At 40.7% G+C, this 63657-nt stretch overlaps 2 protein-coding genes and 1 long non-coding RNA gene across 7 annotated transcripts; 2 read left to right on the top strand and 1 right to left on the bottom strand.

Moving 5' to 3' along the window:
- Positions 1-7177: 7177 nt before the first annotated feature.
- nkx2.2b (NK2 homeobox 2b) lies at positions 7178-10069 on the bottom strand. The gene is made up of 2 exons (XM_032543858.1): positions 9696-10069; positions 7178-8648 (listed from the first exon to the last, which is right to left on the bottom strand). Exons 1-2 carry the CDS (start codon positions 9940-9942, stop codon positions 8134-8136), a joined length of 762 nt encoding a protein of 253 aa, XP_032399749.1. The 5' UTR covers positions 9943-10069; the 3' UTR covers positions 7178-8133.
- A 5162-nt stretch (positions 10070-15231) lies between these two features.
- pax1b (paired box 1b) lies at positions 15232-27157 on the top strand. Of its 5 annotated transcripts, none has more exons than XM_032543834.1 (6): positions 15232-15258; positions 18004-18203; positions 20772-21332; positions 23294-23493; positions 25278-25530; positions 26890-27157. In XM_032543834.1, the coding sequence occupies exons 2-6, from the start codon at positions 18200-18202 to the stop codon at positions 26946-26948; spliced, it is 1077 nt and encodes a 358-aa protein (XP_032399725.1). In that variant the 5' UTR covers positions 15232-15258; positions 18004-18199; the 3' UTR covers positions 26949-27157. The 5 variants fall into 5 exon arrangements, with proteins under 5 accessions (XP_032399725.1, XP_032399728.1, XP_032399724.1 ...); XM_032543835.1 differs by lacking the exons at positions 15232-15258; positions 18004-18203 and adding an exon at positions 18322-18444 and having other exon boundaries at positions 23294-23333; positions 23364-23493; XM_032543836.1 differs by lacking the exons at positions 15232-15258; positions 18004-18203 and adding an exon at positions 18322-18444 and having other exon boundaries at positions 23294-23357; positions 23394-23493.
- A 2869-nt stretch (positions 27158-30026) lies between these two features.
- Positions 30027-34188, top strand: LOC116706839 (uncharacterized). Its single transcript, XR_004336325.1, has 3 exons — positions 30027-30407; positions 30581-30585; positions 34153-34188. It is a non-coding gene; the product is annotated as an uncharacterized LOC116706839 (long non-coding RNA).
- Positions 34189-63657: the final 29469 nt, after the last annotated feature.

Genomic DNA, 63657 nt, shown 5'->3' with positions numbered 1-63657 from the left:
TATATACAGCTTTCTGGACTGCATCTGGAGCTGATGTTCCAGATGTTTACTGGTCCAGCTGTCTATTACGTGTTGAAGGGGACTTAATGACAGCTGAAGGACTTTCTAGGTCTTAGATTAGGATGTGTCCCTCTGGGATTCTTTTATGCGGGGTTTCCTGAGACAGACTTGTTTGTCCCTTGGATGTGTTTTAGTCTTACTTCCTGTTGTATATTCTCTTCACTGATCTTCTCTTCTGTTGCCAGTTTTACTAGTACAAACTTTAAAGCGCTCATATTCTGCTCATTTTCAGGTTCATAATTGTATTTTGAGGTTGTACCAGAATAGGTTTCCATGGTTTCATTTTCTAAAAACACCATATTGTTGTTGTACTGCAGATTGCTGCAGATCCTGTTTTCACCCTGTGTGTTCAGGTCTCTGTTTTAGCTCCAGAGTGAGACATCTCACTTCTATCCTATCTTTGTTGGGAGCTGCACATGCTCAGTAGCTAGGTAAGATCCCATCAGCTGATAACTCTTTCTCCAGCTTTGGTCAGTCCAAGGCAGGATCAGCTGGGAGACTTCTAGACCAGGGCCACTGCAGAACAGGGACAGGAAGTAGTTCTTTTAGAGATTATGGTGAACTAGTGTGTGTTGTAGCAGTGTTTTGCCATTGAGAACGAGCTAGCATGCTACGGTTAGCCACCTTGTCTCTAGTGACGTAGAAAGCCGTGCAGATGTTGAACAGCTCACCCGGAGACTGAAGACAGAGGACATTCAGAAACTGGATCTCACTCAAAACACCATTTACTTTCAGCATATAAAGCTGAAAGTAAAGTCAACTTTCTTCTCTTACATTTAATAATTTAAAGAGAAACCCGACCCACGCTGCATCTCACCCCCCCCCCCCCCCCCCCTCTACGTTTCTGGTGCTCTTTGTCTCTGCTCAGTCTAATCCTTGGCTCGGAGCGTTTTAGGCCGTGCAGCCGGGCCCTGAACGCCTCTTGAAAAGGCAGTACAGAGAGAAGGGGGGGGGGGCGGGTCCAGACCACCAGACCACCAGACCACCTGGCTAGAAACAGAAATCCACTGACCTAAAACTCCACGGAGGGATGGAGCGATGAAGGGTGGGAGGAAAGGAGGAAGAGGGAGCGATGTAGGGAGGGACGAAGCAATGGAGGGAGGGAGGGAGGATGGAGGGAGAGAGGGGGGGGAGGAGGGAGGGAGGGAGGAGATGGAAGGAGGGAGGGGGAGAGAGGGAGGGAAGGAAGAGGGGGAAGGGAGGTAGGAAGTGAGGGAGGTGATGTGATGAACCCTCCAGCGGCCACAACTACTGAACTGTCTCAACTCTTCAGTTAATCAATCAAAAATGTGTTATACACCTACATAAAATAGAATGTGTGTGTTGTGTGTGTTTTGTGTTCTTCTCTTCTCTTTCTTCTGTCTTCTCTCTCTCTCTCTCTCTCTCTCTCTCTCTCTCCTCTCTCTCTCTCTCTCTCTCTCTCTTAGGGGTACTTTGGACTACAGCAGAGGGTACGTGAGATTTCTTTTTATTTAAAAAAGTCATGCATACTTCCCTGAAATAATAATAATACATGAATTTAGTTATGGATTCTAAACGTGTAAAGTAGCATTGAGGTGTTTCAAGGTTACTGGGTTGTAGTTTAGGAAATCAGACACTAATGTCATGAACCTCTTCATAAAGCCTGCTTTTATAAACCAGAAAGGCTCTGCGCTGGTCAGGAGGTACGTGGCTGAAACAATATTTCAAAGGGAAACATAACTGAAACTAGTTCAACGACCACTGCTCTGACCACTAACCCTTAACGCTGAACTCTAATCTAATTTTAACGCTAAAACAAGTATAATTTCATCCATTTCCCTGGTCGAAAACTCATAGACAGACAGACAAAAAGGCTGTTTTAAGTTCTGTTACATGTCAACAATTTGTTGGGGACTATTTTCATCGGCGGATTAATCCACATTTGGTGCAGTATTCTCAAACTTAAAAAAAAAATAAAGTAGCCCCATTGAAAAATGTGTTTCCATTCAAGTATACCCGGACCAGAGCAAAGCATTCTGGGTAGAAAAAACTCCCCAGCTTTACAAGGAGGAATACATTCTCGACGTACTAACTTACAATGTAATTAAAAAACACTTAAATTAATCACTAAATTAATCTAAATTGTGTAATTATTTTAGGAATTATACATACAATCATAAAATACATTTCTCCATGCAGTACTGCAAAGTGCCCTTTCAAAAGCACTGAGTAAGGGTGTGTGTGTGGTGTGTGTGTGTGTGTGTGGTGTGTGTGTGTGTGTTGTGTGTGTGTGTGTGGTGTCTGCTTGGTTTGAACAAGCTTTTGCTGCCACCTGCTGGCTGAATTTAAAATAACAAGCCTATATGTATGTTGTATATCAGTCTATACACACACACACACACACAAACACACACCACACATTTAGAATTACAATAAAGTATGAGACATAGAAAAATAACGTTTGTTAGAGACACAATTTTCTTAAGTCTTAATGAAATATCAAATTATACAACACATACATAATTTACAATGTAAAATCCTCTAAATGCTGAGGACCAGGCTCTAATTGTGCAGAAACTCTGCAGCTAGGTTACACATTTTTTCATCTTTACATTGTCTGTTGTTGTCAGTTTTATCACACAACAGGTTGTGATACACAAACACAACGTGTTAGCAGATACATTCATTTGATGGTTTGGGGGTTTTTATTTGGGATCAGGTGACGATAAGATGAATGTGTTGAGTGTTAAATGAGCTGAAATGAGAATGACAAAAACAGCAGACTCGTCCTTTAAACTTCCTCTTTTCTTCGTCCTGGGTCTTCTCTTTTAAAGCAGCAGGTGTGTCTGGCTTCGTCTTGGAAGAAGACGTCAAAACTGGACAAGGAGACAAACATACTTCTCTGGTGACGTATCTTGTTTGAGACGAGCAATGTTTTATTTTTTATTTTTTTAACTTCTTTGACAGGGACGGTGGACATTAATTAACATTGCTGTAAATGCACCAGAATTAGCCAAATGGCTATTTTTCATCCGTTGTCCCTGGACAGATCTTAAAATTGTCTCCCTAAAAAACAACAACAAGAAGATTACAGTCAACATTACAAATATAAAATGTAGTAAAACAGATAAAACTCTTCAGATCCCTAACATGTAGTTCACTAAGCGATCTCACGCGAAACAACGTCTTTTTTCTTGTCTCAGTTGTCTCTGTGAATGAAGTCATCCGCACTAAAGATGATGACAAAGGTCATTCAGTCTAAAGACAATAAACCTACCTTAAAGGGACAGTTCAACCCTCACAGAATCCTCTTGCCTGGAGTGTTATGTATCAGTCTGGATAGTTTCTGAGTGAGTTACCAGGGTTGGAGATGGCTACTCCAACGTAGTGGGACTAGTTGGGACTCGGCCAACAAGTCCTCCAATCACACGACGGTGTAGGTTCTTTATCCCTCCCCTCTAGTTCGACCCACAGTGCGTTATGTGTCCTCACATCTAAACCAGTTAACGTAACGGCCGTGGTTTCAAACATGTCGTTAGTTTGGTTATGTTTAGGCCCCAAAATTACTCAGTTAAGATGGTGTCATTACCCGATGTGAGTGGAGTTCCGATTTGAGTTGCGCATGCTCAGATTTAAACGGTTTACGGCATAACGTGTCCTACTGATATTTGTGAAATCCGTGAAATAATAAACTTTTGTCATTACAAACAACAACAGAAGATGGGAATCATTTCAGAAACGTTGCAGCTATCTATGATTGTTTGATTGCTAACGTTAGCTCAAAACACCGTTCAGCTGACAGCCTTTGTTGTGTTTGATGCTAACTTGTAGCTAAGCTAGCAGTGAACCAACTTCGTTAAGTAGGTCCATTTTTACTGTATTGACATTACACTCGACTTTGGTGGCGTAGGTTAAAATTAGACGTTACTTCACTTCCTGAAGGTTACGCACGTGCCACAGAATGCCCCCCCCCCCCGCCCCCCCCAACCTGCACCCTTACGGCGCTCTTATACTTCTTCACCTTACTTCCTGCTTTGCTTTCCTGCTTATGATTAATACGCCACTAGATGACGTTGTCACTATAAACGCAAATGTGAGTAAAAATTGCTGCTTTAACAAAACGACCTATGGGAGTTTATTTCGGGGGCGTTTCATTTCTTGGCCTGGAGCTTTCAGACTGCTTTCCACTCATTTTGAATGGGGGGGGGGGCGGGTATAGTGCATTAAGGCTATGGAGGAGGTTTACCGCAAGGGGGACACTAAAAACAACCCGCAGCGGAACTGCAGTGAAAAATATTAACCCAGACTTAACCTTTTGGAGAAACACAACCCCCAAGTCACGCTACGGTGGCCAATCATGTGAGCGGACCTCAGACCTGTCGGTGTGTTTTGAGCCATGGTTTGAGGGGGTGTGAGCAGGGGCGTAGCACAACATCCTGGGCCCTGTAGAAAGGCTTTTCTATGGACCCCACCCCGCGTCCATAGCTATTAATTCTAGCATCTATTTGGGCCTTCCCAACATGCGGGCCCTGGGTACTCAGTCTACCCCCCCTCCCCCCCCCAGTCCGACGCCCCTGGGTGTGAGAGTCCCGTACAGGTAACAGGAAACAGAACACAACACTGCCTCTATCTCTGCCACAAGAACAATTTTCAAACATTAGCTCAGAACCCCACGGGAGTTTGTGTTACAGATCAATGTTTCCTGCAACAACAAAGCACTTGCTATGTATTGCTCGTCTCCCCCATAAAACTTCAGTCTGGAAAAGAGCTGCTGAGCCCCCTTTAGACCCCCGGTCCTCCTCTTTGTTTACGCTGTGCGATAATTTGATTAAACACAAATTAATTTAGGAATATAAGCCGTCATGATGTAGCTGACTGCCTGTCTGGAGTAGATCATGGAGCAGGGCCTAAACAGGAAGTCTCTTATCTGGTAAGTGGATTTTGTGCTTCAGTGCAAATTCTCAAAATCTCAAACAAAAGTTAAAATCAATCCAAACTTGAGGCTTTTTCTTGTCCACTTTGCCCAGAAAGTGATCGAGCCTTGACTTAAAAGTTACAGGAAAACAACTCAACGTCTTCTTTATTTAAATGTTAAGTATTTTTAGAGACCCAGTAGGGTGAAAATATCAAAAATGCTACAAATGAGAGAAAAAGGTTTTCTTTAATAATCTCGTAACGCCTCAGATTGATGTTGGGACCTTTTATTGGGCCCTGATCCCCAGGTTGGGAACCATCGGCCCTAAATGCTGCAGATGATGATCCTCGGTTTGTTCGACTCAGTAGGGGAAAATAAAATCATTATTTAGTTCCTAGAAAAGTGTTTTTCTGAGGAAAACATATCCTTGTATCTAGGATACCTGTGTATATTGTTGCCTTGTACCTGTGCCTGTGTAATGACAATAAAGTTGAATCTAATCTAATCTAATATCCGCAAATGTACCAAACTCCATTAACTTATGGGATAGTTTTCAGAATAGGGTTATTATGAATTAAGCTATTATATAAAATGAATTTATTGCTAAAATATTACTTCTAAAGACTTAAGCTCTCTTCGTCAGACTGGTAAGGTTGGCCCAATCATATTTTTGTCTAATAATCATGGTTTTCGCTATTATTTAGGCATTTTTAAAAGTGTGTCCAGTTCCTCTAGCAGCAACTTGTCTTGTATCTTCAATCAGCTGTTCTTCAGCATTCTTATAATAACCCGAATAAGCCCGAGCTTCAGGCTCAGTCCTCTCAGAGGGACGATAAATGTCCTGAGCATCGTCATCTCCTCCTTCCGCCATGATTCCTACTGCGCGGCAACTTCAGGAGACTCGGATGGAGCTGGGAAGGATTAAACTTGGTTTCCACACCGTGGTAATGCACCGTGATAATCATGAGATTTTAAATGAAAACGGTAATTGTCAACATTGTTATCGTGGTTTAACCGTTACACCGGTGATCGTTGCATCCCTAGTTCTGTCACAGTAAAATATAAAAATGTGTTATTTAGCATGCCAAATATCTTAAAGAGACTTTTAGACAACAGAGACGAACCTTTTGTGCTGGAAAAATACAGAAATATAAAAGGAAAATAACATGGCATTTAAGAGCCAAACTGTCCAAAATATCAATCAATTTTATTATGAGTTTTGACCTACAGCATTGTTTAATCTAATCCAATCCTCTTTTTTATAGTTTGATTAATTTAGCATTGGTTTATATCTTGGATTATGTTATAATAAAATAAATACTGTGCATGATATGGATTTAAAAGAAACACTATCTCTGTAAAGACCTACATTAGGAATGCCCCAACCTAATCAGAATCAACTCTGGCTGAAGTCAAACCACCGCTACACCTCCAATTTTTATTCACATTCATAAATATCCAGTTTAATACAAAACAACTCACCGGTCAACATTATAAATAAAACACACAGAGACATTTTCTCGTGATGAAAGTGACACTTTTGCAGAAAAACACAACGGAAACAACAAAAACAAACTCACAAAGTCCCCCCCCTCAAAAAACGTTTGGTCTGATCTGTTTTAGGCCCAGGACCAGGACCAGTTCAGCCGGGCCATGTGGACCGGTTCCACTTATATCTTTTTTAATCCACTTTTCTTTTTTTTTCTTCTTTTTTTTTAATGAAGAAGAGGTCTAGTTTTAGACGCCTGTTATCTGTGATGAGGATAAGAATGAAAAGCACTTCAATTCTCCACTGTGTGAGGCGGACTTCTCCCTTACATGGCCCTACAAAAAGAAGAAAGAGACTGAAAACTAAATCTAAATCTTTTTTTTTTTTTTTTTTAATGCTTTAACTTTTAAAATTGAAATACCCTCATGATTTATTCTGTCTCGTTTTAAGACACTCGTCCTTTCTGGAAAACACTCAACACCAAAACACCAAACTCCATTGAAAAATTATGGAATTTTGTCACTTTTAGAAAAACGGCATTTATCATTTAAGAACTTTAAGACGGCCTTGTTTGTAGCGCCGTGCAGAAAATATCGATTTACAGTCGTATCGTGATTCCCTCTCTACAGATTCTACATCAATTCATACAATACCAAAAATCAATTCATATTTTATTTTGTTTCGTTTTGTTTTGGCGTGTATACTATCGCATGGGAAAATAACTACGTTTACTTACTGAGTTGTTTTTTTAAATTGAGAATTGTTTTTTAATCGAATCTTGAGCCTAAAAATCGATATGTAATCGAATCGAGACCTTTTCTGAATCATGCACAACATTAGAGAATTTAAGTAATTAAGGCCGAACACAAGATCCTTCATGTGGACTTCTTACTTATGTGGACTTCTTATTTATGTGGATTTCCTATTTAAGTGGACTTTTTATTTATGTGGACTTCTTATTTATGTGGACTTCTTATTTATGTGGACTTCTTATTTATGTGGATTTCATTTATGTGGACTTCTTATTTATGTGGATTTCCTATTTATCTGGACTTCATTTATGTGGATTTCTTATATATGTGGACTTCTAATTTATGTGGATTTCTTCTTATTTACGTGGATTTCTTATTTATGTGGATTTCTTATTTATGTGGACTTCTCACTTATGTGGATTTCTTATTTATCTGGACTTCATTTATGTGGATTTCTTATATATGTGGACTTCTAATTTATGTGGATTTCTTCTTATTTACGTGGACTTCTTATCTTGGTTATCTTGCAAATTTAAACAATCATTTTCAGGCCAAACCCGAGATTATAATGTGGACTTCTAAGTGTTTTTGGAAATAAGTCCCTCAGTAAACGTTTCCCCAGGTCCAGTGGTGGGCCTGCATGTGAGCCAGCTGCTGCTGCGACAGCCCGGTGTGTTTTTAAAAATACTTAAACTTAAAAATGTTCTTGTGTTTTATTCTTCCTTGTTTCAGGACAGACATCCTTTCTGGAAAAGACTATTTTCTTCCGGGAAAAGAAATCCTGACTTAAACCAAACCCCATTCAAAAAAACATCGAATTTGTCACTTTTCGAACAGTGGCTTTTATCGTTTGAGGGAGGTTATTTTGCGAATTTAAACAATTATTATCAGGCCGAAGCCGAGCTTATTTTGTAGACCTGTTAGTGTTTTAGGATCGGAGTCCCTCAGTTAAAGTCTCACCAGCTCCAGTGGTACATGTGCGCCAGCTGCTGCGGCAGCCCGGGCCTCTCCGGGCCGTATGCGGGCTGCAGCAGCGTGGAGTAGGCGCACAGAGGCAGGCCCAGGCCGGACCTAAGCGTCACCTCCAGGTCCTGCGCTGTGATTGGCTCACAGGGCTTCCCGTCGCGAACCAGGAGCGGGATGGCGAGGCGGCGAGCCGGAAGCAGCTGTTGCAGCGCCTCCAAACTGTGCTCCGCGCGCTTCAGCTTGTAGCGGTGGTTCTGGAACCAGATCTTCACCTGGTTCGGGGTGAGGCGGATCAACCTGGCCAGGTGCTCTCTCTCCGGGGCGGTCAGGTAGCGCTGCTGCCGAAAGCGGCGCTCGAGCTCGAAGGTCTGTGCCTTGGAGAAGAGCACCCTCCGCTTCCTGCCGCGGCTCTTCTGCGCCGCGCCGCCTGCCGCGTCCGGGGACTTATCCGTGGAGAGCTCGGGGGATTTAGGATCGGAACGGGACTCCATGGAAATATCGTGTACTGCATGGAGACAGCACAAGTGATCTGATTACTCTGAAACAGACTTCAACTCAGAAAAACTCCCACAACCACTCTAAACTTGTGAATCTGACATTACAATTACGCTCGTGCGTAATTAGCCAATCACCAGTCTATACTTAGCCTAATTGTTCCTTTTTAGCTGCTTTAAAATAAAGAACTGTGTACATAATAAATTAATCTTCCTTTTTACCACTAAAATAAAATGATAACAAATGACATTAGATCATCATTTATTTCCTAATGTCTGTCCAGACAGCTCCACACATGCGCGCAACTGGAGAGTCCCTTTGTCTCCTTCTTTTACATCTCCCACAGTCAGGATTTACACTATATTGTTATTTCTTTAAATCAGCAGAAAGACTGAACTTGTTCCTCTGCGTTGCATCATATGTCAAAGTTTACACGTCTGTTTGTAGGATAAATCCTTCCAGTTCAGATTTCTGTTTCCCCCCCCCCCAGAAATGCCCTGAAGCGGCTGTGGAAAACAGCACCTTCCGCGTTAAACTCCATCCACAAAAACACCTTCTATTTAAAGTTCAACATGTGTCTGATTGATTAATAAGGACAAAAAGTAAACATCAGAAACAAATCATAACTATATGGCTGAGCTTAACAGTTAACATGAATAACGAGGTAGTGATGATCTAATTAGTGATCAAATAAAAAAATATATATAATCTGATAATGAAAATGTAAAAGAGGGAGACAAAGAGATCAGTTACGCACAGATATGTGGAGCTGTCCGGATAGAAATATGGATTTAATGACAATTTCATGTAATTTTGATTATTTTAGTAGCAAATCTGACAATGGGCTTGCTAAATATTTAAAGAAGACTTGCCTATCCATTTTTAAGCAGATAAAATAAGGCTAAGTATAGGCTTTTCATTGGATAATTACGCACAAGCAAAAGAGTTCAGAGTCAGATTTAACAGCTAAGAGTCAGAAATGCGACTATAAAATATATGCATAATATGATATACATTTACTAACTTTTACATATTTATTAAAAACACGTGTTCTCACATGAGAAGTGAAGGTTACCGGATCCGCGGCTCCACCTGCCGTAGCTTCCACCGTCGCACCCGCACAATCTCCGGCCGCTAAATCCCAATTTCTGCCCGAGTTCCGAGCCTGAAACCTCCACGGAGGCCTCCTCGGGGTCGTCCTCCTCGGTCTCCTCGGTCCCGGAGCCGTATCTCCCTGTGGGGTCTGGGAGATCCAGGATGTCCCGCACGGAAAAGCCCGTTTTTGTGTTGGTGCCAAAAGACATTACGCAGTGGGGGTTGAGGATCGTGTCTCGCGATGATTCAGCCTCTGCAGCCCGTTAAAGAGGAGCAGGCATAGGGTGTAGGTCCATGAATTCCGTTAAACGGAGTTGGAGCCCGGAGCTGCACGGGCACGGCACGAGCTGATTCAACAGCATCAAAACACGCGAGGGAAGACTTTAAGAGAGTGTGTCCTCCGTCCTTTTTAACGGCGCGCGTGTCTGTGTATGTGTGTGTGTGCGTGCGTGTTTGTGTGTGTGCGTGCGTGCGTGACGGAGGCGGGTCAAGTGGTTGAGGGTGTAAATAAAACCAGCCGGGAGCAGCGGAGGAGGAGAAGGTTTAATGATGGAGGATTAGAGAGAAAGAAACAACTCATTTACATTTGCCGGAGTCCCTGATGCGCTTCCTGTTTCCATTTGGAGTCTCAGATGATCTAAAAGTCCAGAAAAAAGCTTTCAAAAACACATTTGTGCTAAAGGTACACAGTGGAATAGCCTATTAGTGTTGTTTTGTTACTATTTATGTGAGATGACACCTGTTTATACATAGCAGAAATAGCCCTTATAATGAAACTAATTTACAGGTATTTATACAATTAACACACATTTTGTAATAAAAGCAGTCAGAAAGTTGATTACACACAGAATGCAACTTTGGAAGAAATGATTTCTTTTGTGAGATAATAAAGCCTGTGTGTGTGTGTGTTGTGTGTGTGTGTGTGTGTGTGTGTGGGAGGACGTGGTGTGTGTGTGTGTGGGGTGTGTGTGTGTGGTGTGTGTGTGTGGGTGTGTGTGTGGTGGTGGGTGTGTGTGTGTATGTGTGTGTGTGTGTGTGTGTGAGAGAGTGTGAGACAGAGAGACAGTGTGCGTGTGCGTGTGCGTGTGCGTGTGCGTGTGCGTGTGCGTGTGTGTGTGTGAGAGAGAGTGAGAGTGAGAGAGAGTGTGAGAGTGTGAGACAGAGAGAGAGTGTGTGTGTGTGTGTGTGTGTGTGTGTGTGTGTCTGTGTGGTGTGTGTGTGTGTGTGTGTGTGTGTGTCATAGAGAGAGAGATAGAGAGTAATCTCTGTCTGTTGCTCGAGTTAATCCTTACAACAAATACTGAAACACTCGTATCTTACAGTTTTTTTTAATAATCACTTTGCTACTAATTTCAGAACCTTCACGTTCTTTTTCAAAACTCTAGACACAAAACTCAAAACGGTCATCACTTGACATCAAAACATTGCATTGTGTATTCATATCTTTAAAGAAACCTTGCATTTGCACAGTCATTGGTTAAAAAAAAACTAATTTATTGTGAAATACCATTGAAACGTTACTTTAGATCAGCCACACCGACGCTGCCCATAGTTTCACAAAATCATTGTTTCATGCAATCATCAATATTGTAGTAAGAAATAGGTGATGCATTAATGTACTTAGATCAAATACATCCCTGTAAGAGCACTGCAGCAGTAGAGAGAATACCACAGACACAGTGGAGTCATTGAACAAAATCTGAAATGTGTTGATGAAAAACAATACAGTACAATCCCAACGTAGGCTAATTTGAATCAAAGCTAAATAATTAGCAAAGAAATAGAAAAGAAAAGACAGTAAAACATCAAATGCCTGTTCCTCAACGTGCTTGTACTGTAAAAATCAACACAAAGAAGTGATTACTGTAAATATATATGTACATATATATATGTACATATATACTGTATGTATATATATGTACATATATTGTACATATATATACTGTATGTATATATATGTGTACATATATACACATATATGTATATATGTAAATATATGTACATATATACATACAGTATATACCGTATATGTACATATATATACATACAGTATATATGTATGAATACTGTATGTTATATATTAACATATATATGTATATATATGTACTATATACTATATATACTGTATGTATATATACATATATATGTACATATATACATATATATACTGTATGTATATATATACATATATATGTACATATATACATTATATATATATACTGTATGTATATATATACATATATATGTACATATATATACATATATACTGTATGTATATTACATATATATTGATATATGTACATATATATGTACATATATATACATATATACTGTATGTATATTATACATATATATGTACATACATGTTAATATACATACATATATATGTATATATATGTACATATATATACATATATATACTGTATGTATATATATACATTATATGTACATACATGTACATATACATATATATGTACATATATGTATATATATGTATGTATATGTATGTTTTTTTCCAACTTCTAATTTTCCCCCATTTCAGTTGTCGTTCCCAAAAGGAAAACTGTGTCGACATCTGTTTTATCTAAAAAAAGATCCATTCTCTGTTTGTTCATATCACTTCAATTTTATTGCTGCTAAATGGAACAAACTGACCAACGATACTTGGCGCCTGTGTATCGATGCAGTATTGCCACGGAAAATATACTATATGTATAATATATGCAATGCTATGCTTTATTGATTTTCCCCCCACCCCTAATGTATATATATATATATATATATATATATATATACATTAGGAGCTTGATTTTTTAAAACAAAAGTAAAGTACACACTTGCTCGAATGAATACTTAATCAATAGTGTAACAGTGGCCTTTTGAAGACATGTTACAGTAGAAAAGTAAAGTAATTAAATAAATGAATTAGCTGAATTCCATTTGGACATATTTGGAATAAAACATGAGGAGTCAATAACTGATAACGTAAACTGTAGGTGATGTTTATGAGTGTGTGTGTGTTTTGTACTCTGCTGCTAGCAAAACCAAACAAATCTTTACAAGATATGTGTTCTGTCATTGAGTCATCTTCCTAAAACACCAAAAGTCTTCCGTTTTCAGTCAGAGTCGAGTTGTGTTGAAGAGTTTCAGATTGTTTCCTGATCACACTTCTTCTTCTTCTTCTTCTTTTACCAAACTACTCAAACTGCTCCGCGAACGACAGGATTTCTTTTTTTTTAATGAACTTTAGGAAGAAAACGTTTGCACGTCAAACAATTCTTAGATGGTGGTGTGTGGTGTGTGTGTTGTGTGTGTGTGGTGTGTGTGTGTGTGTGTGTGTGTGGTGTGTGTGTGTGTGTGTGTGTGTGTGTGTGTTGTGGTGTGTGTGTGTGCTCTCTCTCTCTCTCTCTCTCTCTCTCTCCTCTCTCTTCTCTCTCTCTCTCTCTGTGTGTCTCTGTGTGTCTCTGTGTGTCTCTCTATGTGTGTGTGTGTGTGCGTGCGTGTGAGTGGATGCGAGTGCATGCGTTTGTATGTCTCTGTGTGTGTCCCTGTGTGTGTCCCTGTATGTGTCTCTGTATGTGTCTCTGTATGTGTCCCTGTGTGTGTCTTTGAACGTGTCCCTGTGTGTGTCCCTGTGTGTGTCCCTGTGTGTGTCCCTGTGTGTGTTTCTGTGTGTGTCCCTGTGTGTGTCCCTGTATGTGTCTCTGTATGTGTCTCTGTATGTGTCCCTGTGTGTGTGTCTCTGTGTGTGTCCCTGTGTGTGTCTCGGTGTGTGTCTCGGTGTGTGTCCTGTGTGTGTCCCTGTGTGTGTCTCGGTGTGTGTCCCTGTGTGTGTCCCTGTGTGTGTCCCTGTGTGTGTCTCGGTGTGTGTCCCTGTGTGTGTGTCCCTGTGTGTGTGTCTCTGTGTGTGTCTGTGTGCGTATCCAGCTGGGTGGTCGAACTCTGCAAACAAACACACAGCGAGGCGACAGCCACAAAGACCGCACAGCATTCACATTTATCCCATTTATTCCCCCTGAGCACTTTATAATGGCCTCACACACACACACACACACACACACACACACACACACACACACACACACACACACACACACACACACACACACACACACACACTTCCTGAAATACATGGGAGGCTGCTGGGAGTTGTCATGGTATTCAGACTGCTGCCTTCAATTGACTGTCTTCTCTATATTCATGACCACACACACACACACACACACACACAGTTCAATTTACAGCAATCATCAACTGCCCACAGTGGATTTATCCCCCCAAAAATGATAAAACCTTCAAAAAAATAAAAACTTTAGTAGGCCATCTATTAAGTCAAACTACGGTTGACATAAACATTTTTTTTACCCACAGTTGATTTATTCCCCCCCAAAATAATATAGCCTAATTAAACTTAAAAAAAAAAATTAAGTTGGCCTCACATAAACTGAATAATAAAAGAACAAAAACAAAAATCACAAGTGCATTTTAAATGGGAACAATTTCCTCCTCCAAAAGCATTTTAAACCCTTTAAAAATGTCCTTGCTTTTTCTCCTTTGACTTTTCAGTATGAAGAATACCATTTCCTCACAGACTGCAATGTAAAAAAGCAGCTCAGACACCAGATAAAAACAGTGGGTGGTGATTGAATCTTCTGCGCATGCTCAGTAGATTAAAACTTCAGATGGAGTTGTGGTTCTCTGTCTGTCAGGGTAACACAATCCAGTGCAAACGTCTCTGCTCCTTCTCTTCAACCCTGAGCTCAGACCGCCCCCTCCTGTCAGACTCAGGAACTGCAAGACGTTCAGCTCCATTTTCAGGGACAACATGGATCCTATAAATATCCTTTGTAACATCTTTCTGTCATCAATCATCCTGTGGAGCCATCCTGTTTCATGCATTGTTCTCTGACTGTCTCCGTCATTATGAAACCAGAACACAACAAATGTTGATGACTCATTTTTACTCCTGCAACCTCAAAAGAGGTAAACATTTGTCTGATTTGATTGTCTGGTTTCTATTTGATGATGTTCAGTATAAGTAGGAATTTCTCCCAAGTAGGCCTAGAAGTTATTTTAAAATCCTAAAAGATGGAGGGCTTCTAGGATAACATTCGGGCTGGAGCCCCAGAAACTACCCTTAATACGCCCCTTAATTTCACCGAAAATAATATCTATCCATCAATATTTTTTTTATTGGAAACTTTATTCTTCATGAATGTTTAAGTGCTTGCTGTACTGAGCAGTTCATTTGAATTAATTTACCGAAAGTGTAGCAAAGCTGCTTCTTGCATGACAACTCTCTTGGAAATGATTTGTGATTTTCAGACCTGTAAAAAACTACAAATATATTCCAATGCATTTATAAATGGTTTAAATGATAGCTGATCTTCCTCTGATCCTCTCTTCACTGACAGGGGGAAAGGTGTAATGCAGAAATGGTCCAAAAGGAGGCGCACTTGCATTAAAAATGTTTTTTTCTTACCCTGATGTCACAGTGTTCCCAGATATCAACTATCAGCAACTTGGTGAGTAGCCCACAACAATATGGTGATTGATGGAAATAGAAACATTTGAATTATACATTTAACCAGTGGTTCCCAATATTTTTTTCAGTTGTGTTTCCACATTCCTGTCAGATGAACTTGTAGGCTACGCTTTCATTAATGCTTTCATTAACACTTTCATTAACTCTTTAACACTTTAATTAACTCTTTAACACTTTCATCAACTCTTTCATTCATTGCAATTAGGCTACTTTAAAGTTTTTTACTGTTTATCCATCACTGTTTTAACTGTTTGTTACTTTAAGCTAGCTATTTCAACTGTTTATCCGTTACTTTAAGCTAACTATTTCAACTGTTTATCCGTTACTGTTTTAACTGTTTGTTACTTTAAGCTAGCTATTTCAACTGTTTATCCGTTACTTTTAGCTAGCTATTTCAACTGTTTATCCGTTACTTTTAGCTAACTATTTCAACTGTTTATCCGTTACTTTAAGCTAACTATTTCAACTGTTTATCCGTTACTTTAAGCTAATTATTTCAACTGTTTATCCGTTACTGTTTTAACTGTTTGTTACTTTAAGCTAGCTATTTCAACTGTTTATCCGTTACTTTAAGCTAACTATTTCAACTGTTTATCCGTTACTGTTTTAACTGTTTGTTACTTTAAGCTAGCTATTTCAACTGTTTATCCGTTACTTTTAGCTAGCTATTTCAACTGTTTATCCGTTACTTTTAGCTAGCTATTTCAACTGTTTATCCGTTACTTTTAGCTAACTATTTCAACTGTTTATCCGTTACTTTAAGCTAACTATTTCAACTGTTTATCCGTTACTTTAAGCTAATTATTTCAACTGTTTATCCGTTACTGTTTTAACTGTTTGTTACTTTAAGCTAGCTATTTCAACTGTTTATCCGTTACTTTAAGCTAACTATTTCAACTGTTTATACGTTACTTTAAGCTAACTATTTCAACTGTTTATCCATCACTGTTTTAACTGTTTGTTACTTTAAGCTAACTATTTCAACTGTTATCCGTTACTTTAAGCTAACTATTTCAACTGTTTATACGTTACTTTAAGCTAACTATTTCAACTGTTTATCCGTTACTTTAAGCTAATTATTTCAACTGTTTATCCGTTACTTTAAGCTAACTATTTCAAACTGTTATACGTTACTTTAAGCTAACTATTTCAACTGTTTATCCGGTACTTTAAGCTAATATTTCAACTGTTTATCCGTTACTTAAGCTAACTATTTCAACTGTTTATCCGTTACTTAAGCTAATTATTGCAACTGTTTATCCCTTACTGTTTTTAACTGTTTGTTACTTAAGCTAGCTATTTCTACTGTTTATTCCGTTACTTTAAGCTAACTATTTCAACTGTTTATACGTTACTTTAAGCTAATTATTTCAACTGTTTATCCGTTACTTTAAGCTAATTATTTCAACTGTTTATCCGTTACTTTAAGCTAACTATTTCAACTGTTTATCCGTTACTTTAAGCTAATTATTTCAACTGTTTATCCGTTACTGTTTTAGCTGTTTGTTACTTTAAGCTAGCTATTTCAACTGTTTATCCGTTACTTTAAGCTAACTATTTCAACTGTTTATACGTTACTTTAAGCTAATTATTTCAACTGTTTATCCGTTAATCTTAGCTAGCTATTTCAACTGTTTATCCGTTAATCTTAGCTTGCTATTTCAACTGTTTACCCGTTACTGTTTCAACTGTTTACCCGTCGCTTTTAGTTAAACATTTAAACAGCTTAGCCGTCACTTTAAGCTAACTCTTTTAACAGTGTATGCATGAGGCCATTTTTAGCTAACTATTTGTTAACATTCAATATTCTTAAGTGATTCTGGGGCCCCCTAGCGGTCCTTGAGGGGGTTCTAGGGGGTACCCTGTATAAAATAGATAGGGGACCCCCAAAGGGCCATCATTTATTTTCACTATGATTCTATACGTAACACAATGACAGAATGTGTGTTGTGGACATGGGTTTCATACACTTTCTGTAATAAAACGTCTAATAGGAAAAGTCTGAACCACTGCTCTGGGGTAAACCTAAAGGAAACGGGATGAAGTGCCCGCTGAAATTAAGACGAGGCAATGCAGGGCCATGTAGGCTGTTGTTTATGCCCTTTTCATTTTTTAAGCCCCCTGCCCGTCAGACAGCCTGAACCACCACTGACACATAGAGCTGTAACATCTCCACATGTTTCTGTTCAATTAATTGTCTCAGCAATAATTGCAATTAAAAATGAAATTGTCTCCCTCTGTCAAATTTTAAAAAATCTACAATTATTTTTTAAACAAATTGATCTTTTGAATGAAACCCAGGACACATCCTTTGGTTATATATCCCTGCCATGTGACCGAGATAATTTAATAACACAAATACACAGCCTATGATGCAAACTATGCCTCTTTATTATGATGAAACATCTTTTTCTAACTGTATCCCACTCATCATTTTTGTCGTTATGTGCTAATAACTAGCTTTAACTTAACAGGCCGACCAATAATCACTTACACATCCAAACAACAATGACCATCCACAGTCATGCAACTTAGGACCTTAGCTAATGTGAGCAATTAATTGCAGTTAAACAAAGAATCCGCAATTACATTAAAAAAAAAAGACAATTATGTAGCTACTAATTGTTACAAACCAACTGACAAGTACCCTTTAGCTCTGTTTGGGAATCATTGATTTGATTGGTTGTGTTCTCTAAGTCCAATGGGATAGGGTTTCTTTCCTCAGCCTGTTATGACGCGTTCAGGGTGAACATGTGAACCGAAGAGCCCTTCAGGATCCCTCGGCCCTCTGAGTGCTGACGCAAAACGATCCTCCTGCAAACAGGAAGCGATGACATGACATCAGCAGGAGCAGGAGGAGGAGGATCACTGCAGTCAGAGCGTTGGATGGTGGAGCACAGAGACGCTGTGGACGGCAGCTGATGGGTGAGGAAAAGAAAACTGAAGCTTACACAAAACACAGCGAGGGTTAATCCATGCCAGGCTAAAAAAAAAAGAAATATTTTTACTCTCCATTTCAGATGTTTTCTTAGGAAAAGTTGCATTGGTGCTTGTTTGTTCGGAAATATGTGTTTTATTGTTAGATTGGAGTTCTTTTTGACATAAGTGGCAGGAGAAAAGAAGATAATTAAATCCTACTACAACTTTTTCATGCATTCATTAATGTGTACGTATGCTTTCTGAATGTCCACTCCATGGAGAATAAGACTAAAGGATCCTTTGATTGTGAGTTTAATTCTTCTGTTACAAAGTCAGACTTGTGAAAGTGTAGCTCCTTGATCTGGGGACAGTTGTTCACTGGCATGGTTGATTGTGAATCAAGATTGTATTTAACTTTTCATAAACAGTCAAATAAATGCAGTAAAATAAGTTAGAACAAATTGAGAATTGTACATGCAGTCGCATTTGATTCGCATAATGTCATTTCCACTGAATATCCAGCGGTTAAAATTGAAGTTGAGAATATCAGAGGACTGGAAACAGAGAAAATGTCTGTAGATGTAAAAAAACAAACACAAAAAAAAAACCAGATACAATCAGCGGATTAAGAAAGATTTTAAATGAAAAAGAAGCAGACACACATGATGTGCACGCTTTAGTTTATTCAGGACCCAGGATGCAGTTTGTTGTTTGTCAAGAATTTTAAATTCATAATGAAAAAATGAATATCATCGGCTCATATTTCTTATATGCCTAAATAAAGAGAGACCAAGTTGAGTCTGGACAAGATTTCAAGATCCACATGCTGCAATTATTTTGATTGACAGGTATTTTTAAGAAGATCTGAAGCTTGATGATTGGATATATTTGATTCTTTCATGTTCTCAAGCTGTTAAATGTTAACGCTTCATGGTGTTTGGAAACACAGCAGCATGTTTTACTTATAATTAAATAATAAAAGCACAATAATGCAAATGATCTTCTATAAATCAAACCCTTCGAATGAAACTGAAATGGTAATTAGTAGCCGTGTTGCTGTAGTCACAAATCAACTTCACCCGAATCAATAAATTTAGCATGGTTATAATAATAAAAAAATTAGTTTTCCTTGAATTAATACCTTAAAACATAACCTACATGTTGTTCTCATTCTCATTCATTGTTATAGCTTTATAGCAGGGCCTCCAAATTACTGTTAATTTTTTTAAATGATTTTTAAAAAATTAAAAAGCATGAGTTAACATGAGTCCAACATATTATGAGCTAAAATAAATCCCCACTGATGATTGGCTTACTGCTCATAGGTAAGGTTGTCACTAAGGTAGCACAGATACAGTTAATCCCAAAGGATTCACTGTTCTACATCATGATTTACAAAATAATAATTTATTTAATCATGCTGACAATTATTAGGGTATTTGAGTAGCTTGAAAAGCTCAGTATTCTATGCACGAAAAAAGGTAAATATAAAAGCGTTTGGCTGCCCTAAAAGTTATTGTAGGCCCAGTTTAATATTCAACTTCATTTTATACAATATATGTAGTAGGGGGTCCCTGATCCGTCTCTGATTCAGTTCATTGAAGACCCCTGCTCTAAGGGTATAAATCTTTTTATTTTATTAAAACTATAGGCTACATTGTTTATAACTCATAACTTCTTGAATGCATATAAGAACTGCAGCTCTTTTCTTTAATGAAAATTAAACAAATTCCTTATTTGTCTCTAATCTAACAGCTAAAAGCTATTTCCTAAAAAATGGGTGTATTTATCAAACTAAAACATTTGAGAAAACCTATTTCTGAAAAGACAAACGTCAATTCCTTTTTATAAAACGCACAGTTTGGGGTTTTGCACCATTAAGGCTGAGCTATAGACCTAACTTGTATAATACTAGACATTATGTAGGCCTGCAGTCATCATCGCACTACGCTTTCCTCTCTTATCTTTATTTCTTTCTTATTTTCTTCCTCCTCTCTTCTATTCTATTCAAAATCCATTTTTCGATTCAGTTTTATTTAAAGTGTCAAATAATAACAGGCGTTATCTCAGGACACCTTTCATATAGAGTGGGTCTACGCCACTCTGCACGAGATGAGGAAAATATCTCATTGTGATTACTTTTGACTGATATTGCGATGTCGATATGATTCGCGGTGGAGGAGGGAGTGATCATTTTTGTGTCATTTTTCTCATTTTTATTGAAAAACATTCAAATTAAAATGATACAGTAGGATACAGTTAGAAAAAAGACACCAATGTTGGTAATCGCAATAATGTCTGAGACAGTTAATTGTACAGTAACATTTTGAATTGTCGCAATTCAACTTCTCTAATCCCCTCTTTCACCTCCTTTCCTCAAAGAGCAGTTAGCCTATCCTAATCTTTAAATTCATCTTTAAATTGCCGTTTATGTGGCCTGTGTGTGTGTGTGGTGTGTGTGTGTGTGTGTGTGTGTGTGTGTGTGTGTGTGTGAGTGTGTGAGTGTGTGTGTGTGTGTGTGTGTGTGTGTGTGTGTGTGTGTGTGCGTGTGCGTGCGTGCGTGCGTGCGTGCAGCGCAGAGCTACGGGGAGGTGAACCAGCTCGGAGGGATGTTCGTTAACGGCCGGCCCCTGCCGGGCCCCGTGCGGCTGCGGATCGTGGAGCTGGCGCAGCTCGGCATGCGGCCCTGCGACATCAGCCGCCAGCTGCGCGTCTCCCACGGCTGCGTGTCCAAGATCCTGGCGCGCTACAACGACACCGGCTCCATCCTGCCCGGAGCCATCGGCGGCAGCAAGCCGCGGGTCACCACCCCGGCAGTGGTCCGGAGCATCGGGGACTACAAGCAGGGCGACCCAGGCATGTTCGCCTGGGAGATCCGGGACCGGCTGCTGTCGGACGGGGTCTGCGACAAGTACAACGTGCCGTCTGTCAGCTCCATCAGCCGGATACTCAGGAATAAAACTCTGTCGCATCCGTATGAGGGCAAACCAGCACCGGATCAGCTGCAGTACGGACACGTGTACCCGGCATTCTCATACACCGGGCCCGCAGGGACCCACGCCGGGACCGGACACGTCGGCCTGCCGCGGAGCTGGCACAACATCCTGGGCATCCGAGCCTTCGTGGACCCGGCAGGTTGGTGGAGACACTTTATTTTTCTCAAGGACGTAGGTTTTGTTTCAACATCGGTGGGGGGGCGATAACGGCTGGTGTGGTCCCCCATAAAAGAAAATACAATTTGACACTTCCTTTCCTGCATTCTGGTGAATTCTATTATGCATCAATTTATGGTGTAAATCTTTATTTATGTTTAGGACAGAATCTTTCTCTTGTAATGTTCAAAACTTCAACTTCTCCCCCCCCCCCCCCCAACTCTACTCCTAGGGGCTTCCTTAAATTAAGAGTTTAAGATCAAGCTAAACTTTCCCCAAACACATTTCCTTTTTTTTTATAACTTAATATCTTTAACCTATTGATGTTCACAATGCATATAAACCCCAATTAACTTAATAGAAAATAAACAAAGACAAATCAATAACCTGCATCTTCTGACATCTTGAGGGCCCATCGCTCTAGTTGTGTTTTAAATAAAGTTTGTTACATGAATGTTTGTCTAAAAGGTAGTTATTGGAGAAAAGACATTTTGAATATTTTGAGACCTAATATTGGTGGTGACACTTTAAAAACATTTTTAAAAAGATTGATTGGTTACTTTTTAATTTGCCACACTGCTATCATGTGTGTTTCTATAACTTAGGCCTAATTATTTTATTGATGTTCACAATGAAATAGGCGGGATTCAAACGCCAGACTTTAGGGTACAGTGTACACTCTAAGACACACGTGACAAACTCAAGGCCCGTGGGCCAAATCCGGCCCCTTTTAATTTTGATCCGGCCCCTATGAACATTTAGGTTCACAATACATTTTGGCCTACCTACGTTTTGTCACTTTTCACAACATTTTTTGACGCTGGTTCCTAACGTTTTTGGCATTTTCTTCAACATTTTTGTACACCAAACTGTATTGAGACATGCAATAATACAGTCAAATATATGTAACTTTTCCCGTGGCATCAAAGCAGTAAACTCTATGTCAGGGACTTGATGTGATTCTCATTTTGTAGTGTGGCCCTTAGGGAAGTTGAGTTTGACATTTCTGTGTATTAACAGCTGTATGACTCTTCATTTTAACAGAACATGTCCATAACTTAAGCTGGGATTCACAGTTGTAGTTTAGTTTTTTTACATTTGAAACTGCATTACAATTTGTGCTCCGACAACTTTTAATTTTGCCACAGACGCTGGTTTTGGGAGTTTAAAGTCCACATTGTCACTTTTTTTCCAGACACTCGTCAATTTTCATGACATTTTTATTTAAACATTTTTGTTTCTTTTTTTCGACCTGACTCTTTTTCTGATGTTTTCTGGAGTTTGTAAAAAAAAACACCACTTGTTATGTTTTATAGCAGTTAATGTCTTTCATTCATCATTATGATAAGACATGGGGGGGGGCTGCTTTATAAATTACGCCTATGCATAATGTAATCATAATGTGACCTTTAGACCCATAGTTTTTACCGTAGTTATTTTTCCAGATTTTTTATTTTATTGTGTTTATAACATCCCATAAAACATCTTTATACAGTGGGACATGAAGTCTGACTGCAGCTGCTCGTGTTTCTGGAGATCAGATTTTTCTTCATTTAGTCTTTTGTAGTGTCTGATTCATTATGGGGCATTTTAAAGCAGCGCCATGGATGTTCAAAGGAGTCAGATCAACAAAATCTGTAAATTATAGGTTTGTTAGCCACTTGTGACTGAGTGAAAAGATTTTTTTTGACTGTGATTGAGAAGAAATGGAGAACGTTTCAATGACAGATCTGTTTTATAAATCCATCTTTGGTCTGAGCTGCAGAGAAAAGAGTCCAGTTTTAGTTTTGTTTTCCTAAACTCTAACGGGTAAAACAAATCTGGATGTGTTAATCATTTTCTATGTTTTCATCAACAATTTCTAGAGTGAAACTTCTGCAGAAATCAACCAAAAATGTTAAACTATTGGTGTTAATTCAGTGTTATCATTTCAATCTTTTCCAGCACTGTGTGGATCTGAAGGACACGCAGCCAAAATGGAGGAATGGACCAGGATGGCCAGTATGACAAGTAGTATGACCAGTAGTATGGCTAGTAATATGAGTAGTAGTATGAGCAGTATGAGCGGCAGCAGACCGTTTCCCTCTGGAATCAATGAAGTGGAGAAAACAAGCAACGAGCTGGAACTCAAATACCAACAACAGGTAAATAAAATGGACTTAACTCTCTTTTGTGTTTCCTGTTTTGGACTGACAGCAACATAAATGAATCCAGCATCAGCAAACTTAAAAAAAGGTTATTGAGGTGGGAAAATCTTACATTTGACAATAAAGGATAGAACAACAGCTGAATTCATACACGTACTTGGGGAAAAAAAGGAAAATCAAAAGTAGGATTGTTAATTTTCACTTTATTGATTCACCAGCTGTTATTTACCATCTGTTTTGATTTTGTGGTACACAAGCGGCATCCTGGCAATCGTTAATGTAACCAGAGCTCTGATTGGCTATCATCGAGGCACACTTCCTGTTTTCAAGCTGGTTTAAGAGTAAAAAACTACAGTCTGTGGATCAGTGTTACAGAGAGACAGCTGTACTGATGATACATGATAAAAACAAAAGGAAGTTTCTTAAATACGTGAAGTACAGTGTGTTTCTTGTCAGTTTAACCCATGCTTGATATGGTACATACACATTGAGCTCTGATCTGCTGATTTTAAATAGGTGGCATAACTGTTGTTGATCAGCCAATCAGAGCCAAACCTTAACGCTGTGTGTTCGTGCTCTTGTCTGTGTTTGTGAAGAACAATTTGAGTTTTGGGATTTGCGATTATGAAGAGGATTTTAAAGAAAGTGAGGACTTTTTTGGAAAAGGAATTTATTTATTTTTATTATCATAATGACGAGAGCGGTCTGATACAGCAAAAGTCAAAGTGGTGCTGACAGTGATACATACGTATCCACCAGCCAGCCTCCACCTTGCCTCCCCCCCCCCCCCCCAACCTCCCCGAAAGCTACAGATTCAGAAATGGCACATACTAAGGAAAGCTCATTGTGGACTGGCTCTACTAGCTTCCTTCTCCACCAAGGCTGAATCTTTTGGGAAAGAGACTTCAGATACAGTATTAGGGACCACTAAGGTCTATATAAAAGAGACTTCAGATACCGTATTAGGGGACCACTAAGGTCTATATAAAAGAGACTTCAGATACAGTATTAGGGGACCACTAAGGTCTATATAAAATTAAAGTTTGGGACCACTAAGGTCTATATGAACTCGAACTTCAATTCAATTCAATTCAATTCAATTCAATTCAATTCAATTCAATTCAATTTTATTTATAGTATCAATTCATAACAAGAATTATCTCAAGACACTTTACAGATAGACCACACTCCGGAATTTACAAGGACCCAACAGTTCTAGTTTCCTCCAGAGCAAGCAACAGTGCGACAGTGGCGAGGAAAAACTTCCTTTTAGGCAGAAACCTCGGTCAGACCCAGGCTCTTGGTAGGCGGTGTCTGACGGGCCGGTTGGGGTTAGAATGAAGAGTGGCAATAACAAAAATAGAAAAAATTAGTAGTTTGTAGCAGTTCTTTGTGGTAGTTCATGGCATAGCAGGACGCTGTGCAGCATTACAAGGCACAGCAGGACGTAGCAGGACGTAGCAGGACGTAGCAGGGCACCACAGTGTAGCAGTTGAACATGGCATCACATACAGTATTAGGGGACCACTAAGGTCTATATAAAAGAGACTTCAGATACAGTATTAGGGGACCACTAAGGTCTATATAAAAGAGACTTCAGATACAGTATTAGGGACCACTAAGGTCTATATAAAAGAGACTTCAGATACAGTATTAGGGGACCACTAAGGTCTATATAAAAGAGACTTCAGATACAGTATTAGGGACCACTAAGGTCTATATAAAGGCATCCAAAGAGCACCATGTCATGGGACCTTTAATTGATTTTCTTTCTCCCTCAGTCATCGCCCAGTCTGCATGGTTACGTCTCAGCCTGTGCGTACTCTCCACCGAACCAGTACAGTGTCTATGGCGGTCCAGCAGCCAACCACATGAGCACAGGCCCCCACTGGCAGCCCCAGTCCTCCAGTCATGCTCTCGGTCTCACTCCCAGTCTCACTCCCAGTCTGACTCAGGCCCATCCCGATCCTGCAGCAGCACAGGACGCCGCAGATTTCCATTCTGCAACTTCTTTCAAACTTCCACAAAGAGACGGTGAGACTGTTGCCATAATGAAAGCCAAACGTCTTGATTTATAGACGGAAATCAACCACAACGTTTTTGACACAGAACATACGGAGATGGTGGACTCAAGCTGGGCATTTCTTCGCCTCCAAATTCTACATTTTTCTTCCAGCCCTCTGTTGATATCCGCAGTTGTATTTCAGTCTTCTAACACTGTAGGGGTAGTGGACTTTATGGCTGGTCTGAAAATTACAAGTCTGAGAAACATTCATCCAAAAAGCTGCAGTACTTCCTTTGTGTGTTATAAGCTATAAAACCAGGTTTATTTTTTTGTTAAATGCTGCGTTTCTCTGCTCAACAACAACCTAATGTTTGTGTTTTTAGAAACAGGGTTGAGATTAAAATGGTCCAAAATTACGCAGAGGAGAAACAGCTCCTGGGTTAGATTTTTTGTTTATAAATCAAAAGTTGTACTTTGCTCAAGTATAAAATGCAGATGATATAATAAACTGTGTCTGCAGCCTGAATTCTGGTTGATGACAGGTGTAGAAAATCCACCTACTTACACATATTTCAAATGTTATTCTATTTTTACTTTAATGTTTTATTTTAAGGTCTCTTCAGTAATCTAAAGGATTACATTTCAGTTTTTACAGACAGAAAAACTCAACCGAACATCACACTGTAATAAGACTAGTCTGATATCAAACAAGCAGCTTCAAGCATCACTGGAGCTGCTCACAAAATGCACGGCAGCAGAACTGTTCACATTGAAATGATGAAACGATAAGTTTATTATTCCTTCCAGAAAAACGCAATCATGCAATCACATAATCCAATGCATCAGCCACAGTCTGTATATTTATGCGGGGGCCGCATTTTTTCAAATACACCGCACTTTAGCCGCATTAATTGCCGATTTCCACGCAAACTAACGAGGGGCATGCATGATTTCATAATCCGCATTTTCTGCAGATGAGGGTCTGGCTAGTTCACACAACATTCGGAGATGGGAGAAAAACGTGCTCTGGTTTATTGGCATCTCTTTAAACCAATCACAATCTTCTCGGGTGGTGCTAAGTGCCGAGCGGAGCCGCGGTGCTGCTGCAAAACAGCCTCAGGAAGGAACTTGTTTTGGTGGAACATGTACGTTAAAGTTGGACAGATAGTCTAGCTAGCTGTCTGGATTTACCCTGCAGAGATCTGAGGAGCATTTTGTAGGATATCATACGAAATATTGTACATTTTCCTACGATCCAATTATGAGAATGCGTTGAAAAAAATCTACAGTGGCCTGCTGTATTTAGGACATTGCTGAGAATTAAAAAAACAACATATGAGACATGAAAATGATGCTGATGACGGATGTTCTTTCTGTTTTCACTGCAGAGGACAGGAAACCTCAGAGTCCTCTGTACAACCATCACAGATTGTCTTCAGCCTCGTGACGACGTCGAGGAAACACAAGAAGATATTTCGATGTGTTTTGAAAGACTAAAGGAGAGTGCGTAGCTGCTGCAGCTAGAGCTCAAGACCTGAAAGAGAAACTCTCCTCTCACTCTGAAATTGTATCATCTGGTAAAATATTTTTGGTAAAGCTGTATGTACAGTATATATATTTTTTGATAAATGTGTTAAATAAAACGTATATTACTGATGCTTGGTCAGTGGCTCTCAGTGTCAGATACCAATGCAAAAACCACCCTTTATCCCCTTTAATAACCCACATGGGATCCCCAGGCAGAGCAGCAGCTCGGCCGCGGCGCTGTAAGATGATGTAGTATTATCACATATTTTGAATATTGCAAGTAAAAAACGGTTTTGTGTAGCAGGGCACCTTTAAGGACGTTGGTTGGGGAGGTGGATGGGTCAAACAACACAGGACTTTCACCCAGGTGACCGGAGTTCATGTCCCATTCTTGCTCCACGTGTCACTGAAACAAACATTTTTGTAATCCCACCCGCCATCTTTTCCTAAACCCAACTATCCCATTCTTGTGCCGCATGTCAGTTAAACGTACGTCCTGACCCAGAGTGTCAAAATATGACATCAAGTGTCCCGACCAAATGCGTCTAAATATGACACCAAAGGGCTAGACGCGAATCCCGGGAGTGTCAAATAGTGATGCCAAGAGTCCTGAACCTGAACGTCAAAGAGTCCAGACGATAAGACCAATGAGACTCATGTTTCTTAAAGGTCCCATAGCATGAAAATTTCACTTTCTTTTTTCAACATTAACATGAGTTCCCCCAGCCTGCCTATGGTCCCCCAGTAACCAGAAATGGGGATCGGTGTAAACCGAGACCAAGGGGTCCCAACCAAGCGTGTCTAAACAACGCTAAAGGAGACTTTAGCCAATGGCAGCTGAGCATGCGTCGCTTTTTGACGCAATGAGAGTGAGAATGCACGTATAGAACAACGTTTCTTTCGCCATTCCTTATCGTCATTAGCCCCAGCCAAAATACCCATCATTACTGCTCTGGACCTGTTGTGTAACTGCCAGAATGTCGGAAAACTTAACGCCGTTGTTTCTGGGTTCATAGCATCACCCAGACGCGGACACATGTCGCGGAATTTTTATCGTGAATTTTAACGTAGAAAATCTTCTTAGAAATAGGAAAGACATAATGTGATTCTGCTAAATAAAACATCACATCCATCATTACTTTCAATTGTTTTCGTTTTAAACAAATTGTATATCCAAAAACAATACACATTTTCCTATAGACTGTCTATAAAATTTCAAAAAGAATTTTTGGATAATCGTCATGACAACATTAATTAGTCATGTGACAAGGGCTGGGAAGATTGGCGAAACAGGCAGCCAAGTGATAATCTGATCAAGTGGAAATCACAATTGATTGATTGATAGCACTCTAACCCAATGGATTGGGTGGGGGGGAATCACATTTCAGGGGGGGCCGGTGCCCCTAGTGCCCCCCCCTCACCCATCCTCCTTTGGGAGTCATTAATAATCTACATAAGTGGTTGTTCTAGTATGAGGCTGTGTTGGGGTTTTGTATTTCACACGTTAAACATATGAAAACATGATGCTCCTTTGTGTTAATATCTGTGTGAAATGGTGTCCTATCACATTGAGTTTTTGTAAGCGTCACCACCTGAATATAACAGAGTAAAGACTCATTGGCTGCTGCAGGTAAGACGAAGCTTCCTGCAGGTAAACACAAAGAAGCTGTAAGGTGATCCATCAGCAAACCGCTCAGAGTAAACAGCGGCCGACCGTTAATGCCTGAACAATGTGAGGCTGACAGAGCGGACATCGGGGCTTTGTTTAAAACGTCTCTTTGGGAAGCGTTTGGGTCATTTAGGATGCCAGTTAAGTCCTGATTCTCTTCTCTGGGATCTGCTTTGTCTTTCTGTCCAAAACGTCCATCTGAAGCCACTTCTGGGACATTAAAGGATAAGTCGGCTCGTTCATATCAGCCTTTCCTTCCTCCAGTTGTCTCCTACCGGTGTCTATGTTTCTTCTGTCACTTAAATCTGTCAGTTCTGATTCAACTTGACCAGTTTCTCGGGAAATCAGGGATCATAACAAACATTTCAAGGTTCTGTGTTAGGCTTTATTGTCATTATTTGATACAGGATTGACACAATGAAATGCAGTTGAGGACGACATCAAATAGAATATAGCAGTATAAGCACTAAAGGAAGAACATGGTTTAGACTATCTAGATAAGCGATTATCTTATAAGTGATAAGCCTTTTGTAAAGCCTAACAACGTAATCACAAAATACTTTGTTCTGCCTTCAGTTTATCAGAAGAAGAAGAATTTAAATACAAAATCACTTAATTTGCACTGACCCTTTAATAGCTGGAATAGAGTGTGTGTTTTGTACTTGTGCAACACTTTTTCATAAACAGGTCTGTATGATATTGTACAAAAACTCATCTACACTCATTAGTGAGTTATTCTAAAAAAGAAAAATAGGCCGGTCACATGACAAATGTTAAGTTTAGCCAACAAAAGGAGCACCGCGAGAGGACGGTGCTTTCAGGGGCCATGGCAGTTGAGTTTTGCCCAAAAAATGAGCGTCATGCAGCGATGACAGTTATGTTGAGGCACCAAAAAGACTAATTAAACTTAGAAAAACAGATTGTGGTTTGGGCTAAAACCTTCAAGAGACATGAACACCCGTTTCCTGGGTGAAAGGCTGGTGTTTTCCTCAGGACACGACTCTGCTCCCTGTCTTGAAAGCGCTGTTTTTATGACCCATCCGTCCATTCTGGATCTTCACGCGCTCAGGCAGCATTCAGAGAGTCTGGCAGAAAAGCAGGGCTTTCCATTTACTTTGAATGGGGGTAGTGCGTTAAGGCTGTGGCGAAAAGCTGAGGCCGACTCATCTTTTTGGAGAAACGCAGTGACGGCCAATCATGTAACTGGAGATTAGACTTGTCGATGTGTTTTGAGCTATTGTTGGGGGTGGTGTGAGAGTCCCGTACAGGAAACTTGAAACATCACTGCCACAAGAACAGTTTTAAAACACCAAACACTGAACTGCCCGAGGGTTGTGTAACAGCTGAACGTTTCCTCCAACCATCTATGAACGATCCGACGGAGGTCTACTTGGGCTTTGTTGGGGGGTTCAAGAACACAACGTCACACAAATGGGGCGTTTTATTGACACCCCCTCGAGATGGGCGACTTTCATGACTCACACCCACACCCTTAATCTTTCAGATTTGGGTTTGGATTTTCCAGCTACCCCGCTGCACCACTCTGCGGCAAATCACCAGATCACTTCTTTTTGGTGTGAATGCCCACTTATACAGCAGCAGTCACTGCGGTTCATGCAGGAATAAAGACATTGAATACATAGGAATTACAGCGCTTTACTTTTCGTAGCTCTACGTACGAATGGTTCCCGAGAACAGCCTGATTATAGAGTTTGTGTTTTGTACTTGTGACTGCACCTTTAACCACACAAAACCTTTTTTGTGTGGGTAAAGGTGTTGGCAGCAACTACAATGATGCCTGTAATAATATGACATGCTGTAATAATATGACATGCTTTCACCTTTCTGCGTAGCTGTTCATTACAATCAGAGTCAGTCTTCAGTGGATGTGTGCGTGATCTCTGTGTGATAAACTGTTCATGGTCACTGACATCATCTCTGTAGATTTGAATCACAGTTGGATCTTGTTTTGTTGCACCTTTAAACAGGTTTCATCTGAACGCTCGGCTGCAGTCTTTGTCAGTGTACCGTGAATGTTCCCGGCTAATTACCGCAAAACAACAACGTGTCGCAACCCTCGACATCAGGAGTTAATTATGATGGAATAACTTGTCAGACAGAGAATCTTAATCTTTCTCCGTGTTTTTTCCCCCCCATGAGAACCCTTTTTACTCATAAGCGGAGTTTGACATTTGACAACCAACTTCCTCATTGTAGCAGCTGAGACGTGTCCTACCACAGCACAAGCACGTATGGACAAAACAGACATGCTAAATAAACACATAGGTTTATTTTTAAGTAGATTTTAAATGACACTGTCACAATTTATGTGACAATTCGCCCTCTAATCGCGGCACGGCTGTCTTGGAACGGACGGTGGCGGGATGCCCGACACTAAATTAACTAAAATGTAACAGCGAACAACCAGTGTTTGACCTACAGTCTGTTGAGATGCCCCTAAAGTGTGTAGTGTTGATGGAAAACGTGATACGAGATGAAACTGATGTCTGTGTCCTCCGGGGCTGTTGCCAAAGGAACATGTTACGTGAAACCAGTTCAAACACCATTAGAAAGATGCTATCTGTTGCTTTCTATTGTGGGACTGTCCAAATGAACAGAATGCAGATAACTTTATGAAATTAAAAGACCTACACTGACACACGGACACTTAGGGAGTTTAAAACTGGACAATTTCTGTTTAGTGCAACAACACCGGCTTAAAATTTGTGCAATACTCTTCTTCTACTATTTATTCATTATTACTGCTCACCATTACAACTCCTTAATTGTGTAAATACTGTATCACAAAAATCCCTTTAATTATGTAATACCGTACATATCCACACTCCTTATATTTCTTTATTTATATTTATATTCTTATATTTATATACTCGTGCAACTGTAACACAGAATTTCCCTTCAGGGATCAAGAAAGTTTTCGATTCTTATTTTTTACAGTGTGGCATCACTAATTTTACTGAAGTAAAGGATCTAAATACTTCTGACACCGCTGCTGTGGTCTGCGCATGAAAGACAATGAGTTTGTGAAACCAGGAGCCCGACAGGCTCAGTGTCAGGTCATAGACGGTTCCCACAGATCTCACCTCCGTACCCTCCCGATGACTTCTGCCGTCTGATAGCATCTTTAATGAATAGCTCGTTGTGCCGAGCCCTGACAGACGGCATGACGGAGCTGTGAGGGAACAGGTTCATGTTCTTTTTTGTACGGGCAATCACACATGCCATCTTAACTATTTGACTTGTCTTCCCTGTTGATGACATGCCATCTTTAACCTCAGACACTCCCGTGAAAGAGCTCAGTGTCCCTGCTGGCCGGCCCTCTCCTCCTGTCAGCTCGTCTTTGTGTGTTTTAGGACGGTCTGTTGTGTTGCTGATGATGGCGGCCGCTGATAGGGAGCAGCTCTCCGCAGAAATATGGCGGGGGTGGGGTAGAAAAAAGTCTCAAATCATTTCTACTTTCATATATTGAAAGTAAAAAGAACAACCTTTGGATACAGTATGGGAGTGGTTTTAAGTTAGGCCTGAGCACTATCTGCATTATTTTATAATAAAGCAACCGGAGACGCTGAGATGTAGCTCTTTGCCCGCCGCTTCATCTTTTACTTGTTGATCTGGAAATCCTTCAGATGTGAAGGGAGATCTGAGCTAAGCCACATCAACAGAAAGTCTCACGTCGTCTGACTGAGGAGCAACAGAGAAAGCTTTTAAACTACTCAGCAGAGGGGGGGGGGGGGGGGGGGGGGGGCGCTTCTTGCGGCTGAGAGAAACTCTCAGGTGTCACTCAGGTAAAGTGGTGATGGACCTTTTCCCTGGTACATGAAGGCATCATGATGATCCTTCAGCATATCTCACAGGGCTACACTTCAATTCAACTCAGTTTATTTAAGAAAGGGACAGCGCAAAATAATAAAACATGATTATAAATGGGTTAAAAATGCCAGAATTAGCCCAAAAAGTCCGGGGCCGGGTTTACCCAGTCTAAGGGCTTCTACCTTGAATGCTTTCTCAAAAGCCTGAAAAACATCTTTTGGGGAAGTCTTCAAATTTGTGTTTTTCAGTCTCTCTGACCCAACCGGCCTGAACCTAACAAGAGAAACATAAGACACTTTGTTTCTTTCTTTATGTGGAAAGAGCGATTTCCAACACTGTTGTGTGTTTCTGAACGATAAAGACAGTTGGAAAACAATTTGGAACAAAATAGGATTAATCAAGATAAAAGGGATATAAGCGTCGACACCGTCGAACTAAGCACCAAAGCCGTTGAAAGAAAGTGACCAAACGGGGGAAAAAATCTCAAAAAAATCTCAAAAAAGCAGCAACAACCTCAGAAAAAAGTGACAAATGTCGAAAGAAATAGTAGAAAAACGTTAGAAAAGTAGGCCTACCAAAAAACCAACAAATAAAGCGACAACGTCGGATCACATTAGGCTTGTATCACGTGGACGCACCGACAGTTTGTTGTCATTAGGCCTACTTAGAGATCCTCTGTCCAAAGCGCCAAAAACATAGACTGTGTTATCCCAGATCGTTGGTCTGATTGGTTGAAGGACTATCCAATTACGTACTGAGTCATGTGAACTATGCACGCTGGTCACGCGCCTCTTGTGCAGAGAAGATACAGAGCAGACTCCCCAGACCAACGCTCAGTCTCAAATCTATGGAGCTCGGCTTGGTCTGGTGTTAGCCAGACTACCAAAAACTTTGAAAGCATTGAAAAAAGCAAAAGAAAGCAACCGCAGCGCCTTGCTCCCATGAGGTCCTCGTTGCCTACGTGTGCATGATGTCAGAGTAAGTCAGGATCAAGTTGGACACAAATCTACCCAGCATGCATTGGGCGTCGATCGCCAGTGTTTAATTCTGTGCAGACCTGGCTCATCCCACATATGAACAGAGATTAGTTCTGCTCCTGGAGCTAAAACTGGTCTGACTAGCCCCACCAAGGAGGGCGAAGGCTGCTGGGTGGGTGGGTGGGGGGGCGGGGTTTCTCCCCTCCGTGTGACCCGTGCTGGTGCCCGTGACCCCGCCGTGCCTTCCCAGGGGTCACCAGGGGAAGGAAACAGATGTCACGCAGCTTCTTTATGAGCATCTTCATGTACTTAAAGTCCCTCAGCTCCCGTTTAACATCGGCTGTTTGTTTTCGGAAGCTTTTCTGTTTCGGAGCCGTTGAAAACAGCAGCTGAAGAACTCTGTATGAGACAAATCTGGGTTACTGAGAAAAAATGTGAAAATAATATTTCTCTTGTTTCCTTGTGAAACGGGGATCAAAACGACCTTTATGTTTGAGGATTATTAGAAGATCTTGATGTTAGACTCCAGTGAACTTTCACTGATGCAAAAGCTATTTGGATAATTATTTATTTTCAGTCATCCAAAAGTTTACCAAAAAAACCCAGTATAATTATTATCTGTAGTATAATACACAATAATTCATTAGTTGATGACATTTCGTACTAACCCTCCTGTTGTCCTGGGGTCAAATTTGCCCCATTTTTTTTAAAAGATTTCTACATCACAAAATTTTAGATTTTTTCATCCGTATTGTCCAAAAATGACATGGATGATTCCATATAATGCTTCTTGCAAGTTAAACAAAGGATCAGTTCACTAATTTATTGAATTTTGGGTGTTTTGTTTCCCCCCCCCTCCCAAAAAAAGACAACAACAAAAAAAATAAGTTAATATAAAGGAAGTTTATTGACCATGAATTCTAAAAAGAAAAGAGTGTAAAACTAGTTGTAATATATTGCTGTTAGTGATGTGTACAGTTTACTGATGGTACTGAGAGAGACAAAGAGAAAAAGAGAGAAAGAGGTAGTAAGTATAAAGGTAAAGTAACCATTTAATAGCATTGTGAAATGACAGCGTTTAGCACGACTTTAACAGCACAGCATTCAACTGACAAACTAACGCACAACAGCTTCACGTGCACCCAGCAAAGAAAATCACAAGCTTTCTGACAGTGACATTTATGGCAGAACTGTGAGAAATTCTGTCATGCTGTGCAGACGGATGAAGCTGAATGGAATAAATCACATTTCAAACTCACTTTTTCTTGCCTTCTTGGCAGCAAACCCAGCCGTGGATCTGTTAAATTCATCGTGGATCTGACGTGTTGAGACCACACAGTCTTGAGACACCAATAGACGCAAATAGTTTAACTTTGAAAAGCTGCCCCAGTTATCAGGATAGTCAGAACAATATCTGTCACACAGTTAGGCAATGGAACATGAAAATCACATCAAGGGCCAGACAGGCTTTTATTGGGAAAAGTCAAATATCTTTGACTGCATTGCTGCATGTTGCTTTTTTGCCGTTAGTCGTATTTGTTTGTCATTTTTGTGGCCTTCTCTGACACAGTTGTCACTTTTTCTGACTTTTGTTGCATTTTGTCGACATAAAGCTCTACAAAATTCAGCAAAAAAAGGTTCCCTATCTATCATGGAGTTTAGCAAATCAAGGAAAATGCAATGATGAAAAAAACTAAACTGAGTCTTAAAGTGGGTAAATCTGGCAAATTCTGCTCGGAGGGTCAAGTAATTGCAGTTTTAAAAAACACTTTCCTGTATTTTTTGGGTTTGGCGCACACGGGCATAGCACCAAATGCTGGGTCCTGTGGAAAGGCATTTTCTATAGGGCCCCTCCCCACATCCACAGCTATTCATTCAGTCCCCTGGCCCCTGGGCACACAACTACATTAAATGTATTATGAACCTACCGCGGGCCTTGAGTTTGACACGTGCTGTAGAAGTGCCGTAGTTGTTCCCTTTGGATGTGTGATGGGACAGTAAATCTCAGGTAATCCGTGTTGTATTTTAACCTCTCCGGCTCTGCTTGGTCATTAATGTATTGTCACCTTGATCTAAAGTCTGGAAAAACAATATAAATTCCTCCTCTGCACCAAAGCGGCTCAGTGGCACTCATTAGCAGAAATGAAACAGATTAAATGTGAGCGTGAATGTACCGTGTGTCGCTTTAAATCGCTGCTCTACACTTGCATCATGTCTGCTTAAAGGAGACTGTCCTTTATCACCTTGTAACAAGTGGAAAGAGCTTGTTTATTGAATCTATCTTCATGGTTAAGTCCATTTACAGATTCACAGTGTTTAAAACTCAAAATAACTCATGTCATCTCATTCAAATGTGGTATTTCCATTTAAAACTCCTTTAGTCTGCTACTTAACGTAACCGTAATCTAAAAATCCAGAGAACAGCTTCCGTAAATGACAGAATCCAGAACAGTTCATGTTTTTAAAGTTCAAAATCTTCACATTTAATCTAAAGATAATCCTAAATGTCACTAAACAGCTGCCCACTCATGCACCAACAACACTTTGAAGTCATCATCATTTTTGGTCGGATTTCATTAAGTTGCTACCGTTCTCTTGATCTGAGGATTTTCACTGTTTTAAACCTGTCTGTAGATGATGAGTTCCCCCCACATTATAATCTTTATAAACACATGTTTAACCTGTTTTTTTAACGACCAGCGTATGGGTGAACTCGACCCGTGGAGGCTCTGCAGGGAGGAGAGTTCAAAACCTCCGGTCCGACTGATCAACAGCAGATGAGGACGGTGACACGCTGATCCGACGTTGCACGCCACTGCATGGTTTTATAAAGGTGAGTCAAGCACAGAAACATGGCGCCGTTGATCTTGTAAATCAGCAGGACGGTAACTAAACGCCGGACCTGGGTCTCATGAATGTAATCGTGCAACGAGAGTCAATCATATTTACACTGACTGCTGTCAAGGCTGACAATGAATGTCCCAACAGAAGAACTATGAAGTGTTAAAAGTTGTGTTGCAGTCGACCAACTTAACCTAAATGTCCCATGAGGCTCATATTGGACTTTTTGGAGGTTATCCCGTTCTTCTTTTCCTAAACCCAACTGTCCCGTTCTTCTTTTCAGACCAGACGTGAGATTTTATCAGAGCCTGCGCTCACGCTGAAATTGATAAATGCTGTGCTTTGTGTATGAATCGGCGTAGACCCATCCCACGCCTGTTTTAGGTCGTACGCACGTTTCATAAATAAGGGCCATTGTAAGCTTCTAAGAGAATGATTGCAACCTGTTGGAAGCCACCTCAGGACATGTTTATCCGTACATGGACCCCTTGCCTTCTTGGATGTTGTGTACATGGACCCTGTACACAACATCCCTGGCTCTATGAGGTCCGGGCTGGAGCCTTGTGTTACAGCTTTGATTTCAACCTGCGCATGTGATTGGTCCCTTGTCTTGGGTCTGTGTGTGTGTGTGTGTTGTGTGTGTGTGTGTGTGTGTGTGTGTGTCTGCATGTGTTGTTTTGGCTCCCTCCCTCCCAGCTTTCCATGTCTCAGTGTGTTGTTTGTAATTTTTTTTTGTTAATTTTTGACTATAAAAGAAAGAAAAAAAATTTGATCACATAAAAAATTAAGGCCATTGTGTTTCACCTAGAGAAGTAGACATGTAGGCACCGGTCCTGAAGGAGACGGATTCATCAGCAAATTTGATTCTTCATTTGTCAAACACACTGCACTCGTAGAAATGCGGGCGGACCACCCACCCTGCAGCTGCTGAAACAGATTCCACGGAGAATAGTTACACTGTTTCCTCAGGCCACTCGTGTCCGTTGTTAAAATTGTGGATTTGCGTGAGTTTTGTTATAAGCGTGTGTGTGTTCAAACTGTAGCAGCTTGACTAACACATTTGTTGTACGGGGGGGAAAAAGAGAATTAAACGAGCATCTTCTTGCATGTGCGATTAGAGCTTCATCATCTGTTACGTGAACTCTCGGGACAACAGAGGGTCATAAATCTGCTCCGATGAGTTACTGCAGCTCAGGGACGCTGGGGTGTTTTGGTCGAGGGGGCTGCCGTGTTGTAAAATAGCCGAGACCATCACGCCATCGCTCATGGGAAATTATCAACCACGGAAAAGAAATAGTCCCACCGAGGATTTCCTGACATCCTCAGCCACGTGACACGAAAGACGGAAATCACGAGTGAAGAAAAATAGGTTTTTTTGCAGCCAAATTCCAATCTGTTTTCTTTTCAGCGTGAATTTGAAAAAGCTGTTCATTTACATGGATTTAAGTCAAAAACAATATTATTGGAAAAAGTAAACAGGAATTTCTTGCATTTTCAACAACAACAAAGCAATATGAACTTTATTTCCTGCATTTATAAACATTTAATTCAATATAGCAAATACCACTTGATGTTGTTGACTTATTTTTGCTTGATTTACAAATATTGGAGAATATTAACTGTAAAAAAAACAAACATAGCCTGGATTAAATACAGAATTTCCTTAGCCTCTAACAAACCTGCAGAACAGGATGAGTTTATACACGAGGACAGCAGATGTGGAAGTAACAAATTAAATTTACTCTCAGTACTGTAATAAAGTAATTTTTTGTGTATTTGAGCATTTTCAAAAATCCGTAATTTTACCTTTACTTAAAGAGATACTCTGCTGATTTTAAACCAGCTCTGTGTCATCTTTGTGTGGGCAGTGAGTGCAAATGAACGGTGTTTGACTTCTCTCCGGCTCTCGGTGTGCTGGACATCCGTGTCGCTTTTTAGCGTCATCTGGTGGATCTCGGTAGACCTTGGCTGCTTTCCCTCCGTACACTGGCGCCAAACAACGTCATCTGCACACACTGTCCACACAAAGACGACACAGAGCTGGTTTTAAAATCAATACATCTAGTCTAATCTCAGTTGTAAATTTTGGCAATGGCTTCAATGTAACGTTCATTAATATCAAAACTAATTCATCCATGATACATGTAGTGTCAATCACTTTGAAAGTAATCCTCAGTTGCAGCCATAGCTTGAACTTTTTAAGACGTTTTCATAAAAACACTGACACACTCTTTGGCAGTAAACTTTTTTTTCGGTTAAATTCAAAAACATAGTTCCCAGACAGCGTGCGACAGATTTTCCATGACTTTATCTGCTCCCCGTTGTGCTTCTCGGTGCTGTAAACCTGCCTCTGCATTGCTTTTTGAAAGCCTAGACTAGACCAGATGGAGATGGAGAAGGCTGTGAAAACAAGATGGCTGCCAAACTCGCCTGGTTTCATCAGCAGTCGTGGTCCTGTGGGTGTACTGGGTCCAGATCCAGAGGTGAGAGGGGGTCACAGGCAGACAGTGACAGATCTGAAGGAGTGGGGGACTTCTCCGCCCCGTGTTTTGTCTGTGGTCCTCTCCGTGTACAGTCACGGCGGACCGGCGGCTCTTAGTTTGACGTCGGGGAGCGGGTGGGTGCAGCGGCAGGCCTCGGGGAGGTTTGGGAGATCAAAGACGACCAATCGCTGGCTGAGCTGCTCCACTTAAGCCCAACAGACTGAAGTAATAACACACATGACATCATGGTGGAATAATGATGTGGATCTCTTGCAAAAACAAAAGACAGGCTTATAAAATAGTGAAGCTCGAGTTTCTCAGAGGCAGAAATCAACATTAACCCAACAAGTGTTGTCCTTGGGTCAAATGTGACCTGTTTTAAACTTTTTACATAAAAAATATAGGTTTCTTTCAACCAAATTGCCCAAAGATTATTGTTCAATTTTATAGGTTGTTAATGGTTTCAAAACCGTTTCCTGACTAAACTTTGACAGATAAGCCACTCTCTGGTCCATTCAACATCCCCTGATCTTAACTATTGGTCAAAATAATTCATAATTTCATCTTTTTTTTACTCAAAAATGACATGTAATGTCATACAAATTAGATTCATTGATTATGGATACAAAAAAGTGTTAGAAACATTGGAAAAAGCACCAAAAAACTATTCATTTTTATTTTTGATCCTCAGGACCACAAGTTGATGGCGGACGGAAAAGACAACACGAGGATTAAAGGTGTGTGAGACATGCAGCAGGAAGTCAGAGAGGCTAAATGAGGATGAGTAGTTATTTTAAGAGGTGTATTGATGGCAGTGTGGCTGAATAAAAACAAGTGAAAGCTGAGTGAACAGCAGGCTGCAATGTCCGTTAAACCTAAGTGTGCTATGCTTCCTCAGTATAACTAGACCTCTAATTATATGTCAACTTTTTTTCCAATTTTTCTTTAATTTTAAGTTTAATTTATCTTAAATGAACAGCTTTGGAGTCATTGGAATGGTTAATAATACATTTTATTCTTCATACTGGGCTGCTAAGTGAAGAAAAGATATGAAAGGAGACAAAATTATCAGGTATTATAGATTGTATTTAGAGTGCATGAAGTGAAAATGTGAAAGTGTGTATACACACACAGCAGGGTGAAACTGTCAGGCTGCAGCTGGTGTAAACAGCGTGATTGATGCCTGGTTTTCTTTATGGTGACATGAAAAGTGTGTGTAGAGTCACACAGTGTGACGATCACCTGCAGGCTGCTGCCACCTAGTGACAAAACATCTGTTAATGTAGAGCAACAAAGATGTGAGTTACACAGTCCTTAGTCCACAACTACTTTTCTTTCTCATGTAGCTTACAAAGATTTATTCGTAAGCTACATATGAAATATATGAAATGTACAAAGTCTTTGGAGATTAGACTTCATCGTATAACATGTACATGTCTTTAGGCAGCTGTGGAAGAGAGAGGAAGTGATTCCTTGCTATTTTGTGGATTCTGATTGGCCAAAGTGGGCTTGCGCCTCTCGTCCCGCTGCCACCTCCAGGTTTGGCGTGCTCTTTGCGCGTTGGCAGCACACATACACGGGTACGTGTAAACAAACACTTTTCTGAAAACTAATAGCTGGGCACAACGTTATTTTTGAAAACGGAGATGTTAAAATGTCCGTTAATGAAACATGGCAAAAGTCACTTGAACATTTTCATCTGATGAAGCAGCTGCAAACATCTGACGGCGGCCTGTGAGGAACATTCTGGATTCGTACTCGGCCAGAACCAGACCGCACAGTCCAGTCATCTACACAAATACCCTTGGCCTCAGACCCATAGACATAATAAAGGGTAGACGCCGCATTGGCTCCTGAGCGCGAGATTTCCAGCCGCCATCTTGGACCGGTCATACTCGTTACTCAGCAGCAGAAGATACAAGAAGCCAGAGCACTGTGCAGAATATTCCTGCTCAGATCGGCGGATTTTTTTTATCTTGTCTTTTTAACTCTGGGTTCTGTAAAGCATTTTGAATCTATGTTTTGAAAATTGCTACATAATTTAGGTTTTGTCAGTTTTAAAACATTGCGATTGTCTCTGGTTTAGTTGGGATTTGTTTGATAAGCGTTACTCTTCTAAGTTATTTATGCATTTTATACTGTCCAACCAGTAGAACAGGTCCTGTTCTGTAGACATGGTCCAGTTATTTATTTATGTTGGACCAGTCCAATTTGATTGTCAGTTGAAACCTTGTTGTTAGAAAACTTGTTTAATTTGTGAATCTATTTTGTAATTTTACATATGTTTAAAAATATCGGAATTCATATCGATGTTGCAATATCACATTCTGTCAATGTCGTGCAACCCTAGTGTGTGTGTGTGTGTGTGCGTGTGCGTGTGTCTGTGTGTGTTGGGAGTGGGGCTGCTAAATGTCAAGGTCCGGGAGGCGATTGATGCAGAACAACGTGGTAGTACTGTGTGTGTGTGTGTGTGTGTGTGTGTGTGTGTTGTGTGTGGTGTGTGTGTGTGTGTGTGTGGAGAGAGAGAGAGAGAGAGACAGAGAGAGAGACAAATATAAAAAGCTTCAAGACTCTAATAACATAATCATATTGTTTCTTGTACTTAAATATCTAACTTTACGGTCACTATCTGTTTCTTCTTCCCTATCATATTTATAATGTGTGATTTGGTATTTATACCTATTAGGCTATAGCCTACATCACATTAGTAGCCTACCTATAATTTACAAATGATAGATACACCGAGGATGTCTGGTCTAGGGTGACCAGACGTCCTCGGATTTAGGGGACAGTCCCCGTTTGTGGTTGTCTGTCCCTAACTAAATACAGAAGAAAAAACTACCTCTGTCCCTGTTCTGTTTTTAAAAAAACAACATTAGGTTTTTTGGGGATTATGTTACCAGTTTTGATCTCGGACGTCTGGTGAATTTATATCATATCAGAATATTCTATTACTGTTAAGCCCACTATGCCTATTAAAATACGCCTAACCATGTGTCCTGTGTCATAGCTACATGTATGACCTGTTTAGCAAAAAAAACATGAAAATCAGTTTTGTATTCAGTGAGATTGATTAATTAAACGCGCTGACAGCTCATTACACTGAGTGGAGCGGGTGACCGGTCCAAGATGGCGGCCCCACGTCTCGTCAGCGCCAGTAGGCAGTAGCGGTCGATGCGGCGTCTATTATAATAGGCTCGTTCGAGATGAGCCAGGTCTGCGCAGAATCGATCACCGGCGATCGGCGCCCGTTGCATGCCGGTTAGATTTGTGTCCGACTTGAGCCCGACTTGCTCTGACGTCATGCACACGTGGGCAACGGAAATCTCACGAGAGCAAGGCGGCCGCAGTTCTGAGACGCAGGCGGCGCAGTTGCTTTTCACCGACTGCAAGAGCCAGGCGGACCCAGGCGGACCCAGAGCATGCTGGGAAACGCCGGCTTCTCAGCTGATTTAACACCTGATTGGTTTACAACATGATGACGTTTTATATAAACTTTTTACTGTTTTTGAATCGGAGGGATTTTAATTGCTATTTGTCTGATTTAAAGACTTATTCTGTCCAGAACACATGTTGTGTGACTGATAGTTAAGTTTAGAAGTCAGAGAGACTAAATCCGTTCAGATCACTGATCATCTCCAGTCTGTTGTTCATTAAAATCAGCAACAGGTCGCACGTAGAGCGCTTTGACAGCTACTCTATCATAACTAAAACAACTGGAGACTGTGTACCAGCTGGTATGTGGGTCTGATTATATTTTGTTAAATCGGAATCGCACCAGTGTTTTCATCACTTCCTGTCCAGCCTGAAGGCTGCTGGAATCGGCTGGAAACTGTCCGACTTTACCGCAGCTTTTTGTCCCCGCCCCCCGCTGCTGCCGCCTACTCTCGTCCACTTTACAGGCGAGGCGCAGCTCATCTCGAACGAGCCTATTATGTCTATGCTCAGACCCCCATGGGACGATGGTGTGTTTTCCTTGGCCAACAAGCAGAGGCGGACTTACCATTAGGCAAAGGTCGGCAATTGACTTAGGCCCCAAGCTACCAAGGGCCCCGTAAAACGCCTCATAAACTCATGGTTACGATTTGTTGTCTTACTTTTCAACAATTAATTATATATCTAAACATTGATACGCTAAAGTGCTATCCGGTTGTTTAATTCATGATAAGAAACTCCCCCCAGTCCCCGCTACATTGGACTATTCCAATATCTTACTGCGCAGCTGCGTGTGTTTGTAAACAAACGACTCAGCAGGCTGTGAGCTGGAGGCTACAGACGGTCGAAAATGAAGCGAAGCTACCGAAGTGGTTCTGAAAAAAGGAAGAAGCGGGAAGAAAGCAGAAAGTTTGTAGCAAAACTTCCAAAGGTAACAACCTTTTTCACAACGACTACTGACAACACTAACATTAAGGTTACTAAAGAGCAGCAAGAAGCCGGTGCTTGCGCTAGCAATGCTAACACTGATGAGGAGGAGCTACCCACCGGCAGCGTCAGATAGATGAGAGGCTCGTTCGAGATGAGCCAGGTCTGCGCAGAATCGATCACCGGCGATCGGCGCCCGTTGCATGCCGGTTAGATTTGTGTCCGACTTGATCCCGACTTGCTCTGACGTCATGCACACGTGGGCAACGGAAATCTCACGAGAGCAAGGCGGCCGCAGTTCTGAGACGCAGGCGGCACAGTTGCTTTTCACCGACTGCAAGAGCCAGGCGGACCCAGAGCATGCTGGGAAACGCCGGCTTCTCAGCTGATTTAACACCTGATTGGTTTACAACATGATGACGTTTTATATAAACTTTTTACTGTTTTTGAATCGGAGCGATTTTAATTGCTATTTGTCTGATTTAAAGACTTATTCTGTCCAGAACACATGTTGTGGCTGATAGAGACGTTTAGAAGTCAGAGAGACTAAATCCGTTCAGATCACGGATCATCTACAGTGTGTTGTTCATTAAAATCAGCAACAGGTCGCATGTAGAGCACTTTGCCAGCTACTCTGTCATAATTAAAACAACTGGAAACTGTGTACAAGCTGATATGTGGGTCTGATTATATTTTATTAAATCGGAATCGCACCACAGTGTTTTCATCACTTCCTGTCCAGCCTGAAGGCGGCTGGAATCGGCTGGAAACTGTCCGACTTTACCGCAGCTTTCTGTCACCGCCCCCCGCTGCTGCCGCCTGCTCTCGTCCACTTTACAGGCGAGGCGCAGTTCATCTCGAACGAGCCTGAGGACTTTAAAGGGGGAGAACAGGGGTTGTGAAGGGTCCCATGCCTGTGTTTGCCTTAGGCCTCAAAATGACTAAATCCGCCCCTGCCAGCAAGCATACCAAAGGGGAGCAGTACGTTGCATTTTCCTTCTGGTTCTTTTTAATGTCTTGACTCCAAAGCTCACAGACACAGTGGCTGAGTAACATGTTGGAACAGAGTCTTATATCTTATGGGTGCAGATGGCACGTTTCCATCCTCACGCTTTCATAAGAATGAATTAATATCGACTGAAAAAAGCCGTATGAAAACAGCAAAATTTGATTGAATTTCATGAATATCGACACAAGGTTTGCACGTTCTACCACATCAGATTTTCTTTGATTATGCAATCAATTCCACATATTTCCGCTTTCTCTGCAGACAGGGCGGGTGTCAACGAAGACAGATACAAGTAGTACACGAAAGAGGAGACAAGAGTTTTTAACCTTCATTTACAAGAAAAATATATTTAATAATTAATATATTTACGTGCATCTGCATCATCATAACGATGTTTCGATAGCGTCCTTGTTGTCTTTGTATGTCGCTATCAGCTGGCACATGAGCACTATTACCTTACTATAATGAGTCATTGCAATATGAATCATTTGTACATGAAGTAGACTTTTTGGCTAGAAAACTGTTCGCAAGTGTTAGTTTGAACGTTAGGCTATGTTTTAAGCCATCCTATCTAACAAAGACCTTAAAATGCCACACACAAAGAACTTAAAAATAGTTTACATAGTAAACAAATCATGCAGTGCCGTAAATCCTCGTAAAACCGGATTATCATCTGCGCATGTGTGAATATATATTGCGGGTGCACGTGACGGATCGTGCAGGAAGCACAGATCGGGTGCTTTGAAATTATTAGTTTTCCCCAGAATGCATTGCCATTTGCTATGTGTCCAGGTAACACATCAAAACAGTAAGGTACTGTGACATTTTAGCATCAAAGGTTTTCAATGTACTGGTCCTTAAATGTTCACACTGGTTGAGGTTAAATTTTAAATATTACTTGTCCATAAAATGCTCCTGCGTATCCATCAGCCATTCATCTTTTTATATTCACTTTGGTGTTTTCATGTTTATCAGAATGTCCCTGTGAATAACAACAGACTCTTGAACTTTGGCTTTTTAATCCAGACCTAAATGAACCATCTCAGGTGACTCAGATGTTGCTGATGTTTTATTAGGTTTTGTTTTTTCCCCGTTCTGTACATATGGTCAGGGCGACTTAGCATGGCGAGCAGAGCGAAGGCTGGCGGCTTTACAGAGGCTTTACTCTCCCTGGCAGGGAAATGACTCAGAGGCTTTTCCGACATTAAGACTCGATTTCAGAAGTCTGACACGGCAGCTGGTCGTCGTAACGAGCCGTCTCACCCCGCGATCACTTCCGACTTAAAAGGATTTTGCTCCCAGATTCCTATTTGGAAAGCAGACAGAAGCATCATGCTGCTGAATGCAGAATGAGACAGGAAGGAGCGATCTGTTTCCTTGTTTCCTGCATCCTTTTCCCCCTCATTCCCTTTCCTAAGGGGTAATATTACAGGAGTGGTAGATGATTGGATGAAACCAGTTGATATTGTCACACTGCTTTGATGGAGAAAACGTTGATGGACGTTGCACAGATAGAAATTTGACATCTCTAATGACAATGGAAATAGAAATCCATACCTGAAGATAATCCAGTTTGCTCAAAGAATCACGTAGACGATTTCATATTTTAAAATCAGCTTTAAGATCTCCTTTTAGGAGAAGAAACATGCAGGTCAGCGGTTTTTGACCTTAGGTTGTTTCCTTTTACCTTCTGCACAATCTATGCAGTTGTTTGATGTAAACTTTTGTTTTCATCACTTCTTTAGTGCTAATAAACTGCACCACATGTGTCAAACTCAAGGCCTGCAGGTCAAAGCCGGCCCCTCGCAGATTTTGATCCGCTGTCATTTCATTTTTGGGTCACAATAAGCATCTGTCCCCCTAGTTTTTGTCATTTTTTTCAATGTTTTTGAGGCTTATTCCATTGTTTCTTGTCACTTTTTCCGTTGTTGTTTTTTCGTGTGTGGGTACGTGTGCGTGCTTGTGTGTGTGTGTTGGCGCGTGTGTGTGTGCGGGTGCGCGTGTTGATGCGCCAAAGTTGGTGGGTGTATGCGCGCGCGCGTGTGGGTACGTGTGTTGGCGCGCATAAGTGGGGGTGTGCGGTTGCACGTGTTGATGCATGCGTGTTAGTGTGTGTGCGCGCACATGTGTGGGTACGTGTGCGTGTTACTGTGTGTGTTGTGTGTTTGTGTTTGTGTGTGTGTGAGTGATTATGTGATTGTGTTGGTGCTACCATCTTGTGTGTTGTGTGTGTGGTGTGTGTGTGTGTGTGTGTGTGTGTGTGTGTGTGTGTGTGTGTGTGTGTGGTGTGTGTGTGTGTGTGTGTGTGTGTGTGTGTGTGTGTGTGTAGTGGTTGCTTTCATACTCAATGATTTTTTTTTTCACTCTGCCTTTCAGAGCTCCGTGGTCTCTTCAAATCCTGAAGTGGCATAAAGAACTTGTAGAGTATCCTGTCACCCTGTTACCCTGTTACCCTGTCAGTGCACTGAGACTGTGTTGATGTGTCCCGGCCTGTAGATGGAGCCACTCGTCCGTCACTCTGTTAGAGCTTTACCATGTTCTCTCTGTAATCACCACCCCGAAAAACAGTAAATACACACCGTTGTTTAATGAGCCATGTCAAAGGAGAATATCTGTCATCGCTATGGAATAGACAGCAAAGTTATGAATGTATCTGTCTGTCTGTCTGTCTGCCTCCTGTCTGTCTGTCTGTCTCTCTAACAATCTAAGCCCCTTTCTCTCTCAGAAAATAAATGAAGATAGAAATAAGCATACAGCTAAAAACAAAGACAACAATGCTGCTCAAAGACAGAGAAAGCATTGAAGGATCACGTATATAATAGCAAGCAAAGTGTATTTATGTAACTCCTTTCACAATAACAAAGCTCTTCACATTAAGAAATAAATAAAATAAAGTATAGTCAAGTAAATGAAGCAAAAATCACCAGAAAAAATATACAAAAAGAACAGACATAAGACTAAATAAACTCATGCTACCTAAATGTCGAAAGAGGTCAGCTGCTCTTTTTTTCCTTCTTCTTCTTCTAACAGTTTTTCCTCAAGTGCTTCGCCGCAATCAACAAATGACTATAAAACTTTATCAAACTATAGTAGATGAGTATTCATTTGAGCATTAGGGTCAGTTGTTTTCATTTATAATTGGTACAAAGTAAGCATTGCAGATCAAAGTAGTTCTCATGCATTTGGTATTGAATCATGTTCCTCTCAATATACACATGTTCGTTGTGTATATTCCTACGTGCAAAATAGAGACCAACAACCACAATAACCTGTCCCCCGTGTACATAATAGGCATGTGGCATGGTTGTAAAAGGTGTCAGATGGACAGACCTAGGCAACACGGGGAACAGTTTAACTGACTCATAATTTAGAGCAACCAAGGGTTGCTGGTTGCCCACCAGGGGAGATTGTAGACCGTCTATAGTTTAGATCCTGTCACCCCTAAAAATAAAATAATTGCTAAGACAAATTAAAATTTTTGTTGTGAGCTAATGGGTTCTGCTCTAGAAATATCCCAGCATTATGAAGTTAACTGGACATCATCTAAATGCCAACAAAAGCTGAGCCATTTTAACCCTCATGTTGTCCTCGGGACAAATTTGACTGATTTTCAATTTTTTCATCACAAAAAAATGGGCCTTCGAAATAAGCTGAAAATGTCAACATTAGAAATATCAAATTACTTTGGAAATAAAATTCAAAAAAAGCACCCACCACATTGAAAAAGTGACAAAAAATGTCAGAAAAAGCGATAATAGTGTTGACAAAAACAACAACACAAGGTAAAGAAAAATAGTGCTTGTCAGCCATTAGTCATAAGGGCATAGACCTCTAACTTTCAAAAGTTATTAATGCTGTATTTTGGAAATGTCTGCTTTTCCATAGATGGGCTACAGTATATATTTGATTTCATTTGTTTTACCGTCTCACTTTTGTAACCAGTGTAGTGTAATTGTCCTTAGAGATGTTGTCACATTTCAAGGTATACAATTCAGTGTTTCCCCTATACTCTAAAATGATGTTAAATGTTAGCAGAGTAGAATAGTATTTTAGAAAATGAAGTTAATAAAAAGGGTTAGGGTTGATCCTAGAATCGCCTCCGTTGCCCCCCCCCCATGATTTTTGATATGGAGTTTTTTTTCCCACCATACTTCCCATTCTGCATGGAGACGGACGGCGGGTGATCCCCGTCCTCGTGACCAGTCGTCCTGACTGGGTGCGATGCATGCTGGTCGGGAGGATATCACAGCAGATTGACAGATTCACAATAAAGTGAAATACAATTAATAAAATACATAAGAATACAAAGGAAAACATGAGTACATAAAACTAGACAGCCATACACACCCTTGTCTAACTGAAAGCCTACAGTATAGTTCCTGGTGATCTTGCGGTTGCAGGTGTGTTTGTCCCATATAGGCTGCTTTCTTTATGTATTTGCAGTTGGCTTGTGTGAAAACAACGCAAAACACATGTTTTGTTGAAAGTATAGTATGTGTGTCAGCTGATTTAATAATATATTAATCTAATATCACACAGTGGGTAACGCTCACACTGTCATTTGCACGATGTCTTTGCATTTTGACTGTCTCGGTCTGAGCAATGATAAAGAACCCTTTGTTTTAATAATGACGTATTCATTGATGACTTATTTACATTTGAAACATGAGTTAATTATTTTGAATGAGTAATTACCTTTTGCAGGTCACATAGAGGGACGAGCTCATTGGACCACGTGGTGTGAGGATCGTACTTGGAGTTGGTTTCAGTACATGTTCTCAAATCAATTGCAAAATAATACAGTTGAAAAAGAAAGAAAATTCCTGCACGCAGTTTTCCGTTCGACGTTTCGGTCCCAGGGACCTTTCTCAAGAGACAAAGTCGTCTACTACGCCTACCGACAATATAATAATAACAATATTTAATATAAATTAAATGCAGAGAAATAAACGAAAAGCAGACGTGAAAAATGTGTGCTTTTATTTCATTTCTTTTTAAATGGATCTTTGGCTGCACTACAAAAGAGCCAGTGTGTGTGTGTGTGTGTGTGGTGTGTGTGTGTGTGTGTGTTGTGTGTGTGTGTGTGTGTTGTGTGTGTGTGTGTGTTGTGTGTGTGTGTGTGTGTGTGTGTGCGTGTGTGTGTGTGTGTGTGCGCATGTTTGTGGGGAAAAAATACAGAAATATAATGTTGTAAACTACTGAACAATAATATAGGATAAAAACACGACATGCTGAGGTAAATTTGTGCGATAGCCTTATTTAAAAGCTGAAATGATTTGTAACACACAGAAAACATTGTTATTGTAAGAAGTCATAGGCGCTTAAAATGAGGAGGTGTAGTTGTTGACTGTGTGTGTGCGTGTGTGTGAGAGTGAAATTGTGTGGGTGCGTGTGTGTCTGTGTGTGTGCGTGTGTGTGTGTGTGTGTGTGATTGTGTTGGTGTGCGCGTGTGTGTGTGTGTGTGTGTGTGTGTGCAGGTACGTGTGTGGATACGCGTGTGTGTGTGTGTGTGTGTGTGTGTACTGTATGTGTGTGTGTCAGCAGCAGATAAACAGACTGTTTGTCGTGGCTCAGTGAGCCGCTGCTCATCTGGAAATCCACATTTCTTCTCTTCTTCTCTCACGTTTGGTTGTGTGACTGCAGCAAACAGCAGCAGGGAGGCTTCGCTGATGCTAACGCTGCATGCTAACTAACTAGCGCTCTGCTGGGGCTTACTAAAAACCTGTTCATGGTGTCAGAAAAACAGCTCCGTTCTCAGCTTTGTGACGATGCATTTTTTTCCTCTGATCCAAGAGGCTTTTTAAAGACAGTATGCAGCTTAAGAGGTAAAGGAACACTTCATCCTTCAGTTCAGCACAAACATTCAACATCAACACATCTGGAGATGCGAGGCTTTCACTGGACAGGAAGGGGAGGAAAAAGCGCCATCTGAAAAGTAACAAAATCTGTCGGACAAATGCAGTGGAGTAAAAAGCACAATATTTAGGCTACCTCAGAGATGAATTGGAGTAGAAGTAGAAAGTAGCAGAAAATAGAACTACCATTACCATGCCACACCAGATATGAGTTAAACCTCTGAATTAGTCAGTTCTTGAATAGTTGAACTAAATCGTATCGTTTGCGTCCTTTGGTTTGCATTCTTCTCAGAGCTGAGCTATTCCCCCAAATCTAATGTGGATCAACAAAAGTATATTTTCACGATAAAGACTGGCTGAAACCGCAGAAAAAGGCCAAAAAAGTGTTACTTTCAGTACTTTCATAAACTCTTTCCTGAGCTGTCTCTCACCTTCCGCTCTCTGCGTGTTGTCGTTCTCAAACTCCGTTCTCTTCGGGAGACGATCACAAACTTCGAGCTAACAACAAAAACGTCAAAAAGAAGCGCAGAAAAAAATCAACAAAAACTTCGAAAAAGCTTCGAAAGGTTCGAAAAAGACAACCAAAACATTGGGGGGGGGGAGTTTTAATTTCAAATTCTGACCAAGAAATGTAAAAAGTTGCACGGTTGACGAGAAGACAACACAAGGGTTAAACCTCATCCGGAGTCTTACTGACACGCCGCTTTCCAGATTTATAAAGAATCTTTAGGGACGCTGCGCGTAAAGCAGCTGGTTTTCTGTCATTTCGGGAGACAGCTGCTTAGATTTCTCTCTCAGTGATTGTGAAGATTTGAAGATTTTGAGGGTTAAACCCAGAAAGATGCTCCTGGTCCTCGTGTATTTTCCACCTGTGTAAGTTTCCCCGTCTGATACGAGCTCTAATTAAGTCACTTTTCTCTTAAAGTTTTGACTTTAATTGAACACCAGACTCCATTCATATTCTGCTTATTTTTCATTTATGGTGAGTTAGTTTAGCCGTATTTCTTTGGACAATGTTGGCTGTAAAACTGGGAATTGGCTGACTTTTATGATCAACTCTACACAGTTTCGTCTGACAATTAACCCTTAAAAGATGTTTTTACGAACAGATTTGGATCACTGCGTCGTCACTGTGGGAACAGTTAGATTTGATCTGCAAAGTTACCGCCAGACTCCGTTCATATTTTGCTCCCTTTGAGTTAAAAGTGATTTACAAAGTCTGCCCGTATTTCTTGGCTATAAAACTGTGGACACTGTGTTCCTTTTAAGATTAAATCAGGACACTTTTGTCCAACAATATACCTTTTTACAGATGTTTGTTTCCAAACAGATTTTTTAAAGCATTGACTGATTTTGAGCAGTGAGGAAACTCTTCCATTATTTAGTTTCTTGGGAAATTCATCACATTAAGCTCACTGAAAGAACAGCTAGATTTGGTCTTCGAAAATAATGTTTTAAGAAACCAGAATCCACCAGACTCCATTCAGAAATTGGTCATTTTTGTTTCTGTCAGTGAAAGCAGTTCATTTATACTAAATATGCATGAAAAAAAGGACTAAAACATAATTTTTTTAAATGTTTATATATATACACACAGTATATACATAGCTTACATTTATGTACATATATATACATATACAGTATACATACATATATACACACACACACATATATATACATATATACACACACACATATACATATACATATACATATTAATATACATATATACACACACACATATATATATATATATACACACGTACATACATTTTAAAATTGTAAACACCAACTTGGCAGGACTCTGTTTCTGTAACCGGGACGGTTTCTAAACAGGGCAACATTTGGAGTCCTACTCCAGTTTTAAAAAAATCTCATCAGCTATATAAAACACTCACGTAAACTCTTGTAAAGTTGGGGATTTGTCACAAAGAACACTGTGTTTCCGTTTCTTTAAGGAAATATTTCTTTAATATTTAACCCCAGAGGTTGCAGGTTTATCCTCTGTGCTCTCAGATTCTTTGTTCAGGAGTTCTGATAGCTCGCTGCGTGTTTGCAGCCTCGTTAACAAAGAGCCTCTAATCTGCTGATAACACACAGCGCAGATGTGTTTATCAGGCCACTGTGTGCTTTACATTGAATGACCCTGCTTGTGGGTGTTAAGTGGAGATCAGAAACAGGGCACCAGGGATTTTATTTATTTTAATGAGAAGATCTTTGGATGCAGAATGAGCTCTTTGTGAGTTGGTTGTTGATGTGCATTCGATGTCCAGTGCACCTGAGGGGGGACTGACAGGTAGGGCCGGGTATCGCTCAACATTTTAGATACCAATACCAATACTGTGACTTTGATATTGGTTCCTAAGCGATTCTTTTAAGTGAGAAAACTATATCACAACAATACACATCACATTTCTTTGTGGTTCATTTTGTAATATACTTTCAACTAAACTTTGTAACAATTTTTTTATTTTTCAACAACATACAAAACATACAGGTGCCTGGGTAGCTCACTTGGTGGAGCCCGCACCCAAACAGTGGGGCTCAAAAGGTAAAAATTTGTATTAATGTGCACAAAGAAGCCAAGACAAGATGGAAAAATCTCCAAAAAGCTTCAAATGACAGATTAGACATTCGTCTAATTTGTCACAAAAAGTAACAGAAAACCACAGAAAACAAAAAAAGCTTGGAAACGCTTCTTGCAGCCAGCCAAGAGTCTATAGATTCTTGTTTGAGGTGTCTTCGCCCATTCTTCCTTCCAAAAGTCTTCCAGTTCTTTGAGATTTCTGGGCTGTCTGTCACGCACTGCTCTTTTAAGGTCTATCCATAGATTTTCAATTATGTTGAGGTCAGGAGATTGTGAAGGCCATGGCAAAACCTTCAGTTTACGCCTCTTGATGTAATCCACCGTGGATTTTAAGGTTTTTTTAGGATCATTATCAATTTGTAGAAGCCATCCTCTCTTTAACTTCTGCTTTTTCACAGATGGCATCAAGTTAGCGTCCAAAATTTGCTGAAATTCTATTGAATTAATTTTTCCTTGTACTTGTGAAATGTTCCCTGTGCCACTGGCTGCAATACAACCCCAAAGTATGATTGATTCCCCCCCCCCCATGCTTAACAGCTGGACAGAGGTTCTTTTCATTAAATTCTGTGCCCTTTCTTCTCCAAATGCACCTTTTGGTCTGCCAAAAAGTTCGATTTTAACCTCATTGGTCCACATAATTTTTTCCCACAATGCATTAGGCTTGTCTATATGTACATTTGCAAACTTAAACCTCAGATTTTTTGTGGTGAAGACATAGAAGAGGTTTTCTTCTCATGACTCTTCCATTAAGACCATAATTGTACAATATCTCTTTATAGTGGAATGGTGTAGCACAACTCCAGTGTCTCCAGGTCTTCCTGGATAGATCATGCAGTCAAACGTGGGTTTGGACCTGATTTTCTCACAATCCTGCAAGCTGTTCTGTCTGACATTTTCTTGGTCTGCCATGTCTTGCTTTAACTTCCACAGTTCCTGATGATGGCCATTTCTTAATTACATTCCGAACAGAGGATGTTGACATCTGAAAACGCTTTGCTATCTTCTGATAGCCTTCTCCTGCTTTGTGAGCATCAACTATTTTCCATTTCAGTTTTCTAGACAACTGCTTAGAAGAAGCCATGGTGCTGATTGATGGGGCGAGGTCAGATGAGTCTGGGCATTTAAAACCTTAAAGATTGACATCACCTGGTCTTTCCAGACTTTCCAAAGGGGGGGGGGGGGAGCGCATGCTATAAACTCTGCAGGGTGCAGACGCCATTTATTTGTTTTCTGTTATTTTGAAAGTGTAAATGATGGAAATAAAATGTAACTTTTCATGACATATTACACAAATGTCTAATCTGTCATTTCAGGCCTTTTGGAAATTTTTCCATATTTTCTTGGCTTCTTTATGCACATTAATACAATTTTTACCTGGGGTGCCCAAACATTCGATCCCCACTGTATATAGAGGTTCTCTCTTCGACGCAGTGGCCACAAGTTTGCCTTCGACCTGCGGCCCTTTTACTGCGTGTCATTCCCCCTCTCTCTCCCCTTTCATGTCTTCAACTGTCCTATATAAATAAAAAGCCCCAAAAAATTAATTACCACCCACCCAGACAAAAATTAAGAAAAGATGACACAGTCTTTACGGTTAAACTTAGCCAAGAAGAGGTGACAGTCTTATGGCAATAACAGTTATATTTAGACACCAAAACAACTAAGATTGTAAAACAGATTGGGTTAGCATTAGGGTAGTCTCGTGGATGTAGACTAAAGGGTTAGAGTTATTAAAACACTGGCCCCCTTATGTTGTACTCCCAGGACACAAACACACATTTCCTGGGTAAAAGTCTTATGTTTTCCCTAGGACACGAACTCCACACCCCTGCTTGAAAGCGCTGTGTTTTATGCAAATCTTCACACTCTTATACAGCAGCAGTCAATGTGGTGCATACAGTAATAAATAGGTTTAATACATACAAATTACAATGCATTACTTTTCATAGTTTCATGTGCAAATGGTTTATGTGAACAGCCTGACTTTGAGTATATAATATCTCTCTACAATTGATTTTTATGCTGAAATGAAGAGAAACCGATGGCTGCCTGAAGTTAATTCTGTTATGTAGTGCGCCCGGGTAGCTCACCTGGTGGAGTGGGCCCATATTTAGAGGTTCACTGCTCGATGCAGCAGCCGCTGGTTTGACAGTGACCTGCTGTTCTTTGCATGTTATTCGCCCTTTAATTCCCCTTTCATATCTTCCGCTGTCATATATTTAAAAAAAGGCCTAAAATGCCCAAAAAATAATCTTTAAAAAAAAAAAGAATTCTGTTGTGTAAAGTGTCTAATTTGTAGTAAATGGGCTCCTAAATGCTAAAACACTGGTGTGGTCTTTGCCACTATGTACAGTTTCTTGTGCACCTGGTTCTCTCCAGAGGAAAGACGAAAGACACAACTGAAATCAACTTTAAGCTTAAAAACGGTTGACTAACAGAAAGCAAAACATCCACAATTCTTCCTTGAAATGACTCAAAACCATAAATAAAAGGCTGGAAACAGATTTTGCTGCCAAATATTTGTACACCTTGTGTCGCGGGAAAGCTTTAATAATCTCCATGAAACATTTGGGGGAGCGTTTGGTGATGGGTGGCCCACCCCATTGGCTTAAAGCAATTAATTCAGCTTTCTGACATCAAACTCTCGGCTCAGCTCGACAGCTTGGAGCTCAAATATAAAAAAATAAAAAAAGGCAAGTTCTCCTGGGAACAGAGTAAAGATGGCAGCCTCCTTTTCTCCACTGTTTGCTCAGTGGCTCTGAGAGCAATCTCCCCCCCCCCCCCCCCCCAGCCTGAATGAAATGCGAGGGCACAAACAATGTGCCTGGAGGAGAGAAAGGGCCGGCGGGGAATGAACAGTTTGGAGTATTTGCTCAGTGGAGGAGCAGCCACAAAGGCAGAGCCGAGGCGTTCCCATGAATCAAGGCGCCGTCTCAGACGCCCTTTTTGTTGTGGCGGGTCTGCGTCGCCAGTTATTAGACACCACTACATATAACTGGTTTTGTGTCATCTAAAGCCCTTTTCTCTGTCAACTGTACCGTCAGGAGACCTGCTCAGCCTTGTTTTATTTGGCTGGTTGGACGTCGAGGCGGTTTGGCTGAGTTGAGCGATGCACGTGGCGCCGCAGGTCAACCCTTCGAAATGTTCCGCCTGATATTCATTGAGTGTTTCCGCACTTCAAACGTGGGAGAACGAAGATGACATTTAGGCCGATATAGCACTTACGTTTAGCCGTAGTTGACCGTTGCCCCGCCAAATTTCTATCCCCACCCCAAACACCCCGAGACCCGGAGCTCTCTGGGTGGCCGCGCTGGAGGTCTGAAAGGCATCCAGAGTGACGCTTAAGCTCTTTTCACCTTAAGAAAGCGTCATTGTACATCTCTATGAATGGAAAACTGCTGTTTGTCTAAGATGGACTCCATTTTCTCTTCTTTTTCTTTTTTTTTTTTTGAAGTAGGCCTATCTGCGATTCAAAGGCGTCCCACTGCTGTGAGACCACGCATTCATTGTTTGTTCTCATCACTTTGACTTCAGAGCAGAAAAATGTCTTTTCATCTTCTTTAGATCTTTAAAGTTGCACAAATCCGGTGATGATCCAGTCTGAAAGTCTGATTAGAAAGAAGATAGAGAAATTAATACATGTGTGTGTGTATATATATATATATATATATATATATATATATATATATGCTTGGAGTTTGTTTTATTGTGTATTTGCTCTATGTTTTTAACATTTTTAGGACCTTTCAGCCTTTCAGATCCTCTGATAACGTTCTCAGTTCCTCTGCACCACAGAGCTCGATTTCAACAACCTTTAAACCTAGTTAAACACCTTATAACCTTGGTGTCGCATTGACTCTACACCACAGGTGCATTCTGGGATAGGAGGGGAAAAAAAACTCTCCGGGTTGTTTGCATTTCTTTAAACCAATCACAATCGTCTTGGGTGGCGCTGAGCTCCGGATGCAGTGACAGTGCCTCTGCAAAATAGTCTAAGATAGGTTTGTTTATAGGAATAATAGGCTAATAGGAACTTGTTTATAAGAATAATAGGCTAACAGGAACTTGTTTTGGTGGAATATTTTCATCCCACAAAAGAAGAAAAAAGAAAATAAATTTCAAATGCTATCACATTAAATAAAACACCCAAATTCAATGAAAATTACTTCACTTGTGAAGCACGTCATATGGAACCATCCTTATTATTTTTCTTTGACAATTTGGTTAAAAGAAACCCAAATTTCTGATAAAGAAACTTTTTGAACATGGATCAGCTTTGACTGGAGGACAACTGGAGGGTTAACTTTAAACTTTAAAAGTGGTGGAGGAGGGACTTTGCTACATGGTGACGCCTCATTATCTCTTACCATTGTATCTCCGTGTGTACTTCGTCCACAGAAATCCCACCAACCGGTCCCAAAACGTCCCAGTTAGAGAGGAAACACCCTAAAAATATTCTCTGTAAATCTTTACAATCATTCCCCTAAAGAACCAAGCAGGTCTGCCTTGTTGCACCATTCATATTTTCTTCAATTCTTGACATTTTTGTGTAGCTTGCTGGTTGTTACAACTGTAATCTACTCTATTTTGAAGGGAGACACTTTATAAGCCCTCTGGGATTTCTTCTCTTCCTTGCACATATTTTTAGGATGGCTTGAATATTGTGTACAAATTATTTTGATGTGCTAAATAAAGAAATAGTAGCTTCATGATAGCTTGGAGTTTGTTGTTTCCCGTAGTGAAGGGGTTTTGAGAACGGCAACACACAGAGAGACAAAGCACTTTATCCTAGAAAATGTACTTCCTTTGATCCAGACTGCGTGTTAAATGCATTATGGAAAACACGCTGTCTTTCCTACATAAACTCTTCTCACCGCTCCTATTTTAAACAAGTTCATTCATTGTAAACATGTAAAGGTGCCTCTGTAGTTTTCTATTAGCTTGTGTGTCTGCGGTTTAGTTTAGAGTCAAATCCCCCAATACAGGAAACCGCAGTCAGAAATAAGATGCTTCTGGTGTTTGACTCGTGGCCCCGTGTCACTCGTGAAGCCGACACAAAACATGGCAGATCCTCGTCGTCCATGTTGAGCCGCTGAACAAAGCAGAGCACAGACGACGATTAACTGTATTACAAAAAAAAAAACCTGCTGCCTTTTGCAGACGGACACAGCCTTGGTGTTATCTGGCTGCTGCCGCTCGCTCTGCCCGGCCGAGGGAAAGCTGCTGAGCAAACACAGGTGGCTGGAAGTCAGGGACGATACACACACACACACCACACACACACACACACACACACACACACACACACACCACTTCCTGGAGACTAGGGGTCGATGGATGTTGGACTTTGAAAGCTGATATCAACTTTATAATAATATAGTAGGAAACGTAACTGCTGCCCAGATTACATTCAGGGAATGTTTCTAAAAGTGAGAGAAGTGCTTCAGTTTTGTTCACTGACTTTGTGACCCCGTTTTGGATTTTGAGTCTAAGTTTAACGCTGGCTAAAGCAGCTAGAGGGAGTTTAGAACTCGTCATGAAACAGTCTCATTTTCAAGGTGCTCTAAGCGATGTTGGGTGACGGCACTTCTTGTTGACGTTTGAAGTTATGTCAAATAAAACGGAGGTTAGCTCGCCCCTCCCTCCTCCTCATCCCGTCCCCTCCCCCTCCCTTCTGTGCACAAACCCCCCAACCCTCACCCCCAAAACCTTCTTGTTGGTTATTAACTGGAACACTGTTATGTTTGGTGGTGCAGGTTGGCGCAGTTTGCTTTCATTGGCATTTGTGGAACCAGGGATGTCTGCGGAGACCACGTTTTTTACAGTGTGTTCAGGGGACAGGCAGCTAGCAGATAGTGTTAATTAATTAATTACTATTAAGCCTTGACCCCCTCCGGTCAAACCTGGTCCTGCCAGACTCTGGTCCATTTCATTTGTCCAGAGAGTCTGGTCACTCTCCATTAATAAGTGTTAACTTCCTTGAAAGTGGGTACTCTGTTGAAGTTTGAAACTATTGGCTCTGCCCAAAGCCACTCTGGATCTGCCACAACCAAAATCAGCAAAGATTGTTCTTGGCTTTAACTTTTGGCTATAACTTCTGGGTATTCGGCAGTGTTGCGACAACAAACCGAATGGGATCGCTCGCATCTTTGTCCTCGGCCATTAGTACGAAACTCACCAAAGGTTACTCAACGTCATCATTCTCAGCCACTCCTTCTGTTCGCTGATTGGACCGCGGGAGAAAAGCCGCAAATATATCACAGACCCAGCCGGAGGACTGAAGGAAAATGAAAATTGAGCGGAAGTACTTAGGAGGGCAGAGCCAGGCTACCTCTGGCCCCCCATTTTAAATCCCACCTCGGAGAGTTGGTGGTGTGTAATACTTAATTTATTTGGTACCCCTAAAATCCATTTTAAATAGTCTAGAACCGCCTTTGATCTTTATGACACGAGGCGTCATGGAAACATGACCGCTTTTGTTCACAGTGGACGCCAAAAAACTGAAAAAAGAAAAGTTCCTTGTTGTTGCTTTAAGGTCAGAGGTTTTCTGCTAGCGCTGCGGAGGAGGGTCCGGCTAGTCCACACAGCATTCTGGGATGGGAGAAAAACTTGCTGTGGTTAATTGGCATTTCTTTAAACCAATCACAATCGTCATGGGCAACGCTAAGCAAAGGGGCCTCTGCAAAATAGGTCCGGGAAGGAACTTGTTTTCGGTGAAAAGACATGCGTCCGGTGGAATTTCCTGCAGCACCGGAGCAATCCCAAAAGTGGAATGTCAAGGACCGACCAGTGGGAGTGGGTAACCTCCTCACTTGCTCAAAGGCAGTTGAGTAGCAGTTATTTTAGAGAGGCGACCGTGTAAATCGCTTATTTTCCTGCGTCCCGCCGTTTCTGATTGCTGATGACCCCTCACCTCGACCTCAGACAGAAATCTTTAAATAAACCAAATAAAAAACACTCCCCGCCCTTCAAGACGAGACACGTCTGCTGGGATTTTCACCCCGTCAGCAGAATTTCTTTCTCCCCCCCCCCCCACCCCACTTTTCCTGGTTGAGTTTGTTCCGGAAACCAAGCCGAGTGCAAATATGGGGAAGATGGTCATCGGCATGTGGAGGTTTACTCAGTGTACACACGCTCTGACAGCAGCAGGAGAGGCTCTGCAGAGCAGCCAGAGGTCTGGGGAGGAGGAAGGGATGCAACGAGACAACAGACTCAGAAACACAGGCTGGGCTGTGCACCAGCTAGGAAAGAAATACATTTAATTACACTTCTTGATTTTGTTACGGCTCGCGACAGTCTCCCAAATCTTTAAATTTACTCCCATGTTTGACAATTGAAGTTCCTACGGAAAGCGATTTAATGCAAGTAGTTTTCCTCGTAATGATTAGAATCTTTATTTAGGCCATGCACCACTTTTTTAAATTATACAAGATACAAAGATAAGAGTGCTGGTTCCAGAAAGTACCCAGACCATATGACGCTGTTGATCCTTTATTCCTACCTTCTGATACACCCCACAGGAGAGTTTTCAGTCCTCGTATCTAGACCAGAGAACGTAACGGTCGTAGTTTAAAACACGTCTTTAAGGTTGTGAAACATTGCAGTTTGGTTATGTTTAGGCATGGTCATTAGATCTTACTTCACTTCCTGTTACGTGAACACATCGTGGACTCAACGGGGTAAGCAAGCGTCCATGAAAGCGTACCTCCTTTTTGGAGATTCTGAAGCTAACGAGCCATCACCAGCCGCTAGCATTCCATTGACTCCCATTCATTTTGGCGCCACTTTGGCAGCGAATAACTTTACATCTGAAAGTTTAAAGTGAGTTTCTTCATGATGTGGTCCACTTAAACATGGAATTTGGCGCTCTTATGCTTTGTCACATTACTTCCCGCTTTGCCCCTGTTATAGTCTGGACTGACAGCAGTTCATCTACTGGATAATTAGCGGAACATCCGGTCCTGCCGCTGATGTCCCTTGCCTTGCAAATCTTGCTTCGCAATTTTTATCACATTTGGATCGTAAAACAAGGCAGACCCACTCGGTTCTTTCAGGGAATGAAAACATGAAGGTGCTCAGTCAGTCAGTAACACAAACTACAGAGAGAAGACACTCCAAGTTCACCCACAAAGCTCAGTCCAGAGACGCCAATGGTCGGTGAAATGTTTACTTACTTTCATATTGTTTAACTGCTGGGTAGATGGACTTAATTGACTTACATTTTTGTGTTAAAGGGGTTTATGCAAATATTAGTTCATTTTGACGAAATGTGTGAAATGTGTGAAATGATTTTCATGTTAATTTTTGGTTCTGTCTTAAAAGGTTTACAACCTGATCTACAACTAAGCATCAACTAATCTACTGGCAGACCAATCACCTGACAGAGCCAGATGAGAGTAAAAGAGTTTAAGTTGGAAGTTTGAGTTGTACTCGTGTCCTTTGAAAGCTGAACAAGGGGAGAACTTGACAATTATAAAGCATAATCAAGAATTTGTTCAGGGCGTTTCCTCTCTAACTGTGATGTTTTGGGACCGATTGGTGGGATGGCTGTGTACACATGGCAATACACTAGTGAGAGCAAATGATGTTTAACCATGTATCCAGCTAATTTAAATAGCTCAAGTTACTCTTTTGTGGGGTGCAAATTGTCGACCAAAACAAGTTCCTTCCCAAGAACATTTTGCAGAGCAACCGTTAGCTACAGCCCAGACAAAGACGCAAACAACTTAGTACTCATATCCAGGGGTGTATGTACAGGAGCAAGACCTACTACTACTTCGAACCAAAATGGTGTGGCTCTAAATTTGACGGAGGTGGAAAAAACTGGCGTACAAAGACAGAAGATGCGATGGTATTGAGCTTTAATTTTTCGTATTAACCAAAAAATAAGGGAAAAAAAGCTTGCTAATAATAACATGTCCATTGTAGGTGGAAACAAGTGTAAATTACACCATTTAAAAGCATCTTTGGCGCTCTGTTTCCTCTGCAATCTCTCATGCCTATTTTCGACTGTTCATATAACACTTACTGGTATTAACACAACCATTGTTTGGAAAGTAGCTTAATATTTGGCATTATCGAGATGCAGATATACACATATTTGTCAGACTGCTTCATGTGTTATGTTTTAACAAGTCCACTTGCTTTCATGTCTTGCAGGTTTTGAACAGGGCTTCAGGAATAATAGTGCAGACAAAGCTTAAGTTAGGACATCCCTCATATGTATGCATGTGTGTGTGTGTGTGTGGTAAACGCTCCTTGTCCAAACACGCCATCGCCGGCTAAGCTCTGACCTCGAGTCGCTCGGCATGCAGCCTTCCCTCAGAAAAAGGTCATTATTATTCATAACGTGCTGATTGCTTTCGTGAGCAAACAGAGAGACGCCCACCGAGGCAGCGAGTATCTGAGAACCCGCTCACACCTCAGCGCCGATCTGTGCCTGGTGTTCACCTAAATCTGACTACATTTTGCCTTTTAAATGTCCACATAAGCTCCATGTCTCCATATATTCTGCATCATTCTTGTTCCACTTCTTCATTGAAGCGTTATGATGTTTTACGTTGGGTGAAATATGTTTTTTTTTAACCTTCTTGCGACAGTATCTGTGGATGGTAATCTCTGATGAGGGGAGGCGGAAAGTTACTGTAAAAAAGGCCCTTTAGTTTAACGCTTCATAACGTTAGCATTAGAGCCAGATTAATGTATTACTGGTACTTGCTTCATGCAGGTATATCAGTGTATATGACGCACGAAGAGTAACAATTAATTGTGGTATAAAAACAGGCTCAAGGTAATTCCCTCTGAGGACAAAAGACGCACTGGCGATATTAAAAAATCTCATTTCAGACATTCATTTACTATTTTAATAATATATGACCTAAAGACTTTGGTAAACTTATTTCAAGCACTGAAACAATTCTTACAACACATCATAAGTTAAGGTTTAAAAAAAAAATAAAAAATCGATTTGAGGAATATCAAAAAGCCAACATCAACGTTTCAGCGCCAAATGATCTCTTTACGCAATGCTCTGGAAAAAATGTGGACATCACTCTACGGAAAGCTGAGTTTGTTCTAAACATCTTGATATGAAACACATGGGGATTAGTTCCTACAAATACCTTAAAAAGGTAAATTCAAGAATATATATATATATGTATATGTATATGTATATGTATCTTTATATATGTGTATGTATATGTGTATATGTATATTTGTATGTGTATATGTATCTATATATATTTGTATGTATTTATGTATATATATATGTGTATATATGTATATGTGTATATGTACATGTGTATATGTATATGTATCTATATATATGTGTATGTATTTATGTATATATATATATATGTGTATGTATATATATGTATGTATATGTGTATATGTACATATGTATATGTATCTATATATATGTGTATGTATATATGTATATATATGTGTGTATACTGTATATGTAGATATATATTTATATATATATTAAACATTTTTTATGTTTTAGTCATTTTTTCATGTATCTTTAATATCCCTAATAATTTATTTATTAATAGAAAATGTTTTTAAAAGTAGCAAACGTTACACTTCATAATGTGTTGCGTTCATAACTGAAGGGCTGGGTCCAGGTTGACGTGCCGTTTGGTCCAGGGGAAGACCTTGGTCTGGTTTTTGAGGGACCCTGGCGTAGAAAAAAAAAAAACAATTATGAATTTTTCCCCCGTGTAGTTTGTTAGAGTGGTCGACAACCAACGTCCCGGACAAAAAGGCAAGCGATGTCAGAATGTATCTGTCTCGTCTACGTTGATCGATAGTTAGTAGAGCAGTTGGCCTCCAACTGTTAACATGACGATGCAGAAGAGGAATGATGCAGTTGGTGCTGCGAGGTGGACCTGGGAAACAGAGGAAAGGTCACAGCCGGTGTCAAACCAGCAGGTTAGCGAGCATCCGGAAAGCATACCTCCTTTGGGGAGATGCTGAGGCTAACAAGCCATCACCTGCCGTTAGCATCCCATTGA

The sequence above is a fragment of the Etheostoma spectabile genome, chromosome 18 (genome assembly GCF_008692095.1).
Source record: "Etheostoma spectabile isolate EspeVRDwgs_2016 chromosome 18, UIUC_Espe_1.0, whole genome shotgun sequence".
Lineage (NCBI taxonomy): Eukaryota > Metazoa > Chordata > Actinopteri > Perciformes > Percidae > Etheostoma > Etheostoma spectabile.
The sequence above is the reverse complement of the archived record's forward strand: the minus strand, read 5'-3'. Positions and strand labels throughout refer to the sequence as shown.

Coding starts and splice junctions, on each gene's coding strand:
- nkx2.2b (XM_032543858.1), bottom strand. CDS start 9,942: ATGTCTTTTGGCACCAACACAAAAACGGGCTTTTCCGTGCGGGACATC. Junction 8,649..9,695: donor CGGTAACCTTCACTTCTCAT/GTGAGAACACGT, acceptor GTCTCCATGCAG/TACACGATATTTCCATGGAG.
- pax1b (XM_032543833.1), top strand. Junction 23,494..25,277: donor AACTCAAATACCAACAACAG/GTAAATAAAATG, acceptor TTTCTCCCTCAG/TCATCGCCCAGTCTGCATGG. Junction 25,531..26,889: donor CAAACTTCCACAAAGAGACG/GTGAGACTGTTG, acceptor TTTTCACTGCAG/AGGACAGGAAACCTCAGAGT.